The sequence below is a fragment of the Epinephelus fuscoguttatus genome, linkage group LG15 (assembly GCF_011397635.1).
Source record: "Epinephelus fuscoguttatus linkage group LG15, E.fuscoguttatus.final_Chr_v1".
NCBI classification, from domain to species: Eukaryota; Metazoa; Chordata; class Actinopteri; order Perciformes; family Serranidae; genus Epinephelus; species Epinephelus fuscoguttatus.
The window spans coordinates 21,608,647-21,662,020 of record NC_064766.1 but is presented as its reverse complement, the minus strand read 5'-3'; the positions used below and the strand labels follow the sequence as shown (position 1 = coordinate 21,662,020).

The window sequence follows — 53,374 nt, the reverse complement described above, 5'->3', positions numbered from 1 at the left end:
CACAAGATAAAATACAAAAAATACAATAACAGAAACAATGCAAAATACACAAAAACAAATAAAAAGTAAAGTGCAGCGATGACAGAGATGACAGATTGTAGCTGGCTAACATAATTTCATCACAAAGTTGGGTCAAATGTGAGCGGGGTTGGTTGCGCATTGATTTTACAATCGGCTGACACGTGCAAACCAATTGTAAAATCAACAGTTGTAACTGCAAGTGTATTTTGAGGGCTTAAAACTAGTTTTAAATATTTTGAATGGTCAGTGGCAAAAGTAATTTAACATTCTTTCTGATGAATTGCTTAAAAATGTTGTTTGGTTTTGAAAATGGGCAGATGTTCTATTAAGTGTTTGTTTTATGGTTCTTGTTTGTATTAAATATGCTAATTGTTTCTATATGTTATTTTAACACTTGGCACAAATGCACAACCTGATTTTAACAGCAAATTACAGAATTTTAGAAAACACCTGTGTTCATTAAGACATATTGATACATAGTTGAGACCTTAACCTTTAATTTGCTCCTGGGTGTAACATTAATTATTGCCAGAGAAATACAGCAGAGAGGGAAGAGTGTGCAAGCCAGCCCCGGTCTCCCCTAGGTGCTGCTATTGACTCATGCAAACTGCTTTCCTCCTCATTTCATGTCTTACAGTGCTTCTGCGCTCCAGTAAGGTCTGATGGGCTCGCTGTGGACCACCCCTCACTGCGGTGCAGTAGTGAAGGATAAATATATCCCCCCCCACCCCCCCACCCCCCCTCCTCCTCCTTTCGTTGAGTCCGCAACATCCTGACTGGCCGAGGCTGGTGATCGCAGGCAGCGGCAGCGGCAAGCCCCCACAAGACGGATGAATTAGAAAACCTGCTGTAACCACCGCCACCCCCTTTTCTTTTATTCATTCTTCTTATACTGAAGAGTCGGGCTGTAAACACTGCTGCCCTCACCTTGACAGGGTGAAGCGGATACAAGGTTAGTAAAAACAAGTCTTTTTTTGTACATAACATTAAAGATAAGAGAAAGCAAAAAAAAAAAATCAGTGCAAAAGGCCTGTGTGTTGCGCATGGAGCAGTGAAACAGTAAAGCTGTATTTGTATGCAGGACGCTTTGCTGGGGTCCTGCCTCAGCCATGGTAACATCTTGGCATGGGCAGGACTTCTTAGTTCAACTCCTTTAACTTCAACTCAAAGTGCGCGACACGAGCCTGGCGCGCACACACACCCACACACCCAACCAAGTATTAGTGCGTAAATCTCCGCTGAAAAGTAACTGTCTGTGTGTTTTCCCACTCCGATGCACCATTCTTGGTCATTCTAGTCAGTGCTAATTATTCTGTGAAGTGAGTCCCCAGCGCCTCTCAGATCACATAGCACTGCAGCTGCCCCACCATACAGCACACCAACTGCAAGAGCTATAATAGGAAGGAGAGGTAGGGTTGCGCAGCTGACGATGCTGATTCCGAGGAGCCAGAGCTCTGCAGTACTATTTAAGTCACTGCCCTGTCGATCCTGAAGGCTTATTAGTAAAATGTCACCTCCTTAAAACACCTCGGTCTGTATCTGTCATGAAGGACCTGTGTTGATCTGTGTTAGCACAGGTTATTACATTTTATTTAAGTACAGGTATTGACTGTTTTCCACAGGGCTATATTGCAAAGGGGAATCTATATGAATGGTGCTGATGACCATGTGAACAGTCAGTAATGCAGTAGTGGTGTATACCTCAAAACCTTGTGTGTTCTGTTCGATTATTAGTCAGATTTTTAGTGATCAGCCCAACCAGTATTTCTAAAACAACAGCAATAAGATGCAGGCTTTCATGCTGACACCTCAGCCCTAAATAACACTTACAGATTTCCCCCAGAATAATCAATGACATCTGGTTCATTAAACCTTAGTTAACCAGGGTTCCCAGATCCTTCTTAAAATTAATATTAATCTACAATTAAGGTCCTAATTGGTCCCAAAAGGTCTTAAATATATATTTTAAAAATCTTAAAACTTTACATTTTAAAATCTCAAAGTAATTGGTAACATATATGGTTAAAAAAAAAAAGTACAGAATGCATCATGTATTAACGTCACACAGATCAGGATAGCAGAACCAACAACACTTAAATTTGTTTAGCTGTCACCACAGGCGTAGATTTCGGGGGAGCGCAGGGGACACATGTCTCTCAGTCGCTAGAAGATGTGCATTTGTCCCCTCTGATTAAACATTAAAGTAGCAAAGGTGGACAAAATGAAAGACTTTTGCACCCCACACAACAGGCCACCAACGTCATTGAGGCTGATTTATGACGCGCAACACTTCTGAAGAGTTTTGCTTGCGGGAAATTAAACAGCAGTGCGACGTTTTTAATTTATGCTGCGGCGAAAGGTTTCAGTTGTCTCCATGGTAACCAAAGACCGAGTCTGTTTCTGTTGCATTTAGTGAAGTGTAAATCATCAATCAACTTCACTGATATCTTGTTGAATTTAAGTTGTGATGTCAGGTGACTGAAATTCAAAATGTCTACTCTCACGCCAATTTTAGGTAGAGCACTGACGACAGATGATGCTGATAATTTGTCGGTTTTGAAGCTGTGCTGTGAAGGAACCAATCTCTACCGTCTTCCAAACATCTCATGCCAGCATCACCTTGACGTAGAATAACAACATTTAGTCATAACGTATGAAGAACAAAACCAAATGTCTGCAAAACTTTAAATTCTAACATCAATTCACATTTACGTTCACATTCACATTCCAACCAAGATTTAACATAACTTAACTGTCCGTCTTTCTGACATCATTTTGACGTTCGGTGCCAGCTGGGTAAATTGATGCAGAAAAGGCAGAATGGAGGAAACGAAGTTCTTGATGCTCAAAATTTTCTGGCATAGGACCCCAAAATTCCCTGTTTCATAAGTATCCCCCAAATATTAAAGCAAAACCTACATCTTTGGCTGTTTCTATACCCTGGACGACATGGGAAAGTGCAAATACAACAAAAATTGTCTGTTTAACAAAGATTTCACTGTGGGGATGTAACCGGTACAAGGCAATGCAGACAAGGCTGAGTGTATTTTATGCAAAAGTTTGTCAAATTTGGCATGATTGGGAATCAAGACAGACGAATCCCACATGCAGAGAAACACAAAAACCTGCCAACAAATGGAGGATATTTCCCACTTCTGCTCTACTCATCTTTGCTACACATTTGTTCATATTTGTCACCAATCCTCAATACCTAGTGTCTTTTTACTTCAATTTTGGTTATTGCAGAATTGGTCTTACATTTTATGCCATGCTGTAGGAGCCCTGTTAACCCTTGGCTCACACTTCCACCATCATTCATTGCTGGTTTCAGATGCATCTGTTGACTTTCTTCATATCTTTTTCCTTCACTCTTGTCTAAAACTGTGTGGCTGGTTTCTTTTCAACCCGCTAGGCTTCCAGTGCACAGAGTCACCATGGGGATCAAGGCTGCCCTCCCCAGATATGAGCTGTATCTCTACACAGCTGTACTCGGCGGGGCCTTGATATGGGCAGGCAGTTGGATATTTGAAGCTTCAAGTGGTGAGACATGTCAAGATGAGATGAGTTCACTGAAGTTCACTAAAGTCCATTCATATTTTTTGGAGTCAGGGCAAGTGGGCACTCTGTGAACAGCTGCTCCAATGCCATACTAAGTTTATGAGTAAAAAACACTCAGTCACTTTGAAAAAGCACTTACTGTGTAATGAAGGGACTTTGTTATGAAAATGTGCTTTAAAAAAAGCCCCCTATGTAAAACTGCAGAGAGTAAGGTTAATTTAGCTGTCCAAAAGAGACCCACTCCCCTCCCTTAAGGAATTCCTGCATGCTTCTATTAATATGATTATTAATATGCTTTCTAATTATTTTCCTGATGGAGATATTTTAGACTAAGACTCGATTACACTGAGTCAACTTATCCCAAACTTTTCATCCTGAAATAGTGACAAATATTTGCATGTATTCAGACAGTAAAATGCTATCTTCTTCACACACTGGTCTGAATGGACTGAGTGTGATCCGGTGAATGGTACTGTCTGTCACAGTCTGTGCAGTCAGATTGGCCACGGCACAGTCATGTTGCCTAGGTTCTTCTTCTTCCTGGTTGTCTTGAAATGGTCATTTTTGGGCTGCTCAGTCTGTGTGCATTTACTGCTCAGGTCTGCATGCTACAGTAGCACTGTACGCCCGTAATAGAAGCTTGGCCGTGTTCCCAGAAGTAAGAGGCTTTCCCTGCCTGACCCTCACATTTTGATATCCTTTTTCATGTCCATTAGTGTAATCAGGCAAAGCTGGAGGAGCTGCTGTGGGGGCGCGTGCCAGCCGCATTTTCTGCCATGTACTGAATATGTCAACATTACTGCCATGATTTGGATTATTATGACACTTGTTTTTTTATTATTATTTTTATCCTTATTGTGTTAGCGTTTCACTCAGGTTATGAAGAGAACTGTTGTTTATCCTTCAACAAGATTATGACCGAATGAGTGTCAGCTTCAAAAATAGAAAGCTTTCGTTGGGTACATTATGTAATATTTGATGTTATCAAATGGACTGAATGTGCTCTCACACCTTAAATTCACTGTGAATAATCCAACAATAACATCAAAGCTGTTTAAATTGTGAGCTCCTGCAGGACCCTTTCCTTAAAATGATTACTTAAAAATGCTCAGTGTTACATAGACCCCAAAATAAAGTATGGATTTCTCCTTATATTGCCATCAGTTGAGCATTTCATACACTACTGATTAAATAATTTAACACTGCATTTGTTTGGTGAATATCCTCTGTTCTTCTTTATTCAGACAATGTAAACAGAAAGGCCTTCAAAGAAAGTGTGAAACCAGGATGGCATTACTTTGGGCGGAAAATGGTAGGTTGCTCACATGATTACGGAAGCCCTGAGAGGCAAATGCAAAAAAAAATATGGTGATCCATTTTCTAAATCCGATCTTATCTGTTTTCTTTCCTGTGGTTTTGAGTTAAGAAAGGGTGAAATATATGAGGGAGGATTAGGGCCATATTAGAGATAAATAAATAAAACAAACTTAGATTTTGAGAATAAAGTCGTAATATTACAAGATTATATTTGTAATTTATGAACAGAAGTCATAATACTACATGATTTTTCTCCTAAAGTTTTGAGTTAACATGTAAATTAAATTACAACTTTTTTCATGTAAATGTACAAATATATTCTCGTAGTATTACGACGTTATTATCCTAAATTTACGACTTTATTCTTGTAATATCATTATTTTCCCTCAAAATTACTACTTTATTATTTTAATATTATGACTTTATTCTCATTTTTTCAATATGGCCCTAATTCTAATCCTAAAAATAAAAATAAAAAAATCTGAAAAACATGGTGGAAAAAACAGAGCCCCTAAAGTCATTATCTTAATTAAGCTCTGCACATAAAAAATATCACCATTAGTGCCAACGTAGGAAACAAAGCTTTGCTGGGATCATATTTCTAAGTTGCTTTTTTTATGTCTCAAGAACAGGTGAAAAAAAATTGGCAGATGATTTTTTTTTGTCTGGATCATTTTTCTAAATGTTTATTGTTGTAATATTTATTTTGATTACAAAAGGCTGAAGTGCACCACTACCCCATGTTCTAACTAGGATTAAAAGCACTATGTTTTTCACTTGCCGCTAGCGGGCTAAAGGCTAACATCAGTGGAGCTAATGCTAACGGCAGATTAGCACAGATTAAAATACATTTATTGCCTAAAGTAAGACATGAGAGTAATGTTACATTACTTGCTCACATACAATATATGCACCTGAAATTAAAACTCACCAGGAAGAAAACATGAATGTTTTTTTGTCCAACAGAGTGCTGCAGGGATGATGTTTTTTTGTAGGTAGATGCAGAAGTTATTGTCGGCCTGATTCCCTCTTCAAAAAGCTAATGGCATGGGTTTTGAAATTGATGTTTTTTATGTTAAAGAACAAAAAATTCAAGTCTCTTCAGCTTGTGTTAACAACAGACCTTATTTTCAGGCATTTAACCAAAAACCCATTGACTTTAAGACAAAGGAAGACGAGTGCTAAAATGCTTGAAGCTTTTAAGTCTCCTTCCTGCACCACTCTATAGCATTTAGGGTAGTGGTCCACTTCAGCCTCTTGTGGCCAAAAAAAGTATTACAACAACAACAGCAAACACTTAAAATATGATCCTGACAACAACAAAAAAAATTCACATGCCAAGACTTTATTTTCACCTGTTTTCACAGATGAAAAAAGTAATTTGATAAGATAACCCTGGCAAAACCTTTTTTCCACCTGTTCTTAAGGCGGAAACATGAGACAGAAAACAATTTCGATTAGAATTAGAAAATGGATCAGCAGAGTTTTCTTTCTCACTTGCCTCTTAAGGCTTCCATAATAATCCCCTTGACCATCTCATTGTGTTTTATGATTGGACTGAAGAGAGTCATGTTTAATAATGCATCTTCCTTTGCCACAGGATGTTGCGGACTTCGAATGGATAATGTGGTTCACTACATTCCGCAATCATATCCTTTTTGCTCTCACTGGTCACGTTATCTTTGCCAAGATATTCACCCTGCTAGCGCCAAAGGTGCGTGCATGTGTGTGAATGTCCTTAAACTACAGCACTGTAATCTGATTGCATTCAGGTATAATGGCATGTCTGTTTTTATGTGTATGTATATAATGCATATATGTGTGTTTGATTGAGGTTGAACACAAGCTTTGCCCTAATCAATTGCCCAATCACCATACACCATACACCAGATTAAATTTCGTATGTGGTATAAAAACATTAAATGCTAAGCTGCATGATGTAAACAGCAGGCCTTGGGTTGTACAAGTAATTAAATAATATTCTATTTAGCTAAATATAATTTTTCATACTACATACTTGTACCCAAAGTTCCAACACATTATTGACTCGATGCATGAGCATGAGTTTGACTGTGATTCTGTCTGCTGAGTCTACTAATGGTTATTTCCTTTAAAAATTTTGACATATTTACAACCGTTAAATATGTTTGTAACGTGTTTTCTGTCTTGTTCCATGCTTACAATGAAGATTGGTATAGATGGATGTAAGGTAACATTAATAAACTTGTGAATTTTATAACATTTGTCACGTGTTTCATTTCAACCATTCATGCATGGACAATAGATTTGTTGTTTCACCCCAGAGTTTACTCCTTCCATCCTAAAGTACATCCATTGTTGTAGATGCAACAGTGTTCTTGTACTAACACCATTCATCATGTGTGTTGCATTAAATCATGAAGAGTTAAATAAATCCGTTCATGACATCACACTGACGCTGGTCCCTCTTTACCCACAGCACAGATCCTTGATCTTTGCTGTGTACGGTGGTTTGGCAGTCCTAATCACGATGGGCTGGACCTTCATGGCTCTGGTTCTGTCTCACTGCATCATACTCTACAGCGTCGCCCTGGTCAAGATGAAATGGTTGTGCTTTGTGGCCGGCCTTACCACGCTGGCCTCCATCAAGCTGGAGCCCTATAACTCCTGGCAGGTGAGTGGCTCAAACATCAGATCAACAGACAGGCTCTTCCATGCCTCAGATAAATAAACACTGAATACTCTATTGCCTATTGAACTATAGGAATTTGGAGGAAACATGTATCTTCCATTAAAGTTGGGGTAGGCAAAAATCTGTAAATTGCAAGATTTGAAGATGCACCCTCCTCCTGCATTTCTTTCCCTCTGTCCGAAGCCCCTCCCACCAGACCACCACCACAGGCATATGGATGCACTTCATATAGAAATAATAGCCACTTTTACACTGCACAGTCTCACTCCGAAGTCACTGAAATCCGGTGCTTGGGCAGTGACTTGTGGCGTCAGAAACCAACGAAAAAAAGGTGTCCTTTAAAGTCGGCATGATACGCGGCCAGTTGCCGTTATAGTTTAATGGCGCCCGGCGACGTCGGGGAAACGCAAGGACAAAAGTTAAGCCGGCTAAAGTCCGAGTGGGGCGAGCAGGAGGGGTAGTGGATAGGTCAAACAAACACCGACTTTCACCTGAGAGAGTGGTGTTTGTGTCCCGTAAGATTCTAAAGCCAAACCCTGTTCTTTTTTCCTAAACCTAACCATGTGTTTTTGTTGCTGAAACCCAACTATGTGTGTTTGTTGCTGAGGGGAAAAAAAGTCAATTTGCCGTATTGTACCAACGTAGTGCATTTATTTTGAAAGTGACTGTATATAAACATTAAATTTCCTGTGAAAACGGAAGTGTAACTTGAAAGAAGAGAACTTGACACAGTGTCCCAGAACGCACCCAGGGTACCATGCACGTCATATGTGGACGTGAAAAGTCCATGATCAAAATGTCAATATGGGACAAGGTTGGAGTGAGATGTGTCAAGGCAGGATTATCACGCGGTTATGCCGCCTCGCTGTTATGTATAAACGGTAGGGTCGCCGTGTTGGGAGACAATGTGTCTCACCTTTGAGCTAGTGGAGGCAGTAACAGCACTGAATCGGCGTCTGTTACAAGGGACAGCTGGCAGGACAGGAGTATGGGAGGCAGGGGTGTGACTTTTTGACAACATGTTATCACGCAACCCACTGTGGGAGATTTAAAAAGCAGCTAATAGCAGTTAGTGGCTAACTCAAAGAAAGAAGAACACAGCTAAAATGTCTACAAACTGCAAAAGCAATGAGCTCTTAACCCTCCAAGAAGAGGATGAGATCAGCTGCCATATAACAGTGACGAGAAATGATTGTCATTGCCATGTTGTGCTATTGTTATTGTTTATACAGTCCTGATGCTGGCATGCTGTCTGAAATCATACTGTGATGAGCCATGATGCTGCCGTTGTTTGGTCCTGTGTAATGGCAGCAACAGAAAGTTTGCTGAGGAGTTGGGGCTGTTCGGTCCCTCTGAGCTGGGGTTTGCACTGACTGGATTTGTGTTGCTGCGCCTGCTGACTGGCAGTTTGTCTCTGGAGCTGCTCTCCTTCCAGCGAGGTGGTCTGTAGTGGCAGGAAGTGAAACAGAGGACACGCTGAGATTTGAGGCTCTAGCTAACATTACCTACACAAAAGTTAACTTAAAGCCACAGCAATGAGCCTTTAGCTCCAGTTTGCAGAGAGCCTAACTATTAGCAACATTTTCTCTCCGTCTTTGCAACACTTCACTGATACTGGCACATGTTTTGTTTTCGTGTATTGTCAGTCTCTCTTATAGACTCTCTGTTTTGATAAGTCCATCCTCCTTTTTTGCTTTGCAGTGTAGGTAGTTGTTGACAATGCTGGAATAGCAACTTTCTGTGCAGTATTCTTTGCCACTGAATCAGACTTTCAGCATCTGAAGGAACATACAAGTACATCTGCACTTGTAGAACAGCCAATAGGAAAGCCCTCTCTCTTAAATGACCTGTGATTGGGCAACGTCTCCCATCACAGATAGATTTTCTAAAGCCTGAAAACAGAACCAAGAGGAGGTGCAGAAGTCTCGTTTTCTCTCAGACAACTTAAGACAAAGTCAAACTGCCTACCCCAGCTTTAAAGGAGTCTGAATTCATTCATTCTGAAGTCATTCTAACAAAGTTAATGCATTTATTTTTAGTGGATCCTATGCTACTGCTTGTATTTCTTTTTTTTTAAAGATTATTTTTAATAATAAGACTTGTAATAGTAATTATAATATAAAGAGCATCATAGTATGATATATGTGTGTTCCTCTACATCTACCACTCCCCTTGTAATAATAATGATGACAATAGTGATATATAACTGAGAACAAGGTGCAGATATATTGCTGCAAAATGCTTGTTTCAGTGGACAGCATTTGAGCCAAATATTGAATAACCTAAAGAAAATGTCCATATGCAAAATGATGATGTCTGAGGAATAAGAATAACTCTGAGCCCTTTTTCAGGAAGCCTTGGTGACCGGCTCTTTTGACTTGCAAGACATCCTGTTCTATGGAGGCTGCGGCTTCAGCATCATTCGCGGTATGAGCTTCGCTTTAGAGAACTGTGAGAAGAAGGACGGCAACTACACATTCTCTGACCTGCTGAGATACAACTTCTACCTCCCCTTCTTCTTCTTTGGACCCATCATGACTTTCGACAGGTTTCACGTCCAGGTGAGGATTTATCATTAACTGAAAGTGCTGAGAAATTAGTTTAAGTGAAAAATGAGCTGCATATCTGAAATTTGACAGCAGTTATTTAGCCATCACTCATGAGCGCACATGTAATACCCCCACATAATGCCATGTAGTTACATAACTCCATTTAAAGCCATGGGTAGAGACAGAAAACAAAGCTTTTGGGGTGTATGCACACTTTGATTGAAATGACTGTCCCCACATTTGAGTTTTAAAGTCTAACTGCTGTCTGTGTCCACTCTGAATCATTTTTAAGTAAAACAATTTTATTTAAAAATGGGATGGTCATATCTTTTTAACAAAACAATGATGGCTTGTTATTAACTCCACAGGTGAACAACACCCAGCTGACCCGTAAAGACAGGGAGATGTGGAACATAACCACTAAGGCCTTGTTGCATCTGGGAGTTATTCTCATGGTGGACGTCATCTTCCACTACCTCTACATCTTGACGATCCCCAGTGACATGAGGCTGGTCACCAAGCTTTCTGACTGGTGTCTGGGTGAGACAGAAACAGTTTATGTATGACACATCCAATATTTACCAAAGGGCTAATATCTTATATTGTCTCTATGCATCACATTTACTCCAAGTGCTTTATCAAACATTAAAATCTACACCTCTAGGAGAAGTTTGTACATTAATTTTTCACAACAACTAGTATTAATAGGCTTAGAGAGAGCACACCTCTCTGCCCTTCCACGTGCATGCGAGTATAGCCTGAGGCAGAGAGAGCAAACCTTCCTGCCCTTCCATGTACCTACATGGAAAGCCTAAGGCAGGGAGAGCAGCAGCAAAGACCCCCCAGGGAACAGAGCAGAGCAGCATCAATGACAAACAGAAATGACATTGATAAGTCAGACACAGCATGAAAAAGAGGAGCTGGGGTGGAGGCTGGTTGCAAAGTGGCTTGCAGAGGAAGCGTAGAGTAGGCAGGCCAGAACAGTTTAAATAGGGCGCCCTGAATGAGATTCACCAATTGGTTGCATAGAAAGGAATCATGTGATCTATCAGCTGACTCCCTTCCATCAATTAGCTGCTCCATCAGTTGAATGGGCTGTTTGAGATCAGCTGATGTAGCTGGGATGTGAGCTGAGCTTGACATTGTGTCCTGCCTGAACTTACGCTGTGCTCAATTTGGGATCAGTTCTTATGTAAAAACAGAATCTACGCACACTCAAAAACAAACACTACATTAACATTTCATCTCATATCAGTGCCTTCCAATAATTAGTGACTGATCACACTATTTATAGTCCCAAAGTAGGCCTATATCATGTACATCTGTTTACACAGACTTATGAGGGAAAACCTGTCCCCTCCAGTGGTCAACGTCTCTCTTCTGTGTTTAGCAATATTTTAGGGGCCTCAAGTTTGAGATCTAACCTTTTTTTTTTAACTTCATCAGTTGTACGCCTTTCTCCAAATACAACATTCCCTGAATGAGTAACAGCATCCCATGCATAATTTTTTGTATTTATATGCATCACTAACACTAATAAACAGCTCATTTGGAGCTCACTTCCTGCAGAAGTGTCTCCACGTAAGAACTACCAACAAAAGACAAGTGCTTTGTCTGTGAATGCCGGGAGTTATAGTGAAACTGATTTATGTACTCGTGTTTGAAACTGTCGCTATTAAGCCATGTTTAATGTGTGTTTTGAATCAAATAAACTTTACAGCACTTCACAGAAACCTTTGACACTGACCTGCATTTTGGAGGTGTAACTGCAGAGTGACACAGACACACCACTGCACAAGTAAAAAATGCTCACAACGGTGTAGGCAACGTGTGTAGGGTCTGCCGCACAAGTATAAATCCCACTTAATTTGGATTAAACTGGCACACACTTTCAGTTTACAAGGACAAGGGGATTTATTGTTATAAAAATAGGTAACAAATCTGACGTAGACTTTTCTGAGGACTTTTCTCAAGAACAAATTTAAGAATATTGTTGAGTGAGACTCATACTTGCTTTGTTTCCATGTGTACCTTTACAGCTGGTCTGGCTTATTTCAACCTGGTGTACGACTGGGTGAAAGCAGCCATGATGTTTGGTGTCATCAACACTGTGTCTACACTGGACCACTTGGACCCGCCTCAGCCTCCCAAATGTATCACCATGCTCTACGTCTTCGCTGAGACGTACGTGTGACCTGCACTAGTTGTGTGTCATCTTAAGAAATCATTGTAGTTTCTTTGTTGACCATGTTAAAACTTGAAAAGGTGTAAAAAATGTTTACGTGGAAAATGTCTGTCTTTTTTAGGCACTTTGACAGAGGCATCAATGACTGGCTGTGCAAGTAAGTGTTTAAAATTCTGGGTTTAAATGACAGAATCTACTCAGTATACATCGGACATTTCTAAGTCGTCATCAAATTAAATGTGAGTTGTAATTTTGCAGGTATGTTTATGACTATATTGGTGGGAATCACGATAAAATCTTCAAGGAGCTCCTGGCAACCTTCTGTACCTTCTCCATCACCACCCTGTGGCTTGGCCCGTGTGAGCTGGTTTACATCTGGTCCTTTTTCAACTGCTTTGGTCTCAACTTTGAGCTGTGGGTGGCCAAGTTCTTCTCCATTCCACCATTTTCTACCATAGAGGTGAGAAACATCAAAATAAAAATCAACTCTTTTAATCCACAATCAACATATGGAATAATTGGAATTATGATGTTGAATAATGGCCGATGGGCGGCATGGTGGTACAGTGGTTAGCATTGTCACACCTCAAGGCTCTCTTGAGACACTGCATACGAAATGAGGCAATCCAATGTCACAGTGACCTTGACCTTTGACCACAGAAATCTAATCAGTTCATCCTTTAGTTGAAATGGATGTTTGTGCCAAATTTTGGGAAAAAATCCCTCAAGGCTTTCTTGAGATATCATGTCCACAAAATGACATGTAGAAATAAAGTGTGTTTGGATATGTGACAGTTAAATCTGGCTGCATGGTTGGTTTTTGAATTGACCGTATTTTAACATTATTTTGACAAACCTTCAGTTGTAGTAGCAATAAAGCAGTCAAAAGTTATTGTTTTGCATTTTCGCGTTTTTGCGTCAGTTAGATGTGGGTTGTCCAAGGGGTGTAGCCATAGGTAGTTGTTCAAGATAACTGACTTCTTCACGCATGCTTGACTCACATCGACCCACAACTCACATCGTATATTGACACTGCCAAGACAAGTAAACAGAAGACCAACGACAAAAAACTGGCTCCGATCTGTTGTTTTTATTCAGGCGTGGCTGATTCTTCCAAATACCATTAGGATCACTAGGAAACACTAGAGGAACATGATTTTTTTTCACCAATTATCCGTCTCATGTACTACTGTCAGGATGTAGTGACTTTAATGTGTTTGTGTTTACTGCATCCAGGGTGCAATGGGTGAAGCCATGTCACGTAGGATCCGGGGTGTGTTCAACGCTGCCAACTTCTGGGCCATTGTCCTCTACAATGTTCTCTCCCTGAACAGTTTGGAGTTTGCCAAACTGGTGGGAAGACGACTAATTTTCAAAGGTAGGGAACAACAAGGGTGTATTACATAAATGTGACCAAATCAGGTAGATTATTTAAGACCGCAATGGACTCAAACCAGAGATGTTATACCAAAAATGGTAAGGATTCCCTTTTAATGCATAGCATAAAAGCTAAGCAAGCTAATTGCTAGCGTGCTCGGTTGAAAAGTCAAAATGCTCTTGGAAAGAAGAATAGAGTACTGTAAACAAACTATTACCATTGGAAAAATTGCTGGTTTTGGTTCAGCGCCGGAAGTTGTGCCCATAATTCACACAAGGTGTCATGGGGGCAAGGAATGTATACTAAACAGTCTGCCCCTTTAATGCAGCAAGGCCTCGCACAACAGAACAAAATAAATGGCCCACTTAATTAATAAATTAAAGGTGCAACAAAATCAGCTAATTGTGGGAAAAACAGTGGTTGGCTCCTCTATTTATGTGTTGGTTTTTGGTGTTGGTCTCAGTCAGGGGCTTGCAGGTGATTGGATTCTTACCTCTTGGCTGGTATGCTTCAACAACCACTCCAAGGGTGTTTCTCAAAGTCAAGGAAGGATCCTCAAATGGCCAAATTTGAAGGACACTACGTCATCGACCTCCGCCAAAGGACTGTTCCAATGTCAAGGATCCTTCCGGATTTTACCGAGAACTGAGTCCTTCTTTCAGAGAAATTCCAAGGATGCATGTGTGGATCCTCCGTGGGTATAAAATCCCCACAATGCTTTGCACACGATTTGCTGGAAGTGAGGGCGGGGCCTCTTCAATGAAAGCAGCAGGACCCGTCCTCCCAAGGAAGGATCCTTGACTTTGAGAAACACCCCAAGGTTTTACTTCAAACAGACCGACCCAAATTAAGCAGTATCCAATTGCAGGCCTCAGCTCTCCTCTCAGGTGTGTGTCTCAGTGTGTCCCACTTGTCTGGGTCCCAGTGCTGGGCCTGTTGCCCTTCCCTGCTACATAAAATCAAATGATATCTTTTCTTTCAGGTGTAATCAAAGAGAGAAAAACTCAGACATCAAAAAACGACAGAACCTCAAGGGATGCCTTCCTCCTGTTACACATGACTTAATATCCTCTTTGTTGCTTCCTTTCACGTAGAATAAAAGAATGTTAACAACAGAGGCAAACGTAGAGGTTGTCAGCAGGATTATCTCCAGCTGACCATCACAAAGACAGCTGCATTCATTTTAAAGTCATATTTTCTTCTCCTTTCTCCGCCTTCACTTCCTCTTCTCCCAGGTTTCCCTCTGTCCACCCTCTCAGTGTTATTTGTGACCTACTGTGGCGTGCAGCTGGTGAAGGAACGGGAGAGACAAAAGGCCCTGCTGGACGACCCCGAGCCGGTGAAGCCGGTGGATGACGTCAAAGAGAAAGCAGACTAAACTGACAGAAAAAGAGAATCGGACTGTCACAGACTTCACGGTCAGCAGCCCCCTCACGTTGTTCCGTCCTTGGCCTTGAGAACTGAACCTAACCAGACTGTAACAGCCAGTCAGCACCTGTATTGTTCACAAGCCTGTGTTTTTTTTTGTTTTTTGTTTTGCTTTTGTTTTGTCAGAAGCGAGGCAATGTTTTGAACTGTGAAATATCCTCAAGTGCACTTGCTGTAGATAATCGCCATGTCCTTTGGCACAAACCCACCAATGGTGCATTTTGTATTTGTATTTTACAAGAACAAGACAAGATTGTATAGGAAATGAATGAATGAAGCTACACCTAATACAGTATTGTAAAGGAACAACTACTTCACTCTGTGTGGTTGTGTCCTGTGTTTATTTTTGATTTTTAGTTGGATGGTGTCTTAATTTTTCTTTAGATTAATCATCACATGTTTAACCACACTGAAGTCAAAAGACTTGAAATCAGGGTGCCATGTACGGAGTGCAATGATGAAAATAAACAAAGGGTGCTGTGGAGGGTTTCCACATAGCTTGCAGCTGATTGTGATGTATATTGTTCTACTGTCACTAAGCAAAAACACAGGAGTCTATTTTAAAGTTGATGGTGAATGTATGGGAAATTGAATGTAGCTCAACCGTCCGGAGAACGACAGCTTTACTGCAGATTACTGTAGGTGTGACATTTCAGCATATCTGTCCTCCACTCTCTTTTACATGATCTAGGCCCCGCTGCTCGCCATGAAAGGCGATACGCCCAGAAGGGAATATGGGTCACTCTTATCCCGCCTGTCAACAAAACCTGCTGCCTGTCTGTCTGTCTTCAGTGCAGCAGGCAGGGAGGAAATGTTTCTCACTGCAGGGTTTTTACTCAGAAGTGTTCGTTTCAAACGTTTGAATTGAAATAAAGTTTTTGTTTCATTCAAAACTGTCACAATGTTTGCCAATATGTTTTGTTGCAGTATGTAGAGGAGACTAAAATGGAGGTGTTGCTGTTTGCTTGTCTGCATTTAAACATTTAACAGTTTCATTTTGTTTAAATTGACGGAAATCGTCAGCATGTTTGGACTGTATAAGGGACTGTTCTTTATTTATCAGAGGAGGGGCTGCTGGGGTGTGACATCATTTTTTTTTATGCGGCGATAGCAGGAGGCATTGGGTTTCTGAGTTGTCCATTCATCCATCTGTAACCGCCCGTCTGTCCCATTCTCGTGAGCACGATGTCTCAAGAAAACCTTGAGGGAACGTCTTTAAATTTGGCACAAACATCCACTTGGACTCAACAATGAATTGATTAGATGTTGGCAGTCACAGTTCAAAGGTCAAAATCATTGTGACCTTGTCTGTCTCATTCTCATGAATGGAATATCTCAAGAACATCTTGACGGAATTTCTTCAAATTTTGTACAAATTTGGACTTGGACTGAAGAATGAAATGATTAGATTTTGGTGGTCACAGGTCAAAGGTTAAGGTCACCATGACCTTGTCTGTCTCATTCTCATGAGCATGATATCTCAAGAACAACTTGAGGGAACTTTTGGCACAAACGTCCACTTGGACTCAAGAATTAATTCATTATATTTTGGTGCTCACAGGCCAAGGTCAAAATCACTGTGACCTTGTCCGTCCCTTTCTCATGAATGTGATATCTCAAGACCACCTTGAGGGAACTTCTTCAAATTTGGCACAAAAGTCCCCTTGGACTCAACAATGAACTTATTAAATTTTGGTGGTTATAGGTCAAGGTCACTGTGACCTTTCATCTATCCGAACCTTGCATCTATTCCTTATCTGCTGTCAGAGGGATGTCATATGCTGTAAAGCCCTCTGAGGCAATTTGTGATTTGAGATACTGGGCTTGATAAATAAAATTGAATCGAATTGAATTATGACAAAACGTCACAAAAATGTCTTACAACAGATAACGATGTACAAAAAACAGACTGTGTCACATTAAGCATGCATGAGCTGTAAATTCATCACTTCTAAGCAGAAGGGAAAAGATAATGTTATCTCAGAGCCTCCTCTGTGCCGCTGCATCACTCCTGCAGCGGTCTGTACCAAAGAGCAGCATGAAATTCAAGAGCGCTCATTCCACAGCAAAAGCTGCAGACCAAAACATCCCCAGAAGTACACTGCACAGCACACTGATGAGCAAAAAACAACCAAAACCGCTCAACATGGAGCAATCTCAGTTGACTGAGGGGTCTCCGACTGATGATTCGAATCTCCAGCTTTCAAGGGGCAACCATCGTCATTACTCAGAAACCAAAGGGGAGAAATTTAATCAGATACTAAATTGATGACTCCTGTCTTGAAACTGTGCTGACTGTATAGATCAGGGGCTGGCAACCTTTACTACCAAGAAGCCATTTTTGATCCAAAAGCCAACTAGTGTTTTGTTGGTGTAACTGCAGAGTGACACAGACACACCACTGCACAAGTATAAATGCTCACAATAGCGTAGGCTACAACGTAGGGTCTGTCGCACAGGTATAAATCCTGCTTACCTTTCTTCTTGGGAGACTATAACTGAGGCAGTTTTCCTCCTGAAACACCACAAAGTCCAGTGTCCATGTTCAGAGCAGAGGAGCATTTGTCAGTCAGTCTCAGTCCTTTAACTTTCCTCACTCAAACAGTTTTGTCACAGAGAAATGAGCAGAGTTTTCTATCATGTGTTGCTTTTTACAAGGAACATTTTCTTTGTGCACTGAGTCAAGAAAGAGGATTTATTACAGAGAGATATTTAGAGTTAATTTGGTTAAGTTCAGGTGTGAAGAGGTTTTTTTGTCCTGAAACACACAAGAGACAACAGATATGATGCAAAATACTTTTTATAACCTGAGAGCTGATGTGAATGATATTTGTAAAGTGGAAACTCTCCTCTCCCATCTTTCCCACGTGACCTGAATGCATCATCAGTGTTACAGGCTGTGCCTCCTGTGACCAAACTGACACAGTGTAATATTACATATATTTAAATCTGTCTTTACTGATGTTGTTTGAAGCTGCCAAAGGCTCAGTGAAGTTTGGACATGTCTTCCTGCAGTGAACATGACAGCAGGTTAACAAGTGAAATGTGGAAACTGATGCACAACACAAGAGGACGCCTTCATCCTGCTAACCTAGGATGTAGTGGAGGTTAAAGCACCTCAACTCACTGTGTCCACAGTTTTAGTTCAGAACATGTTTTTAGGCTGATAAAAACCTTTATAGTAAAAGTGCATTGTGTCATACATCATGGTAAAAGTTGTCAAACTGATATTAGTTCATCAGTTAGAGGAACTTTACTGTCAGTGATTTAACGCACCACCCTGCCAGCACGCTACATGACCCAAATCAAACACACCCAAGATGTTGCAGACCGATGGGTGCATGGTGGATCCTCCAGCTGTGACTTCTACGTTCATTGGGGAACTTTAGGTGTGTGAGGCCTTTGTTCTGTTTGTGACAATAATCCCTGATGTGACTGCAGAGAAGTTTCAGCTGGTTGCAATGTGCAGTCGTCACAGCTAGATGCCACTAAATCCCCCAAAATCTTACACACTGGACTTTGAAGCAAAAATCTTTTACTAACCAAAACTTTCTTCAAAGTGTTTTTTTGGAAAATAAGAAGAGCCCATTTTAAGGACTGAGGAGCCGTCTCCAAACCCTCTGATTCTAAGAGTTTACCTCCTAAAAGTTGAAGTGATCAGTGTTTTTAAATGAGAAATGAGCTTTACTTTAAACAAGTGTGAAACAGACAATATCTCTGTCTCAAACTGCTTCTCTTCCTGGAATGAAGGAAAGCTGGATGAGCCCTCCCTCCTCCTCCTGCTCTCACACACAGCGAGCTCCACTCTGTTCACACATTTCCTTGTTCCCTCCCCTTCAGATCTACAGTTTGAAGATGGGTGTAACCAACATGTGGTGACGTGAGAGAACTGACAGGCTCCATTCACTGCAGGAAGACATGATGTTCAGTTCTGAGCTCAAACTAGTTTCACTTTTAAGGAAGTGAGAGTCAGACAGGCGTCGTCACTGAGAGGTGAAATGGCACAGAAAGGAGTTGAGCTGGACCGAGAAACCTTCTCTTGTTCCATCTGTCTGGATCTACTGAAGGATCCGGTGACTATTCCCTGTGGACACAGCTACTGCATGAACTGTATTAAAACCCACTGGGATGGAGAGGATGGGAAGAAAATCTACAGCTGCCCTCAGTGTAGGCAGAGCTTCACACCGAGGCCTGTCCTGGTGAAAAACACCATGTTAGCAGTTTTAGTGGAGGAACTGAAGAAGACTGGACTCCAAACTGCTCCTGCTGATCACTGCTATGCTGGAGCTGAAGATGTGGCCTGTGATGTCTGCACTGGGAGAAAACTGAAAGCCCTCAAGTCCTGTTTGGTGTGTGTGGCCTCATTCTGTGAGAAACACCTTCAATTTCATTATGACTCAGCTCCGTTCAGGAAACACAAGCTGGTGGAGCCCTCCAAGAAGCTGCAGGAGAACATCTGCTCTCGTCATGATGAGGTGACGAAGATTTTCTGCCGCACTGATCAGCAGTGTATCTGTTATCTCTGCTCGATGGATGAACATAAAGGCCACAACACAGTGTCAGCTGCAGCAGAAAGGACTGAGAGGCAGAGAGAGCTGGAGGTGAGTCGACAAAACATCCAGCAGAGAATCCAGGACAGAGAGAAAGATGTGAAGCTGCTCCAACAGGAGGTGGAGGCTATCAGTCGCTCTGCTGATAAAGCAGTGGAGGACAGTGAGAAGATCTTCACTGAGCTGATCCGTCTCATGAAGGAAAGATGCTCTGATGTGGAGCAGCAGGTCAGATGGCAGCAGGAAACTGAAGTGAGTCGAGTCAAAGAGCTCCAGGAGAAGCTGGAGCAGGAGATCACTGAGCTGAAGAGGAGAGACGCTGTGCTGGAGCAGCTCTCACAAACAGAGGATCACAACCAGTTTCTACACAACTACCCCTCACTGTCAGCACTCAGTGAATCCACACACTTATCCAGAATCAACATCCATCCTCTGAGCTACTTTGAGGACATGACAGCAGCTGTGTCAGAAGTCAGAGATAAACTACAGGACGTTCTGAGGGAGACATGGACAAACGTCTCACTGACAGTGACTGACGTAAATGTTTTACTGTCAGACCCAGAGCCCAAGACCAGAGCTGAGTTCTTAAAATATTCACGTGAAATCACACTGGATCCAAACACAGCAAACACACATCTGTTATTATCTGAAGGGAACAGAAGAGCAACCGTAATGACTGAAGAACAATCTTATCCCAGTCACCCAGATGGATTCATTAAATATTGGCAGGTCCTGAGTAGAGAGAGTCTGACTGGACGTTGTTACTGGGAGGTGGAGTGGAGCGGGGAAGGAGTTTATGTGGCAATCGCATACAAGAACATCAGCAGAGTGGGGGGCCGAAATGAATGTGGATTTGGACTAAATGACAAATCTTGGGCGTTAGATTGTGACTCAAACAGTTATATCCTTCGGTACAATGATGTTGAAACTCCCGTCTCAGGTCCTCAGTCCTCCAGAATAGGAATGTACCTGGATCACAGTGCAGGTATTCTGTCCTTCTACAGCGTCTCTGAAACCATGACTCTCCTCCACAGAGTCCAGACCACATTCACTCAGCCTCTCTATGCTGGACTCTGGCTTTATGATTATGGAGACACAGCTGAGTTGTGCAAACCCAAATAGACAGAAGTCTATTATGGGCGGTACTTGACGTCTTCTCCTGAGTTGTTGTGTAAATATTTCTTGCGGTGGTGCTCCTTCCTGTGTGTGTTTAGCCGTGGAGGCTGTCACTGCTCATCATGATGTGTTGTAAACTTCTTTGTGCTCTGAATGTTTAATGAACATTTCAGTGGATGTATTTGTACGTTGTTGTTTCTCTCCCACTGCATGAGTCTGAAGAGAGAAATCAGCAGACCTCCTTTATCTCAGATATTGTGCTTGTAAATTTGTACAGAAATGTATAATTAGCTTTTAATGTGTTGGTGTGGCAGATTAGTTAGCTACTAGAAACTGTAATGATCCTGATCATAATCAATAAGGAGATCATTCATTAATGTCTTTTACACAAACTGAAGGTTTACATGATGATAAACAAACATGAACAAAGTATTTTCTTCTTGTCTTCATTCCAGGGTATCAAACAAAGCTGATGGAGAAACTGTGACACTGATATGAGAGTATAACTGAGGCAGATTTCCTCCTGAAACACCACAAAGTCCAGTGTCCATGTTCAGAGCAGAGGAGTGTTTGTCAGTCAGTCTCTGTCCTTTAACTTTCCTCACTCAAACAGTTTTGTCACAGAGAAATGAGCAGAGTTTTCTATCGTGTTGCTTTTTACAAGGAACATTTTCTTTGTGCACTGAGTCAAGAAAGAGGATTTATTACAGAGAGACACATCCTGCTAAGTGGAGGTTAAAGCACCTCAACTCACTGTGTCCACAGTTTTAGTTCAGAACATGTTTTTCGGCTGATAAAAACCTTTATAGTAAAAGTGCATTGTGTCATACATCATGGTAAAAGCTGTCAAACTGATATTAGTTGGCCTTTAAGGCTGTCATTTGAGGACATATTATTGCCTATGAGACAAGACTGAAGGAGGACAGACATAAGGCGTTATCAGAAATTGCTGTGCAGCTTTCAATGCATGACGCTGACTATAAAACATCTGCTTCACCCTCTAAGTTGAATGATATACTTAAATTGAAATAAAAATATAATTCTGTTCTTTCAAACCAAGTATGATGATTTTAAAGGTTAAACAAAAACATTTTGAACTGGCTGACATGCAGGCTAATTGAACAATTCATAAGATTAAAACCAAATCGGGAATTAGTACTACGCATCCAAAAGAAATTAATGAATGTTTCCGTGAGTTCTACGAGGACCTTTACACCTTGAAGACCACTGCTGACACTCAACAAATTTCCCCAATTCCTTTGCACTTTCCCTCAACCCAAACTGAGCTCCTCAGCATAAAAAGACTTGACCACCAACATAACATTAGAGGAAGTCACATAAGCAATACGTTCTTTCCACAGTGGGAAAGCTGCTGGGTTTAACATAGAGTTTTACAAAGTATATTCAGACAAGATTGTCTCCATCATGCTAAGAATGTGTCATCATTCTATGACAATCCATCAACACCCTGAATCTTTACACTTGGCTTACATCTCTCTGATACTGCAAAAAGATAATGATTAGCTGTAGCTGTAACTCCATATGCAGCACATCAGGTTCATGCTTTGGAATGAAACTATCTTAACTGCACTGACCCTATTAAAGAGCCAGTGTGTAATATTTGGCATGGTTTATTGTCAAATCTGAATCTGAATATTCTACCCATTAATATGTTTATATAAGTGTATATTCGCTATAAAATAAAATTTGTTTGGTTTTCGTAGCCTTATAATTATGCTTTGATATATATATATATATGTATATATATATATATATATATATATATATATATATATATATATATATAGCAAGGGCCTTGCTTTAGAGATGTCGCCATCTTGCGCCACCATGTATGTAAGGCAGCCTGAGCGGACAATCCAGCCAGCCAGAGAACGCGTTTCGGGTGTATAAATAAACCAACGAAGACAGGGGCAGGAAGGAAGAAGGAGGAGGAAACAGCAGAGAGTTTTAGTAGTTCATCCATGGAGAGTAGTGAAAAGTTTTTTTAGTTATAAAGTTTGTGAATGGACCACACTTACAACGCAACAGGAGAGAATGAACCCAAACTGTCTGCGAGGAAAAGAAGACACAACTTCACTCCTTGTGATGCACTCTCTGCGGCGCTTTTTCTCCTGATGATATATCTCCCCAACGATGGTAGCAGTAGCACCAAATCCCATTCTGTGCAACAAAATGGGAGCGGAGGATTCAGGCTCTCTTCTCGCCCGCTCAGCATCAAACACATGGAGTTCCTCATCTGTATGCTCCGGCTCAAACAGGTATGGCTCTGGGTCTGTGTCCGCTACAAAAAACTCTTCAAAATCGCATTCAAAGTCGTCCATTGCAGCTACTATAGTCCGGAGATATTGCTAGGCTAAATAAACAGCTGAGCTCTGTTTACCGGCTACGCTGTCAGTCAGTGTGCAGGTTGGAGATTGGTGGAGCAGAGAGGGGAGGGGGGTTGCCACTCGATATGGTAAACGAGTATGTGTGTATGAAGTGTGTCTGTTACGCTAGAAGAGTCAGAGTTTGGGACGGAGTCTTTTACCCCCTGGAGTGTTACCGGAGTTTTTGGAGTGCTCAAATAAACTGGCCTTTTTCCCGAACGCTCCTCTGGTCTCCTGCTCGTGAGGGATTCATTACAATATCGTAACATGGTTTAGATTTCTAAATAAACATTCACCTCATCGCTAGATAGACCTACTCCTGAAAAACTCGTGTCCACGCAAGGCTTTCACCCACACGACGCCACACACGCTGTCTGCCATCTGCCCTGAACAGTGAAAACCGGGATTCATCCGTGAAGAGAACACCTCTCCAACGTGCCAGACACCATCGAATGTGAGCATTTGCCCAATCAAATCAGTTACGACTACGAACTGCAGTCAGGTTGAGACCTCGATGAGGACGACGAGCATGCAGATGAGCTTCCCTGAGATGGTTTCTGACAGTTTGTGCAGAAATTCTTTGGTTATGCAAACCGATTGTTGCAGCAGCTGTCCGGGTGGCTGGTCTCAGACGATCTTGGAGGTGAACATGCTGGATGTGGAGGTCCTGGGCTGGTATGGTTACATGTGGTCTGCGGTTGTGAGGCCGGTTGGATGTACTGCCAAATTGTCTGAAAAGCCTTTGGAAACAGCTTATGGTAGAGAAATGAACATTCAATTCACGGGCAACAGCTCTGGTGGACATTCCTGCAGTCAGCATGCCAATTGCATGCTCCCTCAAAACTTGCAACATCTGTGGCATTGTGCTGTGTGATAAAACTGAACATTTTAGAGTGACCTTTTATTGTGGCCAGCCTAAGGCACACTTTTGTGAACAATATTTGAGGGAAATGGTCTTTTGTGTGTATAGAAGATGTTTTAGATCTTTGAGTTCAGCTCATGAAAAATGGGAGCAAAAACAAAAGTGTTGCATTTATATTTTTGTTCAGTGTAAATAAATTCAATTCAGACCAGCCCAGCCTCATATCACCCTATTGCCCTTCTCGGCTGTGATGTTAAGGAGTTTACTGAAATACTCACAAACAGACTTAATAAATGTATAGCAAGTATAATCCATTATGACCAAACTGGATTTATTCCAGGAAGATTCTCCTTTTTCAATATTAAACATCTGATGAATATTATGTTCTCCAGATATGACAAAGATTCTAAAGTTGGTATTCTAGGTCTTGATTCCCAGAAAGCTTTCGACCAGGTTGAATTGAAGTACATTTTAACTACGATAAAGCAGTCTGGTTTGGGCGATAACTTTACTTCCTGGGTTGAAATGCTGTATGCCTCCACTCCTATGACTGACATTATCCTGTCCCTCTGCATCAACTCCTCGACTGACACTGGCCTTGTCAGCTAATAATAACAATAACAGCAACAACGATTAACGTTAAAGCAAAGAATTCACAAATACAATACAAAAATCAACAGAACAAAAGTGGCACACACACACACACACAAAATGAATTACTCACTTTAATGTATTTTTCTTGAGCTGGTAAAAATGGCTATATATTAATGTAGAAACAGAACAGGGAAACAGGATGTATAGCCTACATATTCAAATATTATCTTTTTAACTTTGAACACAAACTCTCTCCTGAATAGGCTATGTTTTCTTTTGCAATAAAGAAATTTGTGTGTTTTTCTGGTCAGCCAGTATGGATTTTATTTTTAATTGATAAAGCAGATTAATGATTTATGCACATATGGTGTAACATTGCTGATAGGCTACCTTTAATATTCTGTGTGCCTTGAACACATCCAAAAACACAAACTAGAGTTCTCAATGGGCCTGAAAATTACAACCTGACCTGACCTGGCCCTGCGGGTCTTTAAGCCCAGACACGACGCAGCCAACACACCAGCATTAGCCTAATTGTCTGCCCGGAAAAAAGGAAGCCCGAGGCCCAACCTGGCCTGAGTCATTTGCATATTTTTTCGGCCCGAACCCACGGGTCCGGTCAAGTTTGTTGGGCTGACCCGACCCATCTGGGATGATAGGGCCATGTAGGCAGTGCTTGCTAACCGCTTGTATCCCCCTTTAATATGCAAAATATTAGACTGACCCAGTCTGATGTTCCACTCTGTGCCACTGCCACCTGCGGCTGCAAGGGCAGGCTGCTGCGGTCAACCGTTCCGACAACCAGCCATTTCTTCCTGGAACAGACCGGCCATTCGGGAATACTACCGAACCTCCCTATGGCCAGCCCGCCCCTGGTCATTACCAACAATAATGAAATACCCTCCTTTCCATTACAATGCTCTTGTCAACAGGGTTGCCCTCCTAGCCCATTACTATTTGCAATTGCTATGGAACCCCTTGCCATCAGGGTTAGAATTCATAACGCTATTGCTCCATTAATCCTAGGAAAGATTAATCATCACATCTCGCTTTATGTGGATGACATGGTTTTGTTTCTATCTCGTCACATAGAATCCCTGCCTCCCCTGTTAGAACTCAATAAAACATTCGGTGCACTCTCGGGTTAAACTTTAAATTGGGAGAAACAGATTTATTTCTTACAGGAGACGCGGACCCAAATTTTCTGAAAAACTTGCTCTTTTACATTGCCACAGATAAAATGAAATATCTAGGAGTTACTATCTACAAAGATGCCAAGCTTATTTACAAACTGAATTTCTTAAATTTAATGGAAAAATTTAAATCTGACATTGAAACCTGGAGATTGCTTCCTTTGTCCATGATAGGATGCATCAGTGCAATCAAAATGGTGACTCTCCTCAATTTTCTTTACCTCTTCCAAAATTTACCCATATTTCGTTGTGTACCCAAATGCAGCACTCTGAGGCAGGCAGACAGTTGGTAATGACTTTACACACAGATTAACCAGAAACTAGAGGTGGCGAAGATGATCACTTTTCAGGTCTCAGGGCCCACTCACAGTCTCTAGGTGCAGGGGCCAGGGAGTGGACCGGGCTGAGCAGTTCAGTGGGCTAGCAATCAGTGGTAATAAAGAGGGGCTTATGGATGATGTAGTTTGGAAAGGGGAGGGATCCGGCTAGGAGTCCAGCGAATCAGAGCTGACGAGGGATGAGCACTAGGAAAGTAGTTGGCTGAAACTTTGTGGCAGGAAAACACTACACAGGCAGACAGAAACCAGAGAGACGCTGAGGCAGAAACCCGTGGTCAGGGACAGAAGGCGGGTGAGTTTACCGGGATACAGACGACGTAGACGGGTCAGAGGCAGGCAGGCAGGGTCAGTAACCGGGAATCAAGCTGAGGGTGAATACCGGAAAGTCTTACATAGAGTCAGAGAACAATCTGGCAGAGAGTGTGTGTGCTGGAGAGGCTTTTCGATCTCCATCCTTCTGCTCACACTGCAATATTCCACGTCTGTACTAATGACGTCTTAGATAGAAAATCAATTATACTCCATGACCTCCTAGAGTCACTGGCAGTTACTGTTCAGAGTCTTGGAAAAATCTATGTTTTCTCTGGCCCCATCCCTGCCCCCTCTAAGAGCGGTGAGCATTTCAGCCGTCTAGTCCATATTCACGACTGGTTAAAAACCTTTTGCACCACAACAGGACACGTTTTATCAGCAACTTTGACTGCTTCTGGACCAAACCTGACCTCTATAATGACTGATGGCCTGCACCCCAACATTAAAGGCACCAACCTGCTTGCTCATAACTACATAAAGCACATTGCTTTCTGCTTGGACTTGGAAAACTGACATCTCACCCGGCATAACCCTCCCTCAGGAGTCACCCACACTCATAATAATAATGAGTATCTCTCATTGGGTCCTGCCGGTCTTTGTACATCTAATCTGAAAATTGCTTGCCAACTCAACTCTGTTTCTACTAATGCTGACAGACCTAAGTGAGTAAGACCTTAAATTTGCACTTCTCAATGTTAGATCAATTTCTAATAAAACTTTCATTATTCATGACTTTATAACCTCTCACATGCTTGACTGCATTCTCCTTACTGAGACGTGGCTTGATGAAACCGGTAACATAGAGTTGATTGAAGCATGTCCACCTAAATTTTCATTTTTACATTGTCCCAGGGTTGAAAAGAAGGGTGGTGGTGTTGCTGCCATTTTTTCAGACAACTTATCATGCAAAAACATCCTGTTTGGCAATTACTCCACTTTCGAGTACTTAGCCATAGTCATGAAATCTGCTTCTCACTTTCTTGTGCTCACTGTTTACCGCCCACCAAAGCTTAAAAAGGGTTTCATAGATGAATTCACCGAGCTGCTATCTAAGATTTCTGTCAAATATGATACAGTCCTTATTTCCGGTGACTTCAACATTCATATTGATAATTCCACAGATTTTTTTGCCAACCAGTTCACTGACATGCTATCAACCTTTGACCTTATACAGCATATAGCTGTTCCTACTCACAAAGGCCTAGATATAACCACAAACTGCATCCATGATGTGGGGATATCTGATCATTTCTGCATTTTCTTCAACTTGTCTTGCACGACCAAACCTGTACCCAGACTTGAAACTGTTAAAAGGCGTCCCATTCGCACTGAAACACTCAACAAGTTTACTTCATGTTATAGTAAAAGATCACAGTCTGATTTTAATTACAGTGTTGATCCCAACTCATCTTCAGTGTCATTGTGTGACAACTTGATCAATAATTTTAACAAGTCTGTAACTCAAATTCTAGATGATATTGCCCCATTCAAGACCAAGAAAATCTCAGCGCCATGGACAAACAAGGACTGACTAAAGTCATTAAAGAGAACATGTCGCAAACCTGAGCGTAAATGGCGTAAGTCGAAATTGCAAACTGATTATTTTAATTACAAGGAATTGCTCAGGAAATACAACACAGAAGTAAAACATTCCAGACAATCCTATTTTTCTCAACTCATTGCTGAAAATCTTAACAATTCTAAATTGTTGTTCAGCACAATCGATAAACTGGTAAATCCCCCAAGACCCACACCTGCCGAGCTTCACTCTTCAGAAAAATGCAGTGAGTTTGCCTCTTATTTTGAACTTAAGGTTGCCAACATTAGGATCAATATTGCAGCTACCTGTGGTGGTGCATGTGGCTCCTTTTCCATACCACAGTCCCATAATACAAACACTCTCTCTGACTTCAGGGAAATACAAAGTCATGATTTGCACGAAGTTGTAAAGCAACTCAGCTCTGCTACTTGTATGCTTGATGCTATGCCTACTAAGCATTTTTAAAAGTGTTTTTAACTGTCTTTAACTGTCTGGTTGTTGATGTGCTTGAAATTGTAAGTATTGACGAAGAGCTTCATGAAATTGAAGAACGGAGGAGGAGAGAGAGAGGCACAACAGGTAGAGGACGACAGAGGAGGAATGGCTGCTGGAAGGCTTGAGCTGTGGAGATTGGTGGTGTAACGTTACCTGTGAATGCTGTACCCCAATGCCCACAGAAGAGGAATACCTCTGTTGCAAGGAATGGGACCAGTTGCAGCCTTAGCTAAATGGTAAACAACAAACATGGCACCACACCGGTAAGGTAAGACAATACGTTTGCATGTTGTTTTCTATATGTTCTCTGACATTTATCCTAACGATATGAGGCAGTCTTTGTGGAGAAAAAGCTTGTTTAGTGGACTAACTTTGCACTTGAAAGGATGCCCGTTCAATTAAGTTTTAACAGGTTTGACGCCCCGGCTGTATCTAGGCTAACGGCTAACATGCTAACTATTATTTCTATGTCACTAGTCACTTGAAACAAATTTAGGACGATAGGAGATGGGTTGAAATAAACCGAAATTTCTCTTTAAGGACTGAGGAGCTGTCTCCAAACCCTCTGATTCTAAGAGTTTACCTCCTAAAAGTTGAAGTGATCAGTGTTTTTAAATGAGAAATGAGCTTTACTTTAAACAAGTGTGAAACAGACAGTATCTCTGTCTCAAACTGCTTCTCTTGAATGAAGCAAAGCTGGATGAGCCCTCCCTCCTCCTGCTCTTTTACACAGTGAGCTCCACTCTGTCCACACATTTCCTTGATTCCTACCATTCAGATCTACAGATTGAAGATGGGTGTAACCAACATGTGGTGACATGACAGAGCTGACAGGCTCCATTCACTGCAGGAAGACATGATGTTCAGATTAGAGCTCAAACTAGTTTCACTGTTCAGGAAGTGAGAGTCAGACAGGCGTTGTCACTGAGAGGTGAAATGGCGCAGAAAGGAGTTGAGCTGGACCGAGAAACCTTCTCTTGTTCCATCTGTCTGGATCTACTGAAGGATCCGGTGACTATTCCCTGTGGACACAGCTACTGCATGAACTGTATTAAAACCCACTGGGATGAAGAGGATGGGAAGAAAATCTACAGCTGCCCTCAGTGTAGGCAGGGCTTCACACCGAGGCCTGTCCTGGTGAGAAACACCATGTTAGCAGTTTTAGTGGAGGAACTGAAGAAGACTGGACTCCAAGCTGCTCCTGCTGATCACTGCTATGCTGGAGCTGAAGATGTGGCCTGTGATGTCTGCACTGGGAGAAAACTGAAAGCCCTCAAGTCCTGTTTGGTGTGTGTGGCTTCTTACTGTGAGAAACACCTCCAGCCTCATTATGAATCCTCTGCCTTTGAAAAACACAAGCTGGTGGAGCCCTCCAAGAAGCTGCAGCAGAACATCTGCTCTTGTCATGATGAGGTGATGAAGATTTTCTGTCGCACTGATCAGCAGTGTATCTGTTATCTCTGCTCAATGGATGAACGTAAAAGCCATGACACAGTGTCAGCTGCAGCAGAAAGGACTGAGAGGCAGAGAGAGCTGGAGGTGAGTCGACAAAACATCCAGCAGGGAATCCAGGACAGAGAGAAAGATGTGAAGCTGCTCCAACAGGAGGTGGAGGCTATCAGTCGCTCTGCTGATAAAGCAGTGGAGGACAGTGAGAAGATCTTCACTGAGCTGATCCGTCTCATGGAGGAAAGACGCTCTGATGTGGAGCAGCAGGTCAGATCACAGCAGGAAACTGAAGTGAGTCGAGTCAAAGAGCTCCAGGAGAAGCTGGAGCAGGAGATCACTGAGCTGAAGAGGAGAGACGCTGTGCTGGAGCAGCTCTCACAAACAGAGGATCACAACCAGTTTCTACACAACTACCCCTCACTGTCAGCACTCAGTGAATCCACACACTCATCCAGCATCGACATCCGCCCTCTGAGCTACTTTGAGGACGTGACAGCAGCTGTGTCAGAAGTCAGAGACAAACTACAGGATGTTCTGAGGGAGACATGGACAAACGTCTCACTGACAGTGACTGACGTGGATGTTTTACTGTCAGATTCAAAACCAGAGCCCAAGACCAGAGCTGAGTTCTTAAGATATTCATGTGAAATCACACTGGATCCAAACACAGCACACAAACATCTGTTATTATCTGAAGGGAACAGAAAAGTCACATTAATGAAAAAGCAACAGTCTTATCCCAGTCATATAAACAGATTCACTGAATGTTGGCAGGTCCTGAGCAAAGAGAGTCTGACTGGACGTTGTTACTGGGAGGTAAAGAAGAGAGGGACAAGAGTTGATGTGGCAGTTGCATACAAGAACATCAGCAGAGTGTGGGGCTTGGATGAATGTGGATTTGGATGGAATGACAAATCTTGGTCGTTAGATTGTCACACAAACAGTTATAAATTTTGGTACAACAAAGTTAAAACTCTCGTCTCAGGTCCTCAGTCCTCCAGAGTAGGAGTGTACCTGGATCACAGTGCAGGTATTCTGTCCTTCTACAGCGTCTCTGAAACCATGACTCTCCTTCACAGAGTCCAGACCACATTCACTCAGCCTCTCTATGCTGGACTTCGGCTTTATGATTATGGAGACACTGTGGGGTTATGCAAACCCAAATAGACAGAAGTCATTTAAGGGTTAAATCCTGTGTATTAATTCTTATTTAGTCTCCATGTTTGTTGCTGAGAGCTGATTGTTGTGGCGTCTCTTCACTGCACTGAGATCAGCTGTCAGTCAAACATTACGGACGGTACTTTGACGTCTTCTCCTGAATTGTTGTGTAAATATTTCTTGCGGTGGTGCTCCTTCCTGTGTGTGTTTAGCCGTGGAGGCTGTCACTGCTCATCATGATGTGTTGTAAACTTCTTTGTGCTCTGAATGTTTAATGAACATTTCAGTGGATGTATTTGTACGTTGTTGTTGTTTCTCTCCCACTGCATGAGTCTGAAGAGAGAAATCAGCAGACCTCCTTTATCTCCGATATTGTGCTTGTAAATTTGTACAGAAATGTATAATTAGCTTTTAATGTGTTGGTGTGGCAGATTAGTTAGCTACTAAAAACTGTAATGATCCTGATCATAATCAATAAGGAGATCATTCATTAATGTCTTTTACACAAACTGAAGGTTTACATGATGAATAAACAAACATGAACAAAGTATTTTCTTCTTGTCTTCATTCCAGGGTATCAAACAAAGCTGATGGAGAAACTGTGACACTGATATGAGAGTATAACTGAGGCAGATTTCCTCCTGAAATACCACAAAGTCCACTGTTCATGTTCAGAGCAGAGGAGTGACACCAGATCAAAGTATGAGGACAACGTTTTATGCGTGAGGTTTATTGGGTGAAAGCATCTGGTTCACAGTCAGTGTAGGACAGGGCTGAGTTCAGTAATATGTGCAGACCAGTCAGATTCTTGCACATTATTGTTATCATTATTAGTTTTTTTTTTTTTTTTTTTAAATATTATTTTGGTAGCTCAGTTTTTATTTATATATTCATTCATTTATGTACATTATACCTTATTTTTTCTGGGATTTTTTTTCCCCTGGTAATTTTCATCTAAAAAAAAAGGTGGTAGAACTAACCAGGAAAAACAGAGCCTGTGCATAAACATATATTTTTATTTTCTTTTTATGTACCTATTAATTCATTATATTTTCTGTCATCCATTGTATTTTTTCTTGGATATTTTTCCACAGGTATTTTAAATCTCAATTTTTGATTATTTTACATTTGTTTTGAAATATATTAAAAAGTATTTAAAAAACTAACCAGGAAAAAACAGGCCCAGACTCTAAGTACAAAAAAGCAATGGTGACCACATAAAGGTTTTTATTATTATAATTATTATTATTATGTTTATTTTATTATGTTAGTTTGCTTTTTATTCATTCATTCATTCATTTTTTATGTCATGTCATATGGGATGTTTTTCAAATCGTGTTTTTAATCTTGTTATTTTTAATGATGTTTAATAATGTCTATGTTATTTTTTTTTTAAATTATTATTCTTTAAAAACAGGCCTACGTTTAAAAAAATCTATGTGATAGAACTAACCAGGAAAAACAGCTTTTATATAAATATACAATTTTATTTTAATTTAATATTTATTTATTAATCAATTCATTTTTTGTTTGTCATCCATTGGGTTTTTTTCTTGGATGTTTTTTTCACTGGTATTTTTTAATATTTTGATTTCTTATTTTTGTACATTTCTTTTAATGATAATTTTTAATACAAAAAAGGGTGTCTAAAACTCTATATTCTAAAACTTAACAGGAAAAACAGACCCAGACCCCAAGTACACTAAAGCAAGGGTGTCCACACGAAAGTTATTTTTAAATTAGTGAATTATTATTATTATTATTATTATTATTATTATTATTACATTTATTTTATTATGTTAGTTTATTTACTCATTTATTCATTCATGTCAATATCATGACATCTGGGATGTTTTTCCAGTGGTATTTTTAATCTTGTTATAATAACAAATATACGATTTTATTTTGATTTTAAATTTATTTATTTATTCTATCTTTTATTTTATTTTCTCATGAAACTGTTTTTTCACTGTGTTTTTTAATGTTTTGATCCCTGATTATTGTACATTTATTTTAATGATATTTTTTAATTAAAAAGGTGTTTAAAACTCTATATTCTAAAACTAACCAGGAAAAACAGGCCCAGACCCCAAGTTCACTGAAGCAAGCATTGTTAAATTAGTGACTTATTTTTATTTCTATTTTTATTTGTATTCAATATGTTTATTTTGTCATGCTTTGTGGTATTTTTTATACCAGTAGTTTTTTGTCGTATTGTTTTCTGGTTGTTCTACATAAATTCGAATAAATATTAATTTTTTATTTTTATCTTACATCTATGTGCCATGTGTCTAAGTTGAAGCGATTAAATAAATAAATAAATAAATAAATAAATAAATAAATAAATAAATAAATAAATAAAAATTCCCACAAAAGCTGCTGTTCTCGAACATGGCCGCCAGGGCGCCTACTTCAGCAACTGAAAGCCGTTGATGCAGGTACAGACTTCATATCCCAGAATCCCTCGCGTCAGTTTTTTTCCCCCATATTCCGGCTGTATCCATCCTTTCCAAGCAGACGAAGAGGAAACAGATGACTCTTCTGCTGCGCTGAGGTAGAAACCTGCTGACTGAAACCTTCCGTGGCTGATACAGACAATTAAACTCTCTAAAGGAGCGAGTTTTGAAAGGTAAGGACCCGAATGGAGACATTTAAAAGCCGGGTTTAATACGACACTTCAAGCTAGCCAGCTAACGTTAGCTTAGTTGATAAGAGAACTGCTGGTAAACACCTCTGCTTTATTATGGCATCGTCGGCGTTACAGCTGCAACATGATTATTTCTTTTCTTTTATTTCATCATTTAATGCTCAGTATTTGCTTGTATGGGGGGCAAGCTGCCCAAATGTAAGCTAAAGTATACACAGTGGTGATGTTGTTGGCCTCCTCTCCGCCTCAATCAGTGTTGTTCCTGCACTTTGCATTTCCTGCTGCAGTTTTAAATCAGTTAACAAGGTGATGCAGCGTTGATGTGTAACGTTAGCGAGCTCACCCAGTGAGACATTAACATTTGGTGAACCAGAGGTGAGAAGTAACTAATTACTCAAGTACTGTCTTTCTGTACCATGTTGAAGTATTTATAGTTTCCATTTCATGCTACCTTTTACTCCAGAGGCAAATATTGTACTTTTCTCCCACAACATTTATTTTTAAACTTTAGTTACGTTACAGATTTAACTTACGAACTCAAATAGAAAATGCCTAAGGGACTGTTCTTTACTTCTCAGAGGAGGCGGGGGTGGCTGGGGTGTGAGTTTGTTTTGTTTGTCTGTGTTTTTTGCTTTGACGCTCCTCAAAGCTACATGTTTTTCCTTGAGCCTTCCTGAATGAGTGGTGGATAATGCATGACCCTCCCTCCACCATAAAATACTTATTAGTAGGTGTGTGGGCAATATGGCCCCAAAATGATGTCACGATATTTCAGGGTGTTCTTGGAGGCCTATCCACAGATTTTTAATGATGTTAAGGTCAGGGGACTGTTGCAGCCTGCGCCTCTTGAGAACAAGAGGATATTCTTTACTAATCCCAGAGGGGAAATTGTTTACTCTGTTGTCATGTACACACAGGCCCAAAATACACACACATGCACAAACTGTACCTATACATGCATTAAATGGAGAGATGTCAGAGTGAGGGGGCTGCCTTGGACAAGCGCCCTGAGCAGCTGGGGGTTTGGTGCCTTGCTCAAAGGCACCTGGCACCTCTCCAGCTATCAGTCCATGCTCCATACTTGGTCTTACCTGTGAAATGTTCCCCGTGCCACTGGCTGCAACACAAGCCCAAAGCATGATCCATCCACCTCTGTGTTTAACAGTTTTTTCTCCAAACATAGCTTTGCTCATTGTGTCAAAAAATTCTATTTTAACTTCATCAGTCCACAGGACTTGTTTCCAAAAAGCATCAGTTTTTTTTTTCGATGTTCCTTTGCAAACTTGTGGCCCTGAATTTGTGATGAGGACCCGGGAAAGAAGATCATATTTGTACAGGTGTTGCTGCACAGTAGAACGGTGCACCACCACTCCAGAGTCTGATAAATCTTCCTGCAGGTCTTTTGATTTGCCTTTCTAACAATCCTACGAGCAACTCTCTTGGAAAGGTTTCTTCGTCGTCCAGGCCTCAATTTGACCTCCACATTTCCTGCTATTTCTTAATGGCATTACGAACATAGGAAACAGCCACCTGAAAACACTTTGCTATCTTCTTATAGCCTTCTCCTGCTTTGTGGGCATCAGTTATTTTAGTTTTCAGAGTGCTAGGCTAGGTTTTGAGTTAATGCCTTTTGGAGATCAGTTCATCTTCTACTAATTAACTATTCACAGTAAAATAAATTTTGACCCAGGGTGCTAAAACTTCTGCGTACCACTGTAAATACTGGACTCACACCTATTATGTGGGCACTCGAGTATGTTCTGCCAGCTGGAGTTCCTTTTCCTTTTAAGTGGCCAAAAATAAAATGATTAATTATTTAATCGATTTATACAGCTTTAAGAAATTTACACCAATTAACTAGATGTTATTTTAAAGTATTTTATGAGGAATGAGCTGGCTGTCATTAGTCACAGTTCTGTTTTCACAGTGATATCCGCAAATATGCTTTGGTCTTAGATAAGCACAAGACTTAAAGAGCTTCTTCTGCATGACTGCATTCATCTGCAGATGGACGATTTCACTGGAGAAACGGTTTCACAAATATTTCAGTGAAGTCCACTAATCTGCAGCAGTCCTGTGACCAGCAGGCAACTTCGATTTAAGTTGAGAACAGTCTGAAAGGAATCTAAACACACAGCTCTGACAGTATAGACCAGACCGTTTTAGCTGTTCTGTTAAAAAAGCCCCCCAAAAAATCTTTAAAAAAACAAATCTCATTGAGTAATGTGAAAGCACCAACCGTCAATCCTGCAATATTGTTGTAATATCAACACAGAGGTGTTCGGTCAAAAAAATATGTTTATGTGATTTTCGTGCAGCAGAAAAGTTTCCTGATGGTTTGTGTTATTGTCCACTGGCACACAGTAGATATCCTCTGTGCTTTCAACATTCAGTTGTGTTGTTAATGTGCTAACTGGCTAATTAGCGTCATGACAGTCTTAAGATTTCCCTTTTTGAAAGATGATTACAGACTACCGCTGTCTGCTGGTGTTGACAGTTATTTCCTCTGACACAGGCGCAGAACGTACATGCTGGTTGGTGGTCAGCTCTAGTCTTTGCGGTGTGCTCATGTGTGACTTTCTGTCAGAGACATGGCGATGCAGGCAACACAGCAGGGCGCCTTCATCGCTGCTAGTTCTCTGGAGTCGGTTTGGTGTGTCTGGGCTTAAAAGCATTGAAGAGATCACAAACTTATGAGTGATAGTGCATGTACTAAGAGGGACATTTTACAGTAAAAAAAAAATCTACTTATAGTGCAGTTTTCTGATTTATCTTTAGCTTTTAAAGTTCCTTATACAGACTGAACTGGGGAAGACTGGTTTCCGGTGCTGTGCACTCACTGTGAACAAGCTGCAACCTAAATCTAAGTTAGAGACACTTATTCTTCTGTGGGACTTTGGCGTCTGTATATGTAGTTTCTCTTGAAGCTGAACTGGCTTGGGTAATGCCAATAGTACAACATGCTGATTTTTTTTTTTTTTTGGTCATAGAAATACTTCCCTAAAAAACTGTCAAAAAGCTAAGGGTCAAATTTAGTTAAAACGAAACCTTTGGTGTAGCTATAAAAGCACTCTGGCATGAGAAGAGGAAGCTGTGAAGGGTTTTACTTTCAGGGGAAATTACAGTTAATGATGTGACTCAGAAGAGTCACAATATGTTGGCTAATCTCCTTCCTTTATTGACATTAAATCTCGCCCTGTCGCTCACTCTTTTCCATTAGATCCCATGGACACTTGTCCAGTAAACCTCAGTATGATTTACAAATAGTTTACAAAATGCATCTCTAATGGAAGGTCCTCGGTTGTAATAACCTGTGTGCTGTTCATGCATTAAATTTACATTTTAAAAATATGTATTTTGATTGATGGATTCTAGCAGAAGTTGTGCAATTAATTTAAGGTCACTGAATGCTGATGCATTTTATGGATTCAAAAAGTAATCCTGAGATGAAGCTGATTTCCCACACTCGAGTATAAGATATGAAACTCATGAGATCACGTGAAATCACATGACCAGTTTATAACGAGGTGAGAGAAAATCTGCTGAAAACAAACTGCTGAAATAATGTGTCAGCTGTCTCTTTAGTTTTCTGTGTCTATATTCCTTTTTTACACAGAGATTACACTAAAGAGCCACTACAAAGTCACTTCTTTGTGCCTCCTTTGCATTTTTGCACAGAAACAAACAAGGGTGGCATTATTCTACTCAAGTGTGTGATTACACACTGCATCCCGGCATCCTGCAATTAAAAGTGGCGTGACCGGATTGACACAAAACACAACAGCGTCGGCCTGTGGTGTGACATAAAACATATGTGTCCTCAGCACTTTCTAAACAATAACAGTGACATAACACGTCAATCACAATCATTTACCGTCCCTGTTAAGTGGCAGCCGATCTTGTCCTCTGCTCTGAGGGTAAGGAGCGCCAAAACTCATTGTTTCCCAATTTTTGGACATTTACGGCCGCTGTTGCTCTACTTTGAGATAGCTGCTAACTGCTATCAGCTGCTTTGGGCTGGCTAACCATCATAATATGTAATCAAAACCTTCCCCCACCCCTGCTCACGTCTGGTTTCAGGGCTGTTACTATTTAGCTCAGAGGCAAGACCACTCCATCTCCCCTTCCTGCGATTGAACCTTATATACAGATGGCGGCATAACGGCGTGGTATTTCTGCCTTTACGTGCAATGTAAAAGTGGCTAGAGTGACACGTGCTTAGTTCACTCCACACCAGTGGTTCCCAACCGGTGGGTCCCAGTCCAAAAGTGGGTCCATTCTGAATGGACTGAAAGTGACTTGCAAACATGTCAAGTTTGTAAAGAACACACTTTATTTTGAAGTACAGTGCATTTCCAGCACAGAGCTTTTAGTTTGAAGAGCCATTTCCTGCTATTGAGTGAGTGACTTTCGGACGGGTGCTTGACAGAGACGGCAAACTAGCTCGACGACATGACCAAATGCAAGTATAATGCTGAATTTATTAAAATGTGTTGACCTTCAACTAATGACTAAAGTGAAATCTGGACTTTATTATTATTATTATTATTATTATTATTATTATTATTATGTAGCAATAGAGGTTCAGGAGGTGGAGTGATTGAAAGCAGAAGGGTGGAGGCTGGTATAGCAGCAGATAAATGCCTGTGGGTGTAATGATCTGATGTCAACATACTTTTGCCATTTCACAGATTACTAACATCTTTGTAGCTGTCTGGTGCTGCCAGTGGTTTCCATTTATGCAGATAGATTTGGTTTGTCTTTGTCTCAGTTCTGAGATATCAGAGATAGATTTTGGCCTGGACCCAGCACAGAAGAAAATCATTTTGTTTGTGGTACTCACAAGGTGACAAAAAGACACAGCTTCTTGTCTCACCAGAAACTGTCACCTTTACTATGAATAATCCACACATTTCTCTGTAGATTCAGTCTTTAAACTACTTTGTTTAAAAGCTAACAACAGTGAGGAAAATATATTTTCATTTTTATCATTACAAGCAAATTGTAAACCCGGTATTGACACATTTTCACTTTATTATTACAGCTGTGGCCGGAGGCGTTATGTTTTTCGGTTGTCTGTCCATCCCAATGCCAAATTCAAATTTGAATTTCATCCCAATTTCAAATTAAAACGTTCACTTGGGCTTAACAAAGAACTGATTCAATTTTAGTGGGCAAAGGTCAAGGTCACTGTGAGCTTGCATCCATCTAATTCTCATGAACACAATATCTCAAGAAGGCCTCAAAGGAGTTTCCACAAATTTGGTACAGACGTCCACTTGGACTCAAAAATGAACTGATTATAATTTGGTGGTCAAAGGTCAAGGTCATTGTGACAAAATTCATACAATAATGATGACAAAATTTCACACAACTGTCTAACAGCTTGTCCCCAACTTTGTCCAATCTGCAGATTGATGGTGGACAGATAGTGTACTGTGGGTCAGATATTTAGTATCAGATAATAAATAAAGTAAGTAAAATAAATAATTAGTGCAGCTTTAAAATAAATCTCAATCTGAAATTGAATTTTTAAACCTTGTGCTTCATCCTTTCTGCAGATGCAGTGATGAAGTCTACCTCAACAGAGTGAGTCCACATCCACTAACGCAGCCTGACTTCCAATGACCTGACTCTGCCTGAGTCCACCTTCTGTTGACCAGCAGGTGGGGCTGGCCCTGCTCAGGGCGGAGGAGGGGGCGTGACCTGGGATGGACAGCCGGTGCAGCAGCAGCGCCGATTCACGGCTGACCGGCAGGGGAGTGGGCTCAATCACCACCACGCCCATCTCTGCAAGGGTGGAGCCGTATGAAACCGGGGAGAAGAAGTGCATCTCGGACGTGAGGAGGACCTTTTGCCTCTTCGTCACCTTTGACCTCTTGTTCATCACCTTGCTCTGGATCATAGAGCTCAATGTAAGACATGTTTGTTTGTGTGTCAGACGCTAAATGCCTGGTTCAGAAGTGAATGGGATGTTTCATGTTGAGATGTACCATTTTTTTTTTCGTTCTTAGAGACGGTGATGTTTGGGTTCATAATTACAGAATCTGTACGTGTGGAAAGAACTTAAATTTGTGGCATCTCCGAAGTCTCAGAAGGGGATATTTTAAATCTTGTGTGCACAATATAATAACATTTGGGTTCTGAAAATAGTAACCCTTTCATTTAGAGACTTTAATGTATTTGATTGTCTTTGATATAAAGTGTGATTTAACCAAACATTGACTCACATTTTCACGTACTATCACAAAAATTCAGCTCTCCTTGTCCATCACGAGTTATTGTATTTATGCAACACTTAATCACATACTACCCTCCAGCATATCTACAACTGTACACACCGTAATGACCTTATGGTGAAATGTTTTTGTTTGAATTGTGTCAAAGCCGAAGAGAAACGGGTCAGGTGATACGGTAGGAGTAAATCCAGGTCACTGACTTATAAAACTTTGTACCCTCAATAAGGAAGTGATTTTACTGCGGCACACATTCCCAGAATGCTCCAGTTTCAGCAAAGTGAGCCTCGGGTACCGACAGAGATGTGTGTGCACACACTTCTCTTGAAGGACATTCCAATGACTCACTGTGAACAGTAACTCTTCTCACATTCATAACACTTTTGTTTTACTTGTGACCACAAACCGGTTGGACTGGAACTGATGTGTAATCAAGAGTTTGTGAATTTGCCTACCTTCCTCTTTTAGCTGTAACGCTAAATGTGAGCAGTTTGGTTATGTTACTTTGTTCTGGGCAGGATCAGGCTTTGAAAGCATGCAATAAATTCAAATCCGATATAAGAAGACAGTAAGTGATTAGATTAGATGAAACTTTATTGTTATTGCGCAGTGTACAGGCACTGAACAAATGCAGTTTACCACCTAGCTGGAACTGTAAAACTGGAGTCATCTTCCAGGAATCGTAAATGTCTGTACCTGGTGATTACTGACAGAAAGCTAATTTTTCATTGTCAAACATTTGCTAATTTTGGCTTCTTAAAGATGTAAGGATTTACCAGGATTTACCCAGTATTAGCTTAGTGATAACAGATCCAAGCCTGTGATTGAAAATACTTTTGGTCTGACTTTCGCCCGAGAATAAGAATGAATCTGGATTAGAATTTAACTAAAGATTAAGATAAGGTCATTGCTGGGCGGGGACATTCCAGAGCCAAATTTAGTCACCAAAACAGTTTCAACAACAAGTGGCACTTCCTGCCAAACACTTCATTCCACTCATAGTGATAATACCAGTGGAGCTGATGGAGTAGCTAAAGTACTAAAACTACTAAACTACTTAGTGTCTTATATTTTCAGTCCCAAGTTCCTTTTTGTATCCGTCAGTGTATCTGGAGAAGGTTTCAGATATTTAAAGCCCCATTTCCTCCAAACACTTTCGGTTTGTTACCTTTGGAACCAACAATAACCCCTCAGACATGGTACCTAGACTCTTGCATTTCCACTGCAAGCAGTCCTCTTAAATGTGGGCGGGTTTGTTGTCACTCACTGCTCCGTCCAGCACTCACTGTATTTCCTCATTACCGCTGACACAGAAGGAACTCTGCACCTCGTTTATCGTCCTCAGAACGAGGTTGCACGCCAACATTTACAGAACAAAATACAATAGGCTGCAGTGAGAGTCTCTCTCCATGGGATATTTAAAAATAGCAAGTTTGTGCATTTAGTCCTTCTCAGGCAAGCTCAGGGGTTTAGTGTGGCTGTAGCCCACATGCTCTGCAACGCTTTTTTTCTCTCCAAGGGAGGATTAGAATACATATAGTTCACATTCATTAATTTTCCGTAGGGAGGGGGGGCAGGACCCCAGACTATCACAGGGCTGACACATAGAGACAGACAACCATTCACACTCACATTCACACCTATGGGCAATTTAGAGTCACCAGTTAACCTGCATGTCTTTGGACTGTGGGAGGAAGCTGGAGTACCTAGAGAAAACCCACGCTGACATGGGGAGAACGTGCAAACTCAACTGGGCTCCCCCAACCTGGGTTCAAACCACGAACTCTTGCTGTGAGGAGACAATGCTAAACAATGCACCACCGTGCCACAGTTCACAAAATCCACAAAAGTGTGTAATATAAAAACTAAAATGATGGTCAAAGTTGTCATATTGGAATTTAATATGTGCTGATGGATTCACGTTGTCACCTCATGCAGTGAGTAACAACAAGGTAACATTCGACCTTTAAAAGTTGCCGGCAGTCAGTACAGTGAATTAAATAATTTGTGTGTAACAGTTAATGTTACTCCAACAGCAGCCTGCAGTGAGATCAGTAGACTGGGTTTCTCAAAGTCGCTAGTGAAGCATCACAGAACATAAAACCAGTGTTAATTCTGACAGTCGTTTTAGATTTAGTTGTAGTCTTAAAACAAAAATGCTTATTCACATTTTAGTCATTTTTATCCTTCATAGTTTTGGTCGACGAACATTCATGACATTTTAGTCAACTTTTAGTCATTGTGTTTTCTATGTTTTTAATCTTTGAACTAATCCAATGAGGCTAATTCATGTATCAGAAATCATAACCAAGGTGACAGGTTGTATAAAAATTTCATTTAGACTGTTTTTTCCACAACTACAAATAATTTCTGCACACTTGCAAACTGTCATTTCTTATTTTTAGTGACTGAAATGATATGTTAAATGGAGGCTTACATGAGTCGTTTGTGTCCGACAGGAGAAGGGCGGCATTCCGACGCAACTGGACAAAGAAGTCCTGCACTACGACTACCGAGCCTCCTTCTTCGACATTTTTGTAAGTTAGACAATTGTATTTTACTTTTCTATTTTCTCAACGTGACATCATACAAAGAGGTGACAGATTTAGATAGACAAAGGTGTTAACAGACATTAACACAGGACATATCAAACAAAGGTTTTGATTTAAATGTGGTCCAGATGGGATCGTTTGTGTTTATGTGCATGTATGAAAGTGTCATGTATTAATAGATGTGTAACAGTGACCAGAGGAATGTGCAGGTACGTGTGAGGAGGAGGGGAGAGAATGAAACAGTTTCCACAGTCATGGAAAACCAGGAAAAGTCATGGAATTAGTAAAAATAATTACAAGTTTTGAAAAAGTCAAAAAAGTCCCTGTAATGTAACATAACGGCAAATTTATTTTCTGAAGCTGTCGACATAACGTAGCTCTAATATGCGTTATGTGTGACGGTTTATCTACCATCACATATGTTTATTTACTTTGTCCACGTTTTGTCTCTCCCTTCATGTACGCCAGGTAGCTGAAATTATGTGTCAATAAAGTTTGAATTTGATATGTTTGAAAAACACCAGGCAAATGGGGCAAAACAAAATGACGGATGGGTCTTTGAGGAAAATTTTGTTCATGAAAATGTGTGGGAACCTTTGTTAAATAAGTCAATAAATAATAATGATAATGCTAAGTAAATAAATACATAGATTAAAAAGAAGAAAATGTGGTAATGTGCTTGTACTTGGGGGTCCCTACTGGAACAAAATAACATTTAATTGAGTTATTGTCTTTTATTTTTCTTCTTATATTTGTTACCCTCTCTTTTTTCTATTCCTTCTTTTCTTTCTACCATTCTCCGTTTATTTTGTCTTGTCTCTGTCATTGTTTCCTTTTAATCCGTCTCTCTTCATTCCTAAATGTGTCCTTCATCCTTCCTCCTCTCCTTCCTTCCTCTCAGCTCCTGGCTGTTTTCAGGTTTGCCACTCTCATCCTGGCCTACGCTGTCTGTAAGCTTCGTCACTGGTGGGCCATCGCAGTAAGTTCCTTCCCCCCCCCCCCCCCCAACACTGTAGTGGCAGTATGTCTTTATGTGTGCCAGCAGAGGGCGCCGTCCAGTTAAACAAACTCATACTTGTTATGAGCTCTGGTTGAAATTTGTCTCATTTGTCTGATGAATTAAGTTTGACTTTATTTATTAAGAGGGGCAGGTAATTGTTTATATGGAATAAACAAGCAGTGTTGTTTTTGTTGTTGTTTACCAGCATGTAAATGAGTGCTCAAGGTGTATTTCTCTGTGTTGGTGTTTGTGTCTGTTGCATGTACATCCACCACTTATTAAAATAAGATAAACGTACTGTCTCCATTGAGAAATGTTTCACGGGCCTTACAATCATCTATACTTAAATAATTTATTTTAAAAAAGTCTATGTTCAGATATAATAATAATCACACGTGATAGCTGCACACCTGTGTTTTAACCTGTCTCCAAAAACCAATGATAGAGAAAAAGGGAATTTCTGTGTCTCTGTGTAGTCGTCCTGGGACTCATTTCACTGCTGTGTGTTTTTATTGTAATGTTTATCTATCTGTCCTTTTTCTTCAAGTTTTCAGTCAGGTGACTGTCAGATTAAATCATTCATATTATTATTACATCATCTTTGTTATGTTTTACAACACTGGTTCCCAATCTGTGGGGTCCTGACCCACAGTAGGGGGCGCCAAATGCCCTCTTGATTTTAAAAGGTGCAAGAAAACTTGTTAAAAAATATACAGTAGGCCTCTGTCTTAGGATTTCATTCATTTCTGTGAGGATAACTAAACTGTTATTTTTGAAGTTCAGATATTATTCAAGATATAATCTTTAAAAAATCTCATAGGATGAGAGCATGTTGGGGGAAGACATTGACACAAGCTAAATTCACATAGCTTTCAGTCTCTGCTAAAACAACCAAAGAACTAATAGAACAAAAACCAAGCCTCAGGGAGAAGATGCTGAATTTGTAAATGTAAAAAAATCCTTTTGAATATGTATGACTGTCGAAATTTCTTCTAAAAATGCCCTGATACAGACGGATAACTGTATAAAAAGTTCCTAAAATAACAAGAAAACTCCTCTCTGATGCAGTAATCTGCTCAGAATTCATCCAAATCACTTGTTCTACACAGATCTCATGCACGTTTCGCACTCACTGTTTGGGTTAATTGTGCAGTTCATCAGTTGTTCCGCACTGTTATCATTGAATATGATATGAAATATCCCTAGAATACATCACGTAGGCCCAAATCACACAGTGCACCACACTGCCTTTTTTTTTTTTTTTTTTTAAATTGAATGCCACTAGTAAAAAATAGATTGCTGCACCTTTTTATTGTTGCCAGGCAACCATCCCATCGTTTTTTAGTTATTTGACTGTGTTTAGTATCTAGTTCCTAAAATGTTCAGGCAGAGTGTATTTCCTCTAGCTGTGGTTTAGGGTGAGAGGCTGTCAGCACTCACTTTGTTGGGCACAGGGAAACAGAGATTTGTGTGGGCACATGACACCCTAAAAAAGGGGGTGGATCAGGGGGAGTACCACCAGTTGGTCCAGGAGCTTCTTCTCGATGATGGCTGTATAAAGTACAGCACTGATGTGCTTTCTCGCCTGCTGTTTTCTTCTGACATGGTGGTAACTGTGGTTTGTAAAGTCATATAGCTCTGGGTATCCAGCAGTCGCTAACACCAGTTTCTCCTCCATTGTTTACAAACTGTAAACTTGTTTTCCTGACCACCACAGAACACCCGCCTCTCAAATCATCTGATTGGACAATGGGGTGAGAAGCGGAGATGACGTGGGGCGCCTTTCTGCTCTCAGTTAAAGTTTTTTCAATTCGAAATTCCGCTGTGTCTAAAATGATTCACCACTCACTACACACTGTATAGTGTATAGTGTCACTGTATAGTGAGTCTGGAGTAGTAAATGAGTGATTTCAAACACAGCCGGGGAGTTCCGATCGCTCCGGCAAAAACAGCAGGTGCCCTAGAGCGCAGAAACATGAGATGCATAACAATGCAAAAAAGCCAGTCAGTCAGTGGTCTTTAGTTTACTCAATGATAAGAAGGTGTCCCTTAAGTTAAAAGGTTGGAAACTAATGCTGCTAAACAAAGGCTAATAATTATCATCACATGAAATCCTTTGACAATAACACTTTTAATGTACCACCTCTGCTCTGTGAGTGCCTTTAATCAGTGTTTCCTCTGTTTGCACAGATCACTACTGCAGTCAGCTGTGCGTTCCTGATTGTTAAAGTCATTTTATCAAAGGTAAGAGTCACATGGTTAGTTATGATTAAAGGGCCAGTGTGTAATATTTGGCATTGTTTATTGTCAATCTGAATCTGAATCTGAACATTCTACCCATTAATATGTTTATACAAATGTATAATCCCTATAAAATAAAATTTGTTTGGTTTTCGTAGCCTTATAATTATGCTTTATATATATATATATATATATATATATATAGCTTTAGAGAGGTCGCCATCTTGCGCCGCCATGTATGTAAGGCAGCCCGAGCGGACAATCCAGCCAGCCAGAGAATGCGATTCGCGTGAATAAATAAACCAACAAAGACAGCGGAAGGAAGGAAGAAGAAGGAGGAGGAAACAGCAGAGTGTTAGTAGTTTGTTGATAGAGAGTAGTGGAAGTTTTTTTTAGTTAAAAAGTTTGTGAATGGACCACACTTACCACGCAACAGGAGAGAATGAATTGCGTTCAAAGTCGTCCATTGCAGCTACTATAGTCCGGAGATATTGCTAGGCTAAATAAACAGCTGAGCTCTGTTTACAGGCTACGCTGTCTGTCAGTGTGCGGGCTGGAGGTTGAGCAGAGAGGGGAGGGGGGTCCCCGCTAGGTATCGTAAACGAGAATGTGTGTATGAAGTGTGTCTGTTACACTAGAAGAGTCAGAGTTTGGGACGGAGTCTTTTACCCCCTGGAGTGTTACCGGAGTTTTTGGAGTGCTTAAATAAACTGGCCTTTTTCCCGAACGCTCCTCTGGTCTCCTGCTCGTGAGGGATTCATTACAATATCGTAACATGGTTTAGATTTCTAAATAAACATTCACCTCGTCACTAGATAGACCTACTCCTGAAAAACTCATGTCTGCGCAAGGCTTTTTGTCCCTGCGAGGCCACCATCATTTACCCGGCCGGAGGGGTGAGCGAGTGAGCCCTGCAATCTAGAATTTGACCACTGATGTCACTGTTTTCAACCCATTTTACACACTGGCCCTTTAAAAAGAGATGTTTCTGTTTAGTTTTAGAACGATGGCATCAGTATGTTGAGGAAAAATGTGCTCACTCATTACTCCACCTGCTGCTCACAAGCAGAACTACCGTAACCACTGAACAACATCTCAACACTGACATTACACAGCAACACAGATACACCAACAAAAATACTTATCCGCTTTTATGGTTTTTAAACATTTATTCTCACTGATTATCAACATTTTAAACTGAGGGCATGTTTCTGAAATGTGTCACAGAAAATGATGCATTAGTTCTCTTTGTTTCCTCAGCAGTAAAACATTGTGATATAACATTAACATGACTTTCTCCTAAAGTGTTTTAATGCCATGTCCTTCTTTTTTTTTTTTTTTAAACAAATTCATAGCTCATTATTATAATGTCTTAATTTACTGATCTCATCCTTATTTTATTATAAATGTCACAGTTATATGTATATGTTCTTTTCATTCACTTTTATGTAAACATATTTGGTCTATTATTTTTATTAAGCGATATCTGTGATTGGTGTTGATGGTACTGCCCCTCCCAAATCACAGATAAATCTAAGGATTTTTTTTGTGATTAGTTTTTTTTTTTGTCTGTGTATGACTCATTGATAAACCAAAAGAATACATATTTGTTGAAGCACTACTCCTATAATGTATAAACCGATCTTAAGTTATCAAAGAAAAAAATTGAGCACAGATTAGCAGGTGCTGGGTGAGACATCAGTCACTGACATGCCAAACAGCAGCGGTGAAAGACCTCTTGAACAATGAACACTGAAGGAATTCTAACTAGGGGAAGTTTCAGCTGGTTGCAATCTGCAGTCCTCACCACTAGATGCCACTAAATCTCCATAAATTTTACATGCTGTTCTCTCAAATGTGAAATCCCAGCTTATTTTGCAGCATAATTCAAACCTGTTGGTGTCCAATTGCATTCAAAATTATAACTAACATCAAAAACGCAATCTCAATGTTGGCAGATCAGAGGTTTTTTTTAAGTGTACTGAAAACTAAAGGTATTCTTTATCTGTATGTGTGTGTGTGTGTGTCTGTGTGTGTGTGTCTGTGTCTGTGTGCGTGTGTGTGTGTGTGTGTGTGTGTGCGCGTGCAGCTGCTGTCTCAGGGGGCCTTTGGGTACCTGCTGCCCATCATCTCCTTCGTGTTGGCCTGGATAGAAACATGGCTGCTCGACTTCAAGGTCCTGCCTCAGGAGGCCGAAGACGAAAACAGTGAGTTGATGCTGTTGATGACGTCGCCAATGCTACTGCAGCACTGCTGTATATATAGAATCATGGCTACTTCTATTACTGCTACTACTATAACACTGTGGCTATTACTATTGATAATACCAGGGCTACCACCACCACGACCACTAGCATCATGGCTGTTACATCATCCACCTCCTCTAGGCCACCAGTGCGTTCCATCATTATGAATATTATGACAACAGTTACTGCTGTTTATGTGACTAGTATTGCTACAGTCCTGCTGACATTATCACTATGGGTACCTCTGTTAACACAACAGTATGTAGTCTTTCTGCTGCTGTGACAGTTGCTGCTCCCGTCATGTGTCCTTCTCTGTGTGTTTCAGGATATCAATCCTTCGTGGACGCCGCAGAGCGAGCTCCTCTCATGGGTCCGGGTCCTTTATCCGACGGACAGTTCTACTCCCCACCAGAGTCTGTGGCAGGTCTGTTGACTCGCACTGACGTTAACCCCCCGAATATCTCACACTGACCTCAGCCTTTACCTCAGACAGTGTGATGGTAGAGAGCGTGATCCTGTTCAAACACATTAATACTTCTGCATCGTTTTGACTCAGCTGAATGTCCTCAGTGACCTCTGGTGGTATGAAGTCATGCAGACTGATGGTTTATTTCTCCAGGTTCTGTGATATGTGTCTTAAGATTTCTGTCCCCCACCTCAGTGTAAATTTCATCCACAACAACTAGGATGAAGTATCTCATTTCTCGTCATGGACTACAGGCTGAATGTAAAGTAATGGACTGACAAATGTAACAAATGAACTAATTCATACTTAATGCTTCAGGTATTTGCTGCCAAATGTACACAGGTTCCAGGTGTGATGTTGTTGGTTCTTTAGTAGACAGATGTCCAGAGAATTAGGTAGAGAAAGGGAGGAAGAGGTTGAAGGAGGAGGAGGGACGGATAGAATAATCTGAGAGAGGGAGATGGTAAGTAGGGCTGCCTGACTAAGAATTTTCCTAGTTGACCAATAGTCGTCATTTAGGGCCATTAGTCGACTAGCTGCCCGCATGTTTACAATATTAATGTAATTATTAAATTATTTATTTGGGTGGGGCGACACAATGGTTTGAGTTGAAGGTGTGAGAAAGAATAGTATCAGTAACATTGTTAACACTGTGCTACATTACAGAGAAATACAAAACCGTACTAATGAACCTTCATTAATATAGGCCTATATTTTATCTACAAGTGCACGTCACACACTGAGCGAGCCGCCTGTTAATGACGCTGTCGGCAAAGCAGTAATAATTGTGCTAAGTGGCCAATGGGCATGTAGCTACTTCCATGTTTCAGATGATACGTCATGTTTGTAGTCGACCAATGAAAATGAGTTTACATATCACCTTGGGTTCATCCTTCACCTTCTCAAAATGATCACACACTTTGGATTTCCTGCCCGACATGTTATTAACTAGCCTGTGGAAAAACTGCAGGTACCAGCCCTGGAAATTAAGGGCCCTACACATGCCATGTGTGCAGAGCTGATCTTTTATAAGTGTGTAGACCTATCGTCTGTGGGACAAATGTAAAGCTCTGGGTAGCCCTGCACTAACATGATCAACTTTTCTGTATTTATCAGACTGCATATTTACAGTGCCTGTATGAATAGTTTTGATGCGAGTGAATATTTCACATTTTCTGTGCTGTTTATTTGCCCCTGGTGTGTAGATTCTAGCCATGAGAAACATTAGGAAGAAGAGGAGGGACATGATTTATTTCCATAGACTGTCTCATGTGCTTCTCTCAGAATATAGTGACAGTTTCAGCAAATATGACAAAAAGTTACCAACTGTAGCTGTAACTCTAGTCTGTAAGAGTTGCAACTGTTCCTTTAAGACTCCATTTTCAACTGTTGTTATATTAGTTGTTTTCTCTTCACACTGATTTGTTCCTGTCTCATGCTCAGACTCCGACGAGGACCTGGATGATAAACATGACCCAGAAAAAGGGCTCATACAGCAGGTAACTTAACAGGTAAACACAATGAAGTGGCGTGTCATGTGTACTCTCATTCATGAAACATGAGCAGAACAAATTTGTGTGGAAAGTGTTTGCAGAGGGAAATTTACGTGTATTTCGGCATTCGTCAGTTTGTTAGTAGCTCCGATCTTTTCGAAGGTACCAACAAAATCTATACCTGCTTCTGACTGCTCGTAGTGTTTGTGTGTAAATTAGGAATGGACGTGAATGTTGCTTGTCATTGTTAGAAATTACAGTTTTAAGTAAGACTGAGCTATCAGTGATGGCTGTCAGAATGTACAGTGATGTAACACTTAATATAACACGTACATCACCGTACCTTCTGAGTTTACTGTTGACTGCTCCAGTGGATACATGTCGCTGTCTCTCCTGACAGAGAGGTCTCTCCGGTGATGCAAGCAATGCACTCATCTACAGCTGTGACTGGGAGGAGCCTCCTACAGCCGTTGTGTTTTTGTGTGCGGGTTTGTTTTTTGCATCAAGTTTCATATCGAACCATTTTCGTTTAACTTGTTGGATGGTTCTTTCGACAGAGGGCGCATTCACACCAGGATAGTTCGGGGGTCTTGGTTCAATGCTGAAAAATTTCACACCTGCATTTGGTTCGGTTCACTTTCACACTGCAGTTTTTAAAGTGTACCAAGCCGCCTGGACAGCGTCACACAGTTACAACAGCTGCTTGTTTGGGGGCGGTATGGCCCAAAACGACCACTGACCAGGAAGAAAAAAAGCATGAGGAAGAAGAAAACCTGGCTCATCGATTGGCCAGGAACAAAAACGGAAATCCATCCCCTTCAGCCGGCTTGGTCACCACAAAAATTGGGGTTTCTATTTTTACTCTGGTGTTCAAACCTAATTGTTTTGTCACAAGAAGCTGCCCAGTATGAGCAGCAGGCGAGGCAGTGAGCGGTTCACGCTGTTGGCGTTTGGGTTTTTTTCTACCCAAAATGCACTGAGCTCTGCGTCACTTCCTCTCTTTGGTTCGCTGGATAGTCTGTTTGCATTTCCCACTGTAAGCGAACCGCACCAAGGTTCACTTGCAAGTGAACCGAGACCCCCAGTTTTCAAGTGGACCAGGGTTCACTCGTTTGGTCCGCACCTGAGTTCGTATGAGCGTTCACACCACTCCAAATGAACCGAACTATCCGTGGAAGAAGACCAGGGTTCGTTTGGACCAAATAGCGCCAGTGTGAATGCGTCCAGAGTTAACAGCACCAGTTACCTAATATATATTTAAAAATCTCCCTCTCATCCCCCCCTCACCCCCCTTTGAGGTTCTGTGCAGTATCTTAGTTGTTCCTAGGTCTGCACTCTTCTGGACAGAGACCTCAGATGTCCATAGTAATTATCACCTCCATATATGGTGGTCACGGGCTAGTCATGGATGGGGATGTATGCTAATTGCTGACTAGCAGGAGAGCACTGTCAATGTACGATTGATCGGCACTCAAGGTTTTTTTAAGTGCAGATCTGTTCACAGATTTACGAACATTTCATGAATGAGACCAAATGTCTTCAACCTCATTTTTTGTTTTAACAATTTGACCATTTCCATTTTGTGTTCTCAGGGTCTCCGCTTCTGAAGGTGAAGATTTCTCCTGCTCCTGTTTGTGCTACCAAGGGAAAATTCTGCCTTACACATTCTGCCTGTTTAGTTTTTATTCGCATCAAAGAAGTCTTTGTATATCTATACCCATGAATGCACCTCTGTTTCTGATGTGAGCCTTCTGCATGTACACCTGGGACTGGAAAAGTGCCGCTTCAAGAACTGTGTCTGAGTCATGACTTGTTGATCCAGAATTTTCTTTTTCATCACGTTTGCTCTGGAGCGTAGAGGAGAATTCATATTAATGGATATTTATGCACAAAATTGCACTTTGTGTCCCAAATGCATGAGAAGAATTCGATTGAATAAAAATCAAGTCAGTAACATTTTAGATTAGTTTCAGTACCAGACCTGGATTCAAAGTGTTTTTACATGTTTGACCAAAATACACAAGTTTGTTTCTTTTCTAAGATATTAATGTCTTATTTTTTTCAACGTCATGTTTACTTTTAATTTGTTAATCATTTTCACATGCTTGGATTTGAAGTCACTGTAAAGGAAAATAAGCTTGCTCCATAGACTGCATAAAGAAAAGGAATTTTTCGGCCAGTATTGATCTTATGGACCATGTTTGTAGCAAATAGAGGCGGAATATTTACCATTTACTGTAACGGTCTTATAAAGTGGTGAAACAACTCGCACAGAACATTGGAACAATATTACAGTATATAGACTTTAAGAATCCTGTCTGCCTCTACAGAGTGAAGTATTATTTTACTTTAAAACATAATGAGCCATAAACGTGCAGCACTTAAACATGAAGGTCAGAGCAGCTCTGTATGAACTGTGAACTGCTCTATAAAGCTGCTATGAGACACCGTTGGAGTTCGATATGAGCTGAAAAGTACATGTATATATCTTCATGCATGCCTTGCAAGCAGAATGGTTTTGTTTTTATGAAAAGCTTGTCTGTATAATAGAATCATTAAAATGTGAAATCTTGTGTGGCTGTTTCTTTGTGTTTAAGTTCTCTTTGTTTTTTAAATGACATGATGTGTTTTTTGAAGACATTTATGATTTACTTAGCTATGACCATTTTGATGAAATTTTTGAGATGTGCTATACTGACATTCTTGAACACTTCTTATGACATATTACACTAACATTTTTCCTGACTTTGAATGACATACTGTACTTTGACTTTTTTTCATGATTTTTGACGATGTATGATACTATGACAATTTTATATGATTTCTGACGACATGCTATACTATGACGTTTTTTCATAATCTTTGATGACATGCTATACTATGACATTTTTTCATGTTTTTTGACAAAATATTATACTGTGACGTTTTTTAAATCATTTTTAATGGCGTACTATACTATGACATTTTTTTCATGATTTTTGACAAAATATTATACTATGACATTTTTTCATAATCTTTGATGACATGCTATACTATGACGTTTTTTCATGATTTTTGACAAAATTTTATACTATGACGTTTTTCATAATCTTTGATGACATGCTATACTGTGACATTTTTTTCATAATTTTTGATGACATATACTATGATGGTTTTTCATGATTTTTGACAAAATATTATACTATGACATTTTTTCATGATTTTTGACAAAATATTATACTATGACCTTTTTTCATAATCTTTGATGACATGCTATACTATGACGTTTTTTCATGATTTTTGCCAAAATTTTATACTATGACATTTTTTCATAATCTTTGATGACATGCTATACTATGACGTTTTTTCATGATTTTTGACAAAATATTATACTATGACATTTCTTCATACTT

At 40.5% G+C, this 53,374-nt stretch overlaps 4 protein-coding genes across 5 annotated transcripts; all 4 read left to right on the top strand.

Annotated features, from left to right (window-relative positions):
• Window positions 1-784: 784 nt before the first annotated feature.
• Window positions 785-16,003, top strand: LOC125901722 (protein-cysteine N-palmitoyltransferase HHAT-like protein). Its single transcript, XM_049597588.1, has 12 exons — window positions 785-973; window positions 3,434-3,561; window positions 4,824-4,891; window positions 6,497-6,610; window positions 7,355-7,549; window positions 9,919-10,128; window positions 10,485-10,656; window positions 12,156-12,300; window positions 12,423-12,458; window positions 12,560-12,761; window positions 13,538-13,679; window positions 14,915-16,003. The coding sequence occupies exons 2-12, from the start codon at window positions 3,456-3,458 to the stop codon at window positions 15,055-15,057; spliced, it is 1,533 nt and encodes a 510-aa protein (XP_049453545.1). The 5' UTR covers window positions 785-973; window positions 3,434-3,455; the 3' UTR covers window positions 15,058-16,003.
• Window positions 16,004-19,071: 3,068 nt separating this feature from the next.
• On the top strand, window positions 19,072-21,223 carry LOC125901716 (tripartite motif-containing protein 16-like). Its single transcript, XM_049597581.1, has one exon. It carries the CDS (start codon window positions 19,106-19,108, stop codon window positions 20,777-20,779), a length of 1,674 nt encoding a protein of 557 aa, XP_049453538.1. The 5' UTR covers window positions 19,072-19,105; the 3' UTR covers window positions 20,780-21,223.
• Window positions 21,224-29,373: 8,150 nt separating this feature from the next.
• On the top strand, window positions 29,374-31,633 carry LOC125901711 (tripartite motif-containing protein 16-like). The gene has a single exon (XM_049597574.1). The coding sequence runs from the start codon at window positions 29,431-29,433 to the stop codon at window positions 31,108-31,110; it is 1,680 nt and encodes a 559-aa protein (XP_049453531.1). The 5' UTR covers window positions 29,374-29,430; the 3' UTR covers window positions 31,111-31,633.
• A 1,958-nt stretch (window positions 31,634-33,591) lies between these two features.
• On the top strand, window positions 33,592-52,555 carry stard3nl (STARD3 N-terminal like). 2 transcript variants are annotated; one of them, XM_049597593.1, is made up of 9 exons: window positions 33,592-33,730; window positions 39,310-39,663; window positions 42,444-42,521; window positions 43,438-43,515; window positions 45,727-45,780; window positions 47,867-47,984; window positions 48,349-48,447; window positions 49,933-49,988; window positions 51,575-52,555. In XM_049597593.1, exons 2-9 carry the CDS (start codon window positions 39,460-39,462, stop codon window positions 51,587-51,589), a joined length of 702 nt encoding a protein of 233 aa, XP_049453550.1. In that variant the 5' UTR covers window positions 33,592-33,730; window positions 39,310-39,459; the 3' UTR covers window positions 51,590-52,555. The 2 variants fall into 2 exon arrangements, with proteins under 2 accessions (XP_049453550.1, XP_049453552.1); XM_049597595.1 differs by having other exon boundaries at window positions 49,933-50,000.
• The last annotated feature ends 819 nt before the right edge of the window (window positions 52,556-53,374 follow it).

Excerpts from the sequence above, each read along its gene's own strand:
- LOC125901722 (XM_049597588.1), top strand. The coding sequence starts at position 3,456 with ATGGGGATCAAGGCTGCCCTCCCCAGATATGAGCTGTATCTCTACACA. Across the intron at positions 3,562-4,823 it reads GATATTTGAAGCTTCAAGTG|ACAATGTAAACAGAAAGGCC; the intron begins GTGAGACATGTC and ends TTCTTTATTCAG. Across the intron at positions 12,301-12,422 it reads CTCTACGTCTTCGCTGAGAC|GCACTTTGACAGAGGCATCA; the intron begins GTACGTGTGACC and ends TGTCTTTTTTAG.
- LOC125901716 (XM_049597581.1), top strand. The coding sequence starts at position 19,106 with ATGGCACAGAAAGGAGTTGAGCTGGACCGAGAAACCTTCTCTTGTTCC.
- LOC125901711 (XM_049597574.1), top strand. The coding sequence starts at position 29,431 with ATGGCGCAGAAAGGAGTTGAGCTGGACCGAGAAACCTTCTCTTGTTCC.
- stard3nl (XM_049597593.1), top strand. The coding sequence starts at position 39,460 with ATGGACAGCCGGTGCAGCAGCAGCGCCGATTCACGGCTGACCGGCAGG. Across the intron at positions 42,522-43,437 it reads CCTCCTTCTTCGACATTTTT|CTCCTGGCTGTTTTCAGGTT; the intron begins GTAAGTTAGACA and ends CCTTCCTCTCAG. Across the intron at positions 45,781-47,866 it reads TTAAAGTCATTTTATCAAAG|CTGCTGTCTCAGGGGGCCTT; the intron begins GTAAGAGTCACA and ends GTGCGCGTGCAG.